General features: G+C 49.4%; 2 protein-coding genes across 4 annotated transcripts in view; both read left to right on the plus strand.

The window, feature by feature from the left end:
- Positions 1–3,875: 3,875 nt before the first annotated feature.
- Positions 3,876–48,240, plus strand: frmd8 (FERM domain containing 8). Of its 3 annotated transcripts, none has more exons than XM_070868180.1 (12): positions 3,892–4,012; positions 11,161–11,242; positions 16,075–16,242; positions 21,647–21,748; positions 23,552–23,610; positions 24,854–25,020; positions 27,110–27,328; positions 30,633–30,756; positions 32,874–33,023; positions 36,740–36,929; positions 46,257–46,434; positions 47,937–48,240. In XM_070868180.1, the coding sequence occupies exons 2-11, from the start codon at positions 11,161–11,163 to the stop codon at positions 46,373–46,375; spliced, it is 1,380 nt and encodes a 459-aa protein (XP_070724281.1). In that variant the 5' UTR covers positions 3,892–4,012; the 3' UTR covers positions 46,376–46,434; positions 47,937–48,240. The 3 variants fall into 3 exon arrangements, with proteins under 3 accessions (XP_070724283.1, XP_070724281.1, XP_070724282.1); XM_070868181.1 differs by lacking the exon at positions 3,892–4,012 and adding an exon at positions 4,214–4,286; XM_070868182.1 differs by lacking the exon at positions 16,075–16,242 and having other exon boundaries at positions 3,876–4,012.
- A 6,154-nt stretch (positions 48,241–54,394) lies between these two features.
- The window catches only part of ltbp3 (latent transforming growth factor beta binding protein 3), a 268,396-nt gene continuing 251,569 nt past the window's right edge, over positions 54,395–71,221 (plus strand). The window contains exon 1 of the mRNA XM_070868186.1: positions 54,395–54,538. Within this exon, the coding sequence (XP_070724287.1) occupies positions 54,523–54,538 (16 nt within the window). The 5' untranslated portion in view covers positions 54,395–54,522. The remainder of the gene's footprint in view (positions 54,539–71,221) is intronic.

The following is a 71,221-nucleotide window of genomic DNA, read 5'->3' on the forward strand; positions in this document are numbered from 1 at the left end:
GCTCTGCCCGTCCCATCTGGAGTCTGGCAACACGGGTGGGCAGCCCATGTGGGGCAGTGGGGTCCCAGCTGGGACTGTGCAGACTGTCAACCATACAGGAGGTTATAATGCAGCACTGGTCTAAAAACAAAGGGAGATGGCTTTGTACAATGGAGCCTGACAAGGGGAACAGTGATGGTTTACTGCCATACTGTTGCAGAAAGTTACAGACATTTATTCAATGTTTCTCTCTTTATGCAAAGCAATAATGAAATTCCAAAAATAATCCTCTGACATCAACAGCTTTTAGTCTTGCTGATCGGAGCCATCCATTTATCTTGGTCATAATCTGTGACGGTATATCTGTTTGAGTAGAAGAATTTCGACGAGCGGGGGAGTTTTCCCCAGTGTCCTGGATTTATATTTATCCCTCGACCAATCTCACTGAAAAATGATATTAAAACGGAAAATGCTGGAAATACCCAGCACCTGTGGAGAGAGAAACAGAGTCAATGTTTCCTACATTACAACAGTGACCACACTTCGAAAAAAGGGGCAGTACTGAGGGAGCACCGCACTGTCGGAGCGGCAGTGCTGAGGGAGCGCCGCACTGTCGGAGGGGCTGTACTGAGGGAGTGCTGCACTGTCAAAGGGGCAGTACTGAGGGAGCACCGCACTGTCGGAGGGGCAGTACTGAGGGAGCACCGCATTGTCGGAGCGGCAGTGCTGAGGGAGCGCCGCACTGTCAGAGGGGCTGTACTGAGGGAGTGCCGCACTGTCGGAGGGGCGGTATTGAGGGAGCGCCGCACTGTCGGAGGGGCCGTCTTTCAGATGAGACATTAAACCGAGGCCCCGTCTGGTCTGTCAGGTGGACGTAAAAGATTCCATGGCACTATTGGAAGAAGTACAGGGGAGTTATCCCCGATGTCCTGGGGCCAATATTTATCCCTCAATCCACATCACTAAAATAGATTATCTGGTTATTGTCACATTGCTGGGTGTGGGAGCTTGCTGTGCACAAATTGGCTGCCGAGTTTCCCACATTACAACAGTGACTACACTCCAAAAAGTACTTCATTGGCTGTAAAGCGCTTTGAGACGCCCTGAGATTGTGAAAGGCGCTATATAAATAAAAGTCTTTCTTTAACTGTATCAGTCTAATTGTCAACCTAGCACACCAGGGTACGGTCGCAACATGCTTATGTTACTGGATGGTGTTCCCATGCGCCTGCTGCCCTTGTCCTTCTGGGCGGTGGAGGTTACGGGTTTGGGAAGTGCTGCCGAAGAAGCCTTGGCGAGTTGCTGCAGTGCATCTTGTAGATGGTGCACACTGCAGCCACGGTGCGCCGGTGGTGGAGGGAGGGAGTGAGTGTTGAAGGTGGTGGATAACGTGCCGGTCAAGCGGGCTGCTTTGTCCTGGATGGCGTCGAGCTTCTTGAGTGTTGTTGGAGCTGCAACTCATCCAGGCAAAGTGGGGAGTGTTCCATCACACTCCTGACTTGTGCATTGTCGATGGTGGAAAGACTTTGGGGAGTCAGGAGGTGAGACACTCGCAGAATACCCAGCCTCTGACCTGTGTGCTGTGGGAACAGGATTCACACTACCCGAATACCTCGCTGTTCCTTCTGCACAGTATGTGAGACCAGCACACGCTGGATTAAAAATTAAAGCGTCTTTCTGCTGAGTTTTTTTTTTACAATTATTTATTCATACACGGGATGTGGGCGTCGCTGGCACGGCCCAACATTTATTGCCCATCCCTAATTGCCCGTGAGAAGGTGGTGTGAGCCGCCCTCGTGCAGTGATTGTGGTGAAGGTGCTCCCACAGTACTGACTTTGTCGTAATGGTTTGGTACAACTGAGGGTCTCGCTGGGCATTTTCAGAGGGCCGTTAAAAGCCAACCACATCGCTGTGGGTCTGGAGTCATATTTCGGTCAGACCGGGTAAGGGCAGCAGATTTCCTTCCTTTAAAGGATACCACTAAACCAGGTGAGTTTTTCCGACAATCTGGCGTTTTCATGGTTATCATTACAGACTCTAGCTTTTTAATTCCAGAGGCCCATTCGCCTGCTGCCCTTGTTCTTCGAGGTGGTGGAGGTTGTGGGTTTGGGAGGTGCTGCCCAAGATGAACTGAATTTAAATTCCTGATCACCATTATCGTCCAGGTTTATTCAATGAACTGAATTTAAGTTCCTACAGCTGCCGGGGTGGGATTTGAACCGAGGCCCCGTCTGCCCTCTCGGGTGGACGTAAAAGACCCCACGGCCGCTGTTTGAGAGACGACCAGCGAAGACGGTGGGGCTATCCCGAGCATAGTGGTTGTATTATAACATAAGAACATAAGAAATAGGAGCAGGGGTGGGCCATTCAGCCCCTCGAGCCTGCTCCGCCATTCAATAAGATCATGGCTGATCATCGACCTCACGTCTGGATTACTGGTCCAGTCACACCCAGTAAGAGATGAGGAGGAATTTCTTCACTCAGAGGGTGGTGAATCTTTGAAATTCTCTGCCCCACAGGGCTGTGGATGTTGAGTCTGTGAGTATATTCAAGGCTGAGATAGATTGGACTCTAGGGGAATCAAGGGGTATGGTGATCGGGCGGGAAAGTGGAATTGCGGTCAATGATCAGCCATGATCTTATTGAACGGTGGTGCAGGCTCGAAGGGCTGAATGGCCTGCTCCTGCACCTACTTTCTATGTTTCTATGTTATAACGTAAAAACATTAGAAAATAGGTGCAGTAGTAGGCCATTCGGCCCTTCGAGCCTGCACCACCATTCAATATGATCATGGCTGATCATGCAACTTCAGTACCCCTTTCCTGCTTTCTCTCCATACCCCTTGATCCCTTTAGCCGTAAGGGCCACATCTAACTCCCTTTTGAATATATCTAACGAACTGGCCCCAACAACTTTCTGTGGTAGGGAATTCCACAGGTCCACAATTCTCTGAGTGAAGAAGTTTCTCCTCATCTCGGTCCTAAATGGCTTACCCCTTATCCTTAGACTGTGACCCCTGGTTCTGGGCTTCCCCATTCTTCGGGAACATTCTTCCTGCATCTAACCTGTCCAATCCCGTCAGAATTTTATATATTTCTATGAGATTCCCCTCTCATTCTTCTAAATTCCAGTGAATACAGGCCTATGCTCCAATACGGCCGGCGTCTTCCCTGGTCGTCTCTCAAACAGTGGCCGTGGGGTCTTTTACGCCCACCCGAGAGAGCAGGCGGGGCCTCGGTTCAACGTCTCATCTCGACAGACGATTCATCGTGTGAAATCACTGGAGACGGAGGTGTTGTGAGAGAGGGGGGAAAGGGGATAATAGAATAGGTGGAACATTTTCTACATTACAACAGTGAATACTCTTTCAAAAAAAACATTTCTGTGGCTGTAAAGCGTTTTGGGGACAACCTGAGTGACTGGACAAAATGCAAGTCTTGCTCTTCTAATGAGAACTACAATTCCCGGCATGCCGCTGCCAGGCCCAGGCGACTGAATGCGCAGGTCTGGGAGGAGCCGCTTGCCAGAATGCGCGTGCGAAGTAATAGGAAAACAACACAACCCCAGACCATAACTCCCAGTGCGCACCGGGTGGAGGCGCAGGCGCACATGCGGTTGAGAGGGTGGGCGGGGTCAGACTGGCGTCGGCGCAGTGAGCGCAGGGCGGTTGAGAGGGTGGGGAGGGTTTACATGTAGCGCAAGCGCAGTGAGCAAAGGGCGGTTGGAGAGGAGGTGGGTTTACATGTGGCGCATGCGCAGTGAGCAAAGGGCGGTTGGAGAGGAGGCGGGGTTACATGTGGCGCATGCGCAGTGAGCAAAAGGACGGTTGAGAGGCAGCGGGGTTACATGTAGCGCAGGCGCAGTGAGCAAAGGACGGTTCAGGCGAGGAGGCAGGTTCGACGTGGCGCAGGCGCAGATGAGCGCGGCAGCCGGTGGGCGGGAGCGGCGCTGAGGCGGTTGTCCAGCGGGCCCGGGAGTGTCGCGGCCGCCGCCGGAGGGGAAGGAGCGGGGACTGGGGCCCGGGACCGCACCGTGAGTATCGGGGAAGGTGTGAGGCCGGCGGTGCTCGGGCTTTGGGGGAGGGGAAAACACCGGGCACTCCCCCCCCCCCCCCGCGCCACTGTCGGAGGGGCAGTACTGAGGGAGTGCCGCACTGTCGGAGGGACAGTACTGAGGGAGCGCCGCACTGTCGGAGGGGCAGTACTGAGGGAGCGCCGCACTGTCGGAGGGACAGTACTGAGGGAGCGCCGCACTGTCGAAGGGACAGTACTGAGGGAGCGCCGCACTGTCGGAGGGGCAGTACTGAGTGAGTGCCGCACTGTCGGAGGGACAGTACTGAGGGAGCGCCGCACTGTCGGAGGGGCGGTACTGAGGGAGCGCCGCACTGTCGGAGGGGCGGTACTGAGAGAGCGCCGCACTGTCGGAGGGGCGGTACTGAGGGAGCGCCGCACTGTCGGAGGGGCGGTACTGAGGGAGCGCCGCACTGTCGGTGGGGCAGTACTGAGGGAGCGCCGCACTGTCGGAGGGGCGGTACTGAGGGAGCGCCGCACTGTCGGAGGTGTCATCTTTCCATGAGACGTTAAACTGAGGCTCCTGCCTCTCAGGTGGATGTAAAAGATCCCGGGGCCACTATTGGAAGAAGAGCAGGGGGAGTTCTCCCCAGTGTCCTGGGACCAATATTTATCCCTTGACCAACATCAGTAAAACAGATTAACTGGTCATTATCACATTGCTGTGTGTGGGAGCTTGCTGTGCGCAAATTGGCTGCCGCGTTTCCCACATTACAACAGCGACTGCACTTCAAAAGTACTTCATTGGCTGTAAAGCGCTTTGGGATGTCCGGTGGTGGTGAAAGGCGCTATAGAAATGCAAGTCTTTCTTCAGGTTTTACCAGGATGTTACCCCGGACTCTAGGGGTTAAGTTACGAGGAGAGATTACACACAAACTCGGGTTGTGTTCCCTGGAATTTCGAAGGTTTAAGGGGCGGTCTGATCGAAGTTTTCAGGATATTAAGGGGAACAGATGGGGGAGATAGAGAGACACTGTTCCCACTGGTTGGGGAGTCTAGGACTAGAGGGGGCAAAGTCTAAAAATTAGAGCCAGACCTTTTCAGGAGTGAAATTAGGAAACATTTCTACACACACACACACACACACACACACAGGGTGGTAGACGTTTGGAACTCGCTTCCGCAAACGGCAATTGGTACAGGGTCAATTTTAAATCTGCGGTTTTTGTTGACCAAAGTTATTAAGGGATATGGGCCACAAGCGGGTAGATGGAGTCAGGTCGCAGATCAGCCGTGATCTTATCGCGTGGCGGAGCAAGCTCGAGGGGCTCAATGGCCTCCTGTTCCTATGGACCGACGTCAACTGGACTAGTGTGTCCAGTTCTGGGCACCGCACTTTGAGGAAGGATGTCACGTCCTTGGAGAGGGTGTGGAAGAGATTGACGAGAATGGTTCCAGGGATGAGGGACTTCAGTGATGTGGATAGACTGGAGAAGCTGGGGTTGTTCGCCTTGGAGCAGAGAAGGTTGAGAAGAGACTTGATCGAGGTGTTCAAAATCATGAGGGGTCTGGACAGAGTAGAGAGAGAGAGAAACTGTTCCCATTGGTGGAAGGGTGGAGAACCAGAGGGACACAGGTTTAAGGCGATTGGCAGAAGAACCAAAGGCGACACGAGAAAAAACGTTTTTACGCAGCGAGTGGTTGGGATCTGGAATGCGCTGCCTGAGAGGGCGGTGGAGGCAGACTCAATTATGGCTTTCAAAAGGGAATTGGATAAGTATCTGAAGGAAAATATTTGAAGGGCTACAGGGTAAGGGTGGGGGGGAGTGGGACGGGCTGGCTGAGGTGCTCTTGCAGAGAGCTGGCACGGGCTTGATGGGCCGAATGGCCTGTGCTGAAACCATTCTGATTCTTTTCAGGTCAGTGGACTCTTGCTACACTGCTCTCTCCACAGATGCTGACAGACCTGGTTCAGTATATTGCTTGTTAATTTTTTAAAGAAAAATGCAGAGTGACCAGAGCACCACCTGTTTTCATTTCAAACAAAAATGCTGCAAACTCTTTTCCTGTTTGTCTTTTAGATTTTAGCATCTTCAGTTTTAATATCAAACCTAATTCCTATGTTTTACATCTGTCCTCCTTTCGTGATTTTTTTTCCCCCTTAATCCTCCCACTGCCTTAGCTATTCTCGTGTTTGTTTATTGTACGCTCTGGTCATTTACTGAGTGAAATCGTTCAATCTTACTTCCTCTTGTGTGTTTTTATCTCTCTTCCCCTTTTTCTATGAAAAGTCCTTGTTTATCTCCGAAGACGGGCGTGAGTCAGCTGCTGTGTTTTTATTGTTCCAGCATTTTGCTTTTCATTTAATTATTTTGAGTGGTTCCTGAGTCAGTAAGTCTGACCACGAAAAATGAAGCGAGAGTGTGAGATTTTTCTCTAAATAGAAAAATAAAGACTTGCATAATGACCCAGATCATCTGTTTTTAGTGATGTTGCTTGAGGGATAAATATTGGGCGCAGGTCAGCGGGGAGAACTCCCCTGCTCTTCTTCGAAAGAGTGGCCATGGGATCTTTTGCGTCCACCTGAGAGAGAGCAAACGGGGCCTCGGTTTAACGTTTCATCCGAAAGACGGCACCTCCGACAGTGCGGCGCTCCCGTCAGCACTGCACTGGAGTGTCAGTTGAGATTTGTTCAAGTTCCAAGAGTGGGACTTGAACCCATAATCTTCTGACTCAGAGTGTACTGCCCACTGAGTCACGGCTGACACAGGCAGGGAATTCATTCCTGGGATGAGAGGGCTGACCTATGACGAGAGATTAAGCAGATTGGGCCTTTATTCTCGAGTTTAGAAGAATGAGAGGTGATCTCATTGAAGCATAAAAGATTCTGAGGGGGATTGACAGGGTAGATGTTAAAAATAGGTGCAGGAGTAGGCCATTCGGCCCTTCGAGCCTGCACCACCATTCAATATGATCATGGCTGATCATGCAACTTCAGTACCCCATTCCTGCTTCTTCGCCATACCCCTTGATCCCTTTAGCCATAAGGGCCACATCTAGCTCCCTTTTGAATATATCTAATGAACTGGCCTCAACAACTTTGTGTGGTAGAGAATTCCACATGCTCAGAACTCTGAGTGAAGAAGTTTCTCCTCATCTCGGTCCTAATTGGCTTGCCCCTTATCCTTAGACTGTGTGCCCTGGTTCTGGACTTCCCCAACATCAGGAACATTCTTCCTGCATCTAACCTGTCCAATCCCGTCAGAATTTGATATGTTTCTATGAGATCCCCTCTCATTCTTCTAAATTCCAGTGAATATAAGCTGAGTCGATCCCATCTTTCTTCATATGTCAGTCCTGTCATCCCGGGATTGTTGGATTGTTTCCCCGGGCTCGAGAGTCTATGGGGGGGGGGGGGGGGGGGTACAGTCTCGGGATAAGTAGTCAGCAATTTAGGATTGAGATGAGGATGAATTTCTTCACTCAGAGGGTGGTGAATCTTTGGAATTCTCTGACCCAGAGGGCTGTGGATGCTCAGTCATTGAGTATATTCAGGACACATCTTTGGAGTCGAGGGGAATCAAGGGATTGGGGGATCGGGCAGAAAAGTGGAGTTGAGGTCGAAGATCTGCCGTGATCTCAATTGAATGGCGGAGCAGGCTCGAGGGGCCGAATGGCCGCCTTCTGCTTGTGTGTGATTGCAGCTTTTGCTGGCTTTATTTTACCTTCGTGTGTTTAAACGAGGTTTTCAAATCAACCCCAATTCTTTTGCGATTGCACATGTAATGTGTATCAGCTGTTTATGGTTCTCTGCCAGTGCTCCAGGGTTGTGAGGATTCATGTGGTTTTGTTGTCGATGGCTTACTCACTCTGATTCACCCTTGCCTGGAAGAGTGCTGATCTGCCAGTCTGTCACGGATTTTCCGGCTTTTAACAAAGCGTTCCAAGTAAGTTCCGGAACGTGGAGTTAACTGTTAATGGCGCAAACTCCCCCCCTCCCCCCCATTTCACATGTTCAATTTTGATGCGTTTGTCAGTAAAAAGTTGAAGTAAAATCTTCAGCTGCCCTTGCTTTTCTGGAGCGACGCACGAGAGCTACATATCGGCAATCGAAAGCGCTTGAGCAACCGAAACTTTAGGTAGACGGAGTTAACAGTTGTGTGCGATCAGAGTGGTGCTGGCAACCTTTCCCTGTTTAGTCACTAAATGTGCTTGAGCTGCACCAGTATGGCTGGCGATGTGAGCATGATGACAAGTGTCATCATAGGCTGTCCCTCGGAATCGAGGATGACTTGCTTCCACTCTAAAAGTGAGTTCTCAGGTGGCTGAACAGTCCAATACGGGAACCACAGTCCCTGTCACAGGTGGGACAGACAGTGGTTGAGGGAAGGGGAGGGTGGGACAGGTTTGCCGCACGCTCCTTCCGCTGCCTGCGCTTGGTCTCTGCATGCTCTCGGCGTTGAGACTCGAGGTGCTCAGCGCCATCCCGGATGCACTTCCTCCACTTAGGGCGGACTGGTCTTTGGCCAGGGACTTCCAGGTGTCGGTGGGGATGTTGCACTTTATCAGGGAGGCTTTGAGGGTGTCCCTGTAACGTTTCCTCTGCCCACCTTTGGCTCGTTTGCCATGAAGGAGTTCCGAGTAGAACGCTTGCTTTGGGAGTCTCGTATCTGGCATGTGGACAATGTGGCCCGACCAGCAGAGCTGGTCGAGTGTGGTCAGTGCTTCAATGCTGGGGATTTTAGCCTGAATGAGGACGCTGATGTTGGTGCGTCTGTCCTCCCAGGGAATTTGTAGGATCTTGCGGAGACATCGTTGGTGGTATTTCTCCAGCGACTTGAGGTGTCTACAAGAAAAACTTGCATTTATATAGCGCCTTTCGCGACCACCGGACGTCTCAAAGCACTTTTGGAGTGTAGTCACTGTTGGACAGACTGGATGCGGGGAGGATGTTTCCCTTGGGCTGGGGAGTCTAGAACAAGGCGTCACAGTCTCGGGATACGGGCTAGGAAATTTAGGACCGAGATGAGGAGAAATGTTTTCATTCAGAGGGTGGTGAACCTGTGGAACTCTCTACCACAGAAGGCTGTGGAGGCCAAGTCACTGAATATATTTAAGAGGGAGATACAGATTTCTAGACACAAAAGGCATCAAGGGGTATGGGGGAAAAAGCGGGACTATATTGTTGAGATAGAGGATCAGCCATGATCATATTGAATGGCGGTGCAGACTAGAAGGGCCGAATGGCCACTACTGCTCCTATTTTCTATGTTTCTATAAGAACATAAACAGGAACAGGAGTAGGCCATACGGGCCCTGAGCCTGCTTCGCCCTTTAATAAGATTGTGGCTAATATGATCATGGATTCAGCTCCACTTCCCCGCCCACTCCCCATAACCCTTTACTCCCTTATCGCTCAAAAATCTGTATCTCCGCCTTAAATTTATTCAGTGACCCAGCCTCCACAGCTCTCTGTGGCAGAGAATTCCACAGATTTACAAGCCTCTGAGTGAAGAAATTCCTCCTCATCTCAGTTTTAAATGGGCAGTCCCTTATTCTGCCTGCCTGGAGACTACAACGCATATAAGCCACTTTGGCATCGTTCTTTCAGTGTTGCACTTCCCCGGAGCCTAAAGATTAAACGTATTTTATTTGAAAGAAAGTCTTGCATTTCCACAGCGTCATTCACCACCTCAGGACGTCCCAGAGCGCTTTACAGCCAATGAAGTGCACTTTGAAGTGTAGTCACTGTTGTAATGTGGGAAACGCGGCAGCCAATTTGCGCACAGCAAGCTCCCACACACAGCAATGTGATGATGACCAGATCATCTGTTTTGAATCTACTCTCTGGTTATCTCTCTTCAAAGGCCGGAGTCCTGATATGTGAGGTTTTGCGTTCTGGTTTCCCTCGTGTTTGTTCCCTCCCTACCCTGTCATCTGCGACTCTGGGTAGCGCATCCGTCTTTGAGTCAGAACGTTGTGGGTTCAAGTCCTACTCCAGGCACATGAGCACAAAAATCTCGGCTGACACTCCAGTGCAGTACTGAGGGAGTGTCGGAGGGGCGGTACTGAGGGAGTGTCGGAGGGGCGGTACTGAGGGAGTGTCGGAGGGGCGGTACTGAGGGAGTGTCGGAGGGGCGGTACTGAGGGAGTGTCGGAGGGGCGGTACTGAGGGAGTGTCGGAGGGGCGGTACTGAGGGAGCGCTGCACCTTCGGAGGGGCCGTCTTTTGGATGAGATGTTAAACCGAGGACCCATCTGCCCCCTCAGGTGGACGCACCGTGTCCTACGGTACTATTTCGAAGGAGTTCTCCCCGATATCCTGGGGCCAATATTTATCCCTCAATCAACATAACAAAAGCAGATGATCTGGGTCATTATCACATTGTTGTGTGTGGGAGCTTGCTGTATGCAAATTGGCGTTTCCCACATTACAACAGTGACTGTACTCCAAAAAAGTATTTCATTAGCTTTGAAGCGCTTTGAGACATCTAGTGGTCGTGAAGGGTGCTATATAAATGCAAGTCTTTCTGTGACATGGTGGTGAGCTTGAACATTGCGCTTAAGACGTACGGTTTCATACTGGGGTCTGCTGGAGATCTTGGGAAGGCGACTCTGCAAGATCATCAGGTTTCCCCTTGTTTATTGTAGACATGCTGGCAGGTGACGTGGCTCAAGACAGGCTATAGGTAGAGGGTACCACGGCCAGCTGGCTTGCACTCCTGAAAAGAGTGGCTTTTGTTAGGAAGTAACAAGACCAGAGAATTAACACTGATTGTGATACAGTGGTAAATGGAGGCCAGGCATCTCCTTGCAGGAAGATGGGGGAGCAATATATTTTTTTGGAATGCAAGAAAAGGGATAAGCTTTGTACCCCAGTTCCTTTATAGACAGGTACGGTTCAGGCACGTGAAACAGTAAGAATGATGGAAACCATCGAATGAAGGGAACTAGCTCCTGGACTCTGTAATAAATTGCATCGCTTTTGTGAGAGAACCAAGTTTAAAATGTTCCCTGTCTGCAAGGAATCCAAAGCAGTTCGCTTCCGGCAGTAACTGGAGCTAATTGGATTGCTAGAGCGGTAGGAGCTAATTGGATTGCTAGAGCGGTATTGAAACCCCTACTTTTGATGCAAGCATGTTTCTGAAAGTGGCTTCCTCTCTGTTTTCAGATGGATCCCAGCGAGACGAGAAACGTGTTGGAATCGTCTGGAGGCTCTCAGCGGGGGAGTGTGTCCTCGTCCGTGGCTCGGCGTGAGTTTCTGCCGCGCTTCTCCCAAAACCAGTTTCTGTTGGACATGTGTGTGCTGGAGCGCGGGGAGGGGCCTGTTGTTGAAAGTATCATCATAGGCAGTCCCTTGAAGCGAGGATGACTTGCTTCCACGCCGAAAAGGGCTGAGTACACAGGCGTTTCAATGAAGGACCTAATATTCCAGATCCCGAACTACATCCTGAAGGGTGGAAGATGCCTGTGCATGGATTTTTTTAACATGGGGTGGCCGTTGCACACCAGCCACCACAAGGGCTTGACAGAGCTAGGTCTTGGTCCGGTGACACGGATAACCAAGTAGACTGGAGACCAGCTCTGCTGCACTGACCCAGTGCGCGCACATATCGCAGTGTGGGCTGGGCCCGTGCTGCCCCTGGGCCCCTCGCCTCTTCTAGGCCCCGATCACATCCCTCTACGGACTCTCGCTGCTCCTTCGCCCCTGACCTCGCCGTTCCTGCTGTACCTGCCCGCACTGCAGTCAGCCGTCGCCCTCCTGCAGCAGCACGCGCTGCTCCCTGCAGTGCATACTGCCGTACGTTGCTCCCTCTAATGGCCCTGGCCTGCTGCTGGTATTGCAGGCCGGGACCGTGCCAATTTCCGGGCCAGTGTCCAGTGTGAAAATAATGTGGGTTCTAGCTCCCCTGTTGTCTCAGTCGGTGAAGGTAGCCTGTGTCTGACCTCCGGGGGTCAGCACGTGCACCCTTCAGTCTGCTCTGAGCTAGCAGCCTTCATCCAACATACAAACAATGACGGACAGGTAAAGACCCTCTGGTCCATCCAGCCTGACCCCAAAATTGCAATACCTTGTCTATCACCAATATATACACTCTCCACCCCACTAGAAACCATGTGAGCTCCTGGGAGAGGCAAAAGAACCAGATTTAAACAAAACCTAAAAGCAAAATACTGCGGATGCTGGAATCTGAAATAAAAACACAGAATGCTGGAAATCTCAGCGGGTCTGGCAGCATCTGTAGAGAGAGAAACAGAGTTAACATTTCGGGTCGATGAAGGGTCATCGACCCGAAACATTAACTCTGCTTTCTCTCCACACATGCTGCCTGACCCGAGATTTCCAGCATTCTAAGTTTTTATTATAAACAAGACCCAGGCCAATTTGGGGGGAAAAAAATCTGGGACATTCCTCTCCGACCCATCAAAACTAGTCCAGGAGATCCCTCTGGCCCTGAATTCCCTGCAGTACCTACCTTCTGTAAGAGGCGATCGCCTCCGCAGCCAGAAACAAATCCAGCTTTCGCTTGAAGGAATTCAGCGAGTCTGCATCCACCACATGAAACGCCAACTTGTTCCAGAGGTCTACTGTTCTCTGGAAAAGAACTACCTCCTGACATCTAACCTAGATGTAACCTTATACAACTTAAATTTGTGCCCCATGGCCCTGCCTAACTTATTTAATTGAAATAAACTCAACTGGAACACTGTCTATTCCCTTCATTATCTTATAAACCTCAGTCATATTCCCCCATAGTCTACACTGCTCTAAGAACATAAGAAATAGAAGCAGGAGTAGGCCATAGGGCCCCTCGAGCCTGCTCCGCCATTTAATAAGATCATGGCTGATCTGATCATGGACTCAGTGTCGAGGAAATTTCTAAGTTAAATTAACTCAGGCGGAGGCTTTCAGAGTCGTGCTTCGAGAGAATTTTATTTTAAAAAGCGAGATATCTCGGAGAGCCTGCTTGGACCGTACCAAGGCAGAAAACTCTCCTGTACAAGCAAATTGTCCCTACCTTTATACAGAAATAGAATACAGAAATAGAAAAGGAATCTTATTCATTAGTTCCGTGAGTACAAAGGTCGTCTCGGGAGGCACACACTCTATCTGTCCTGGCATAGTTTCTCCCTGTTCACAGTCTGATAAGCAGAATATCAGGAGACTCCCTTTTAATACCGGATAGTCATTTAATTACATTTCTAAGTTTCAAGGCTAAAAAGTGTGGGTGTTGTTCTAGTCCTATTATTTCTTCAAATATAGCAAAAACAGAATTTAAGCCTTCCCTTTACCATAAGCCATAGATTCATAGATTCTTTCTTCCACACTCAGCTCCACTTCCCTGCCTGCCCCCCATAACCCCTTATCCCCTTTTTGTTTATGAAACTCTCTGTTTCTGTCTTAAATTTATTCAATGTCCCAGCTTCCACAGCTCTCTGAGGCAGTGAATTCCACAGATTAACAACCCTCTGAGAGAAGAAATTTCTCCTCATCTGTTTTAAATGGGCGGCCCCTTATTCTAAGATCATACCCCCTAGTTTTAGTCTTCCCCCATCAGTGGAACATCCTCTCTGAATCCACCTTGTCAAGCCCCCTCATAATCTTATACGTTTCGATAAGATCACCTCTCATTCTTCTGAATTCCAATGAGTAGAGGCCCAACCTACTCAACCTTTCCTCATAAGTCAACCCCCTCATCCCCAAAATCAACCTAGTGAACCTTCTCTGAACTGCTTCCAAAGCAAATATATCCTTTTGTAAATATGGAAACCAAAACTGCACGCAGTATTCCAGGTGTGGCCTCACCAATACCTTATATAGCTGTAGCAAGACTTCCCTGCTTTTATACTCCATCCCCTTTGCAATAACTCGGTCCCTTCATTCAAGACATTAATATAGATTGTAAACAGTTGAGGACCCAGCACCGATCCCTGCAGCACCCCACTAGTCACTGTTTGCCAACCGGAAAATGACCCATTATCCCGACTCTGTTTTCCTCTATCCATGCTAATATATTGCCTCCGACCCAGTGAGCTTTTATCTTGTGCTGTAACCTTTGATGTGGCGCCTTATCGAATGCCTTCTGGAATCCAAATCCACCACATCCACTGGTTCCCCCTCGTTACATCCTCAAAGAACTCCAGCAAATTTGTTAAACCCGATTTTCCTTTCATAAAATCATGCTGACTGCTTGATTGAATCATGCTTTACCAAATGTCCCGCTACTGCTTCCTTAATAATGGACTCAATGGTACAACACACTCAGACTCCAGTGTGCTCCACTACTAGTTCACTCTAAACACAAGTACAATTTAAGACATTGATGCCAGTGAAGACCTAGCAATAAACCCATGACATTACAATTTTAAATACAAAGGCTTAGCATTTCCCAGGCATCCCTAAGATAGCGAGTTCCAACTCCTTTAGACTTGGAATTAGTCTAGTGACCCTCTTCTGCACATTTCTAGACTCTCAATATCACCCACCATGTGAGGAGACCAAAACTGGGCACGGTTTTCCAAGTGCGGCCTGACTAAGGTCTTGTACAAGGACAAAACAGAACGCCTTCATCTGACATACGGACAGGTAAAGATCCTCTGATCCATCCAGCCTGTCCCCCACAATTGCAATACTTTGTCTATCACAAATATATACACTCTCCACCCCACCCGAAACCATGTTTCTGGGAGAGGCAAAAACACACAACAAACCCAGGCCAATTTTGGGACAGGGGCAATCTGGGAAATTCCTCTCCAACCCATCTAGGCGGGTCGCAATAATCCGGGAGATCACTGGCCCTGAATTGCTTGCAGTACCTACCTTCTGCAAGAGAGGATCTCTGTCCCAGCCAGAATTCAGTCGGGACGACTGTTGCCTTGTGTGTTCGTGAGCGAGGTAGAAGGATATTAACCAGTGTTTCCACACTCTCCCTCGCTTGCTATCCAGTGACTGCTGCTGAAAAGTGTGTGTGGGGCCCGGGGGGGTGGAGGGGGATGGTGGGGGCAGGATCGAGGTTTGGCTGTGTTGCCCTTCCAAGTTGAATATCACTGCCTGATAGAGTGGTGGATGCAGGTTCAATGGTAGCTTTCAAAAGGGAATTAGATAAATACTTGATGGAGAAAAAAATTACAAGGATACGGGGAAAGAGCGGAGGAGCGGGACTAACTGGATTGCTCTTCGAAAGAGCCGGCGCAGACTCGATGGGCCGAATGGCCTCCTCCTGTGCGGTGTCATTCTTTGAACAGCCTGGTCACTTAAGCCGAGGTACCATCATCATTGTCGGCAGTTCCTCGAAATCGAGGACGACTTGCTTGCACTCTAAAAGTGAGCTCTCAGGTGACTGAACAGTCCAATACGAGAGCCACAGTCTCTGTCAGGTGGGACAGACAGTGGTTGAAGGAAAGGGTGGATGGGACGTTCCTTCTGCTGCCTGCGCTTGCTTTCTACATGCTCTCGGCGATGAGACTCGAGGTACTCAACGCCCTCCCGGATGCTCCTCCTCCATTTAGGGCCGTCTTGGGCCAGGGACTCCCAGGTGCTGGTGGGGATGTTGCACTTCATCAGGGAGGCTTTGAGGGTGTCCTTGAAACGTTTCCTCTGCCCACCTGGGGCTCGCCGTATAGGAGTTCCAAGTAGAGCGCTTGCTTTGGGAGTCTCGTGTCGGGCGTGCGGACGATGTGGCCCTGCCCAGTGGAGCTGGTCGAGTGTGGTCAGTGCTTCGATGTTGGCCTGGTCGAGGACGCTAACGTTGGTGCGTCTGTCCTCCCAGGGGATTTGCAGGATCTTGCGGAGACATTGTTGGTGGTATTTCTCCAGCGATTTAAATACAGCAGGTAGGATGCAATAGATGGGACAGTGGGGAGGAAGGGATCATTCCATTAGCATCATTTTATGAGCAGCAAGTGAACTCAGAAAATTGCAAACGAGCGTTCCCCCTTCTGCACGGGTCTGAGCACATTTAAGATTGAGTCCAAATTCCCGCAGCATTTTTAAGTGTGTGGCCGTTTGTTTCTGAACAAAATGATTCTGTCCTTTTGGTTAATTTATTCCCCCCCCCCCCCTCCCACCCTCTGCTTTTCCCAGACTCTGAGGTACTGGTTTACCTAGTGAACGATTCGGTCATCCAGCTCTCCTTGGAGAATCTGACGTCCCTCACGGCAGGAGAGCTTGGCAGATCGGTCCGGGAAACGCTGCAGTTGCCTGATCAGGCTCAAGAGGTTTTCTCATTCTGGCTCGTGTCGCCATTCTTAGGTGAGTCTGTGCGGTCTTCACCGGCCCTGTAGATCGAAGGAAAGAAAGACTTGCATTCATATAGCGCCTTTCATGGCCACCAGACGTCTCAAAGCGCTTTACAGCCAATGAAGTACTTTTGGAGCATAGTCATTGTTGTAACCAGTGGGGTGCCGCAGGGATCAGTGCTGGGACCCCAACTATTTGCAATCTATATTAACGACTTGGAAGAAGGGACTGAGTGTAACGTAGCCAAGTTTGCCGATGATACAAAGATGGGAGGAAAAGCAATGCATGAGGAGGACGCACACAATCTGCAAAAGGACAGGTTGAGTAGGTTGGGCCTCTGCTCATTGGAATTCAGAAGAATGAGAGATGATATCGAAACGTATAAGATTATGAGGGGGCTTGACAAGGTGGATGCAGAGAGGATGTTTCCACTGATTTGGGAGACGAGAACTAGAGGGCATGATCTTAGAATAAGGGGCCGCCCATTTAAAACTGAGATGAGGAGAAATTTCTTTGAGGGTTGTGGATCTGTGGAATTCGTTGCCTCAGAGCTGTGGAAGCTGGGACATTGAATAAATTTAAGACAGAAATAGACAGTTTCTTGAATGATAAGGGAGTAAGGGGTTATGGGGAGTGGACCTGAGTCCATGATCAGATCAGCTATGATCGTATTAAATGGCGGAGCAGGCTTGAGGGGCCGTATAGCCTTCTGCTCCTATTTCTTACGTTCTTATGTAATGTGGGAAATGCGGCGGCCAATTTGTGCACAGCAAGCTCTCACAAACAGCAATGTGATAATGAGCAGATCATTTTTTTTTTGTTATGTTGATTGAGGGATAAATATTGGCCCCAGGACACCGGGGAGAACTCCCCTGCTCTTCTTCGAAATAGTGCCATGGGATCTTTTATGCCCACTTGAGAGAGCAGAAGGGGCTTCAGTTTAACGTCTCATCTTAAAGGTGGCCTCTCCGACAGTGCGGCACTCCCTCAGTACTGCCCCTCCGACAGTGCGGTGCTCCCTCGGTACTGTGCTGGAGTGTCAGCCTAGATTTATGTGCTCAAGTCCCTGGAATGTGACTTGAACCCACAACCTTCTGACTCGGAGGTGGAAGTGCTACCCACTGAGTCACGGCTCACACTGATTGGGTGGTGAGGTGTCTCCATTTGTGGAGTAATAAACACATTCACCATAAAAGGTGCTGGAGGTGATTTTAACAAGATACATGGGGTAAACGCTTGCAGTGTGAAGTACTGGGGATTGTGTGTTGCAGTCAGTTAGACTTTTGCCAGCTGGCTTCAAGTTGAATCCAGTGTGATGGGAGGGAGGTCTCCTCTGTCAGCTGGCTGGACGGGATAGAATTAATTTTGGGCTGTCTTTGACCCCGAGATGAGCTTCCAACCACATAACCCCTCCATCACCAAGACTGCCTACCTCCGTGACATTGCTCAACTCCTCCCCTACCCCTGCCCCAGCTCATCTGCTGATACCATCATCCATGCCGTTGTTACCCCTAGATTTGACTCTTCCAACACGCTCCTGGCCGGCCTTCCATCTCCCGCCCTCCGCAAGCTAGAGGTGATCCAAAACCCGACTGCCCCCCTGTCCTAACTCTCACCGGGTCCCGCTCACCCATCACCCCCTGTGCTCTCTGACCTACATTGTCTCCCGGTCCGGTAACGCCTCGCTTTTAAAAATTCTCCGTCCTTGTTTTCAAACTCCTCCATGGCCTCGCCTGCTCTCTATCTCCTTGTGCATCTGCGGTTGCCGTGACATTGCCTCTGCTTTGAATTCCACGCCACAAAAACAATGCAGATGAAGCACATTTCGAGCACCAGTGCCTCCTTGCAGGTCGTGAAGCTGCAGTATAAACGGGATCATGGGCAAATCTTGCTGTCCCTGTAATAGATCCCTTTTGCTAAACAGTTTCTGCCATAAGGTGGTGGACGTGGGCACGCGTTTATCCTGGGCAGGGAATCCTGTACTTTATGCCTCTGCACTGAGTATCTCTTGCTGTGCAGCCATATTCTCCCAGAGGATTCCCAGAAATATGTCCTAACTGAGTCATTCATCCTGAAGCCCTTATCCGTGCCCTTGTTACCTCCAGACTTGACTATTCCAATGCACTCCTGGCCGGCCTCCCACATTCCATCCTATGTAACTAGCGGCGATCCAAAACTCGGCTGCCCTGTGTCCTAACTCGCACCGAGTCCCATTCACCCATCACCCCCTGTGCTCGCTGCCCCCGTGTCCTAACTCGCACCCAGTCCCGCTCACCCATCACCCCCTGTGCTCGCTGCCCCGTGTCCTAACTCGCACCGAGTCCCGCTCACCCATCACCCCCTGTGCTCGCTGCCCCATGTCCTAACTCGCACCGAGTCCCGCTCACGCATCACCCCCTGTGCTCGCTGATCTACATTGGCTCATCCTTGTTTACAAATCCCTCCATGGCCTCGCTCCTCCCTATTTCTATAATCTCCTCCAGCCCCACAACCCCTCGAGATGTCTGCGCTCCTCTAATTCTGCCCTCTTGAGCATCCCTGATTATAATCACTCCACCATTGGTGGCTGTGTCTTCTGTTGCCGAGGCCCCAAGCTCTGGAACTCCCTGCCGAAACCTCTCCGCCTCTCTTTCCTCCTTCAAGATGCTCCTTAAAACCTACTTCTTTGACCAAGCTTTTGGTCACCTGCTCTAATTTCTCCTAATGCGGCTTGGGGTCAAATTTTTAATCTCTTAATACTCCTGTGAAGCGCCTTAACTTAAGAACTTAAGAAATAGGAGCAGGAATCGACCATTTGGCCCCTTGGGCCTGCTCCGCCATTCAATAAGATCATGGCTGATCCGATCATGGAGTCAGCTCTACTTCCCTGCCTGCTCCCCATAACCCTTCACTTCCCTCATTGCTGAAAAATCTTGTCTATCTCCGCCTTAAATATATTCAATGACCCAGCCTCCACAGCTCTCTGGGGCAGAAAATTCCACAGATTTACAGCCCTCAGAGAAAAAAATTCCTCCTCATCTCAGTTTTAAATGGGCGGCCCCTTATTCTGAGACTATGTTCCCTAGTTTTAGTTTCCCCTATGAGTGGAAACATCCTCTCTGCATCCACCTTGTCGAGCCCCCTCATTATCTTACATGTTTTGATAAGATCACCTCTCATTCTTCTGAACTCCAATGCGTAGAGGCCCAACCTACTCGACCTTTCTTCATAAGTCAACCCCCTCATCCCCGGAATCAACATTGTGAACGTTCTCTGAACTGCCTCCAAAGCAAGTGCATTCTTCCTTATATACGGAGACCAAAACTGTACGCAGTACTCCAGGTGTGGCCTCACCAATACCTTGTATAGTTGTCGCAGGACTTCTCTGCTTTTATACTCCATCCTCCGTGCAATAAAGGCGCTACATAGATACAAGTTGTTATTGCAATATTAAACCGAGCTTTTTCCCGCTGGATATTGAAGAGCAGGGAATTCCGATGCCTCGGCCAACGTTCCCTCACTCAACACCGCCAAAGAAGTGCATCAGCCAGTCATTCATTGCAGTTCCGCTTGCAGGTTATTGCTGGCACAGAATTGCTGCCTGGCATTTGCCTGTGAAACAGTCGCTGCAGTTCAGGAAAAAAAATTAAAATTCATTGTTTGAATCACTGAGTCATATGAAATGTGATATATAAATGGAAGTATTATTCTAGGTAGTGTTGGGGGGAGGTGCGGGGAGGTGGAGAGAGATACAAGTGACTGGAGGGCTCCTCTCAAGCCTGCTCTGTATAAATTTGCCGCATACTGAATTTCTTGCTTGTGAGCAAATCTCACATTAAAATAACGCACCCTTAGGGTCTCGCTGTCCAAAATGACTACACCCACTATCACTTAAATACCATGGATTTAGCTACGCACAATGCCCGCATTGTGTGTGTGTCTTTAGAAATCTGCCCGAGACAGGCGCCAAAAAGACATTGCCGTGGTCCCGTGGCTGTAACAGAAGATCTCATTTTTCCCCATGATTGTGAAGATTACATTCTTGCCGTCAGTCGGGTTGAAGCCTCCTGTTGACCACTTAAGGTGCAGCTCTGGTTAGTTGGCTGGAGCGAAGTTGAATTAACAGAAGAACATGAACATAAGAATTAGGAGCAGGAATCGGCCCCTCGAGCTTGCCCCGCCATTCAATAAGATCATGGCTGATCTTCGACCTCAACTCCACTTTCCCATCCTGTCCCCATATCCCTTGATTCCCTTAACATACAAAAATCTATCGATCTCTGTCTTGAATATACTCAAAGACTGAGCCTCCACAGCCCTCTGGAGCAGAGAATTCCAAAGATTCACCACCCTCCTCATCTCAGTCCTAAACCCCTTATCTTGAGACTGTGACCCCTGGTTCTAGACTTCCCAGCCAGAGGAGGCTGGGGAATTTTGTATGTTTCAATGAGATCAAAACTCATTCTTCTAAACTCTAGAGAATATCGGCCTAGTCCATTCAATCTCTCCTCATAGGACAATGCCCAGCATCCCAGGAATCAGTCTGGTGAACCTTCGGTGCATTCCCTCTATGGCAAGTATATCCTTCCTTAGGTATTCCGCCCATTGATGAGAGAACCGTGGCCTCACTGTCTCGAGTGTCCACGGGCAATCAATCCTGGACAGCTCCCTGAATAATTGAGATGCCTGTTCCTCCTCGACCTATTAGTACCGATACAGACAGGCTTGTCTGAAAGGGCACTTGGGACTGTGTTTTAGAAGAACAGTAAAGGAGGTTATAAGATTGCGGCATTACTGGTACTAGAAGATGCTAACTTTAGGCATGTAGTACATATGCCGCCCAGGACAAAGCAGCCCACTTGATTGGCACCCCATTCACCACCTTCAACATTCACTCCCTCCACCACCGGCGCACCGTGGCTGCAGTGTGTACCATCTACAAGATGCACTGCAGCAACTCGCCAAGGCTTCTTCGGCAGCACCTCCCAAACCCATGAGCTGTCACCGTCTAGAAGGACAAGGGCAGCGGGCGCATGGGAACACCACCACCTCCACGTTCCCCTCCAAGTCACGCACACTCTCCTGACTGGAAATACATCGGCCATTCCTTCATCGTCGCTGGGTCAAAATCACAGTCAATGCCTGACTTAACAGTGTCGTGTTCGGAGGGGGTGGGGAGAGGGAGGTGGTGCGGAGAGAGAGAGAGAGGAAGAGAAAATAGATTTTTGAATAAGTTCATCTAGAAGGCAAAACCGAACCTTTTGTGATTGATTCTGGGAGAACAGGGCGATCTTGAATCCGGGGAGGAGTAGTTTTGAGGCTGAGGGGAGCGATAGGACGAACCGAGGGCGGAATGTTAAACGTGCTCTGCTCATGATCCTCCACGTAACGTTCCCCCCCCCCCCACTCCTACCTGACGTGTTTTGCTCATTCGCAGAGCTGCAGCTGAAACCCAAGCACCACCCGTACAAGGTCAGCCGGCAATGGCCGGACCTCCTTTACCGCTTCACCAAGTGTCCCACTGACGACCTCGTTCACGGTGAGTGTTACGCCGCTCCGCAACTTTGCTGGGAATTTTTAGGAAACGGGAAACGACCGCCGTGGCCAGCGCACATCAACCCCCCCCCCCCCCCTACCTGTTCACCGTATTCTCCAATTACCCCCCTCCTTCCCTTCCTCGCTCGCCAAAAGTGCATTTAAGTATCTCTTGCTCACATTTCTATAGCGCTTGCTTCCCTAATCCTGGAGGGTAGCTCAGCCGAACTCTAATGAGTTCTTGACCAGAGTCCAAACATCTCCACATCCAACAGGACTCACTGCACAGTGATTCGTTTTGTTCACCCCCCTCCCCCATCCTCCTTAGCCTGAGGGTACTGCGAGCAATTGCAGCACAGATAAGAACATAAGAAATAGGAGCAGGAGTAGGCCATACGGCCCCTCGAGCCTGCTCCGCCATTTAATACGATCATGGCCGATCCGATCATGGACTCGGGTCCACTTCCCCGCCCGCTCCCCATAACCCTTTATCCCCTTATCGGTTAAGAAACTGTCTATTTCTGTCTCAAATTTATTCAATGTCCCAGCCTCCACAGCTCTCTGAGACAGCGAATTCCACAGATTTACAACCCTCTGAGAGAAGAAATTTCCCCTCATCTCAGTTTTAAATGGGCAGCCCCTTATTCTAAGATCATGCCCCCGAGTTCTAGTCTCCCCCATCAGTGGAAACATCCTCTCTGCATCCACCTTGTCAAGTCCCCTTATACGTTTCAATAAGATCACCTCTCATTCTTCTGAATTCCAATGCATAGAGGCCCAACCTCCTCAACCTTTCCTCATAAGTCAACCCCCTCATCTCCGGAATCAACCCAGTGAACCTTCTCTGAATTGCCTCCAAAGCAAGTATATCCTTTCGTAAATATGGAAACCAAATCTGCATGCAGTATTCCAGGTGTGGCCTCACAAATACCTGTATAACTAGCAAGATGAGGATTGAAGTCTGTCTTGCTCAGTATCACAATGGGTGGTAAAATTACCCACTGACCCATGAGAACATAAGAAATCGGAGCAGGAGTTGGCCATTTGGCCCCTCGAGCCTGCTCCGCCGTTCGATAAGATCATGGCTGATCTGATCATACTGCGTGCAGTTTTGGTTTCCATGTTTACGAAAGGATATACTTGCTTTGGAGGCAGTTCAGAGAAGGTTCACTCGGTTGATTCCGGAGATGAGGGGGCTGACTTATGAGGAAAGGTTGAGGAGGTTGGGTCTCTACTCATTAGAATTCAGAAGATTGAGAGGTGATCTTGTCGAAACGTATAAGATTATGAAGTGGGTGCAGAGAAAATGTTTCCACTGATGGGGGAGACTAGAACTAGAGGGCATGATCTTAGAATAAGGGGCCGCCCATTTAAAACTGAGATGAGGATAAATTTCTTCTCTGAGGGTTGTAAATCTCTGGAATTCGCTGCCTCAGAGAGCTGTGGAAGCCGGGACATTGAATAAATTTAACACAGAGATAGACAGTTTCTTAACCGATGAGGGGATAAAGGGGCTGAGTCCATGATCAGATCGGCCATGATCTAATAAAATGGCGGAGCAGGCTCGAGGGGCCGTATGGCCTACTCCTGCTCCTATTTCTTATGTTCTTATCATGGGCTCGGCTCCACCTCCCTGCCCGCTCCCCATAACCCTTGACTCCCCTCTCATTCAAAAATCTGTCTATCCGCCTTAAATACATTCATTGTTCTTGTGTCTCGCCTAGTCCACCTGGCTGAGGTGCAGATCCCACGGCCGTGTCCGTCGCTTGTTCAGTTTCTGTCCTAACGGTATCCCTCTCTCCGACAGATGAACCGTCGCTGCAGTTTCGGAAGAATGTGTTCTTCCCCAAAGGCAAGGAGTTACAGGTGGGTTTCCGGCACAGCTTCTTCTGTGCCCTAGACTGCGATTTCATAGTCTTGGTAATGCCACGAAAACTGCAGTGTCAGAAGCTCCAACTGCTTTGCGGAGGCCGATGAAATGGCAGCTCGTTGCATGTGCGGGGTGTCGTGTCTGTGTAAAATATATGACTCCAGAGGAATTAAGGGATGAGTTGAGGTCGAAGATCGGCCGTGGTCTTATTGAACGGCGGAGCAGGCTCGAGGGGCCGTATGACCTCCTCCTGCTCCTAATTCTTGTGTTCTTATGAGATCTTCCTTCTAAATTCAATTTAAACGCTCCAACCTATTTGGAACCTGTAGCGTGGTAGACTGAAACACGGCTCTGTGAGTGTACTGTCGGCTTAAGACCCACCTGCTCCTGTAAAATGAACACGGAGTAAATCCCCTGAGTTTGGACGCTATTTAAACTTTTAGTTCTTTACATTAGACACTAGAGACCAGCAATGTTAGAGACCAAGAATGAATCTATCCAAGGAGAGGAGGACATGAATATTTAGCTCCCACGACAGCAATGATTTTTTAAGTAGCGTAAAATTGCTTTAGTGAGTACAACCTGCCTCCCAGTAAGCATCAGTGCCCACCCCCGATTCTACTTACAGGTACAATTACTTATCCACAGAATCTTTCACAATGCCCTGTGTTTTAAAAGTATTCCCTTCTATTTCTTTACGGAGTCAGCTGTGGCTCAGTGGGTAGCGCTCTCGCTTCTGGGTCAGAAGGTCGTGGCTTCAGGTCTCACTCCAGGGACTTTGAGCACAAAAATCTAGGCTGACACTCCAATGCAGTGCTGAGGGCGCGCTGCATTTTGGAGGTGCCATCTTTCGATGACGGCACTGTCGGAGGGGCGTCGCTGAGGGAGCGCCGCGCTGTCGGAGGGGGCGGCGCTGAGGGAGCGCCGCGCTGTCGGAGGGGGCGGCGCTGAGGGAGCGCCGCGCTGCCGGAGGGGCACCTGGCCAATATTTATACATCAATCAACATAACGAACAAAAATAAACAGATGATCTGGGTCATTATCACATTGCTATGTGTGGGAGCTTGCTGTGTGCAAATTGGCTGCCACATTTCCTACATTATAACAGTGACTACACTCCAAAAGTACTTCATTGGCTGTAAAGCGCTTTGAGACATCCGGTGGTCGTGAAAGGGGCTATATAAATCCAGGTCTTTCCGCAAACAAGTTCCTGGGTAAACAGGTTTGTTGGGATTTCAGATCGAGGACGAGGGCATCCTCCGGCTGTTGTACGAAGAGGCCAAATTTAACATTCTGGAGGGCCGGTACCCCTACGACCTGGAGGACTGCTTCCAACTTGGCGCCCTTGCTTGTCGAATTGAGCTCGGCCCCTTCGATCAGGATCAGCACAACCAGGCTTTCCTCAGGTGAGAAGGGCAACGTCGCTGCTGAATCAGAAAGCATTCCATAATTTGGAAAGTGAGGTTCTGTTTGAATTGCTGATTTAAAGCCTCCATTTTAAAAACAAATGGGTCGATTGTTCCCGCGTGGGTCACTTCAGCCTTGAGCGCTGGCCAGGCTGGGTTCCGCTGCTGCTGTTACCTGCTGAACGATCTCGGTCCTCCCTCCGCTGTAATCGGCCCCGTCTGGAGGCTCCTCGCACGGAGCAGTTGATGTCCAACCGGGCCAGGCACATTGGAGCAGTGAACAGCCTGGTCCAATTGCAGCGCCGACTGGGAACGTCAAACTCTGCACAAACCGTTACAAATACATTACAACACCCACCCCCACCATTCCATAAGCACCAAATCCAATTGTAGCACCAACTGGGACCAGTAACTCCACACAAACCAGAACTGATCCTCACTATTTGGCTTCTTGCCTGTGAGTACATTACTGAGATTCAGTTCTGGTTTGTGTGGAGTTGCTGGTCCCAGTTGGTGCTACAATTGGATTTGGTGCTTATGGGATGGCGGGGGTGGGTGACTATTGCATTTGCTTCAAGGGTTCTTTGCTTAAGATTTTCGTCGCAGCACATTGCTATTAAGAACGTGTGATTGTTAAACCTTTATTAGCGAAAGGTTTAACAATCACACGACATGTTAGCGGTTCATCCACCAGGCTCACAACCACCTGCCTCATCCCCCGAACCCAATTGGCCGGGGTTTTATTGTGTCTTGTGAACATCATGTGACTGGCTAAGCCACTCCCAACTCAACAGCTCTACAAACCTGTGAGCATCCTCTCGGGCGCATTATAGGTGTGACTATTGATTAGGAGCAGGAATGTGGGCTGATTTCTGAGGATATTTGTCCCACCTCATCTGTTGCACTAGCTGGGATCAGCCCAGATCAGGGACTGTATCTCAGGGACTTGCTCTGTATAACTCAGGTCCGCACTTGAACGCGTTGTTTGTATATTTTTTTAATGTTTATTTTTTATTCGCGGGATGTGAGCGTCGCTGGCAAGGCCGGCAGTTATTTCCCATGTTTAATTGCCCTTGAGAAGGTGAAGTTGAGCTGCGGCCTTGAACCGCAGAGGGCAATTAAGAGTCAACCACATTGCTGAGAGTCTGGAGTCACATAAAGGCCAGACTGGGTAAGATTTCCTTCCTTGAAGGGCATTAGTGAACCAGATGGGTTTTTACGACAAACCCGTAGTTTCATGGTCACCAACACTGCCACTAGCAAATTTATTTAATTAACTGAATTTAAATTCCTCAGCTGCCGCGGTGGGATTTGAACTCTGTTCTCTGGATCGTTCGTCCAGTTCTCGGGATTACTGGTCAAGCGACATAACCACTCTGCTGCCGTACCCATGTACATTTGCATTGTGCCTTCATTATTAACTGTGCTCCCCGTGTAATGTGATGTGTTGACACGAGGTACAGCAGGGTGATTTCACCATCCCCATGTTCTGTTCGAGTGAAACTCTCTGCTGGTGGGTTGAGATCGGAAAATCGCTCCATTTTATACATTCAAAGTCATCATCATCATAGGCGGTCCCTCGAACGAGGATGACTTGCTTCCACATGAGTTCACAGATGTTTCAAGGAAGGTCCCGATATTCCAGTCCTGAGCTCCAGTTGAGTGGGTGGAAGATGCCCGTGCGTGGATTTTTTTTTAACGTGTGGTGGCCGTTGCACATCAACCGCCACACGGGCTTGACAGAGCTAGACCTTTATCCGGTGGCAAGGGTTGAAACAGGACGACTCTACTGCACGGACCTAGTGCGTGCACATATCACAGTACTTCAGCGTAGCTAAGTAAATTAAAGTGTGAATTGTCTCAACACCCACACTGGTCCCCAACACCCACCAGCAGATTCGTACAGCTGGCTTGGCTGAGGTGGTGGAAAAAATCTCCTCCGTGGTGACACACTTCCTCCAGCCTTCCTGCAAGCTTATTGGGAGCTACCTCCTCGTTTCACAATAAACAGCCACTTTCTTACCTTGCTGACTGAACCATTAGCCGACCTCCCCCCTTGGGTTAACCTGCTGAGTGAAATCTTTTTCAGGGAGAAACTTGACTTGTTCCTCCCCGCTCACCTGTGCAAGAAGCACGGCGGGTTCCTGGCAGCGTTCCGACCCCGGGGCGCCAAGCAGCACGGCTATGAAGAGGGGCTCCTGGCGTCCTTCAGGCAGCTGGTGGACGACGCGGCGTGCGAGGAGTCTGAGGCGCTGAAGCTGCACTACCGGGAGTATCTGCGGAAGTGTCACCTGCTGCGGTACTATGGGTAAGATATGGGGGCACCGGGGGGGGGGGGGGGGGGGGGTTCCTAGTGTCAGCTGTGGCTCAGTGGGCAGCACACTCGCCTCGGAGTCAGAGGTTGTGGGTTCAGGTCCCACTCCAGGGACCTGAGCACATAAATCCAGGCTGACACTCGCAGGGGCAGTGCTGAGGGAACGCCGCACTGTCGGAGGGGCGGTACTGAGGGAGCGCCGCACTGTCAGAGGGGCAGTGCTGAGGGAGCGGCGCACTGTCGGAGGGGCAGTACTGAGGGAGCGGCGCACTGTCGGAGGGGCAGTGCTGAGGGAGCGGCGCACTGTCGGAGGGGCAGTGCTGAGGGAGCGCCGCGCTGTCGGAGGGGCAGTGCTGAGGGAGCGCCGCGCTGTCGGAGGGGCAGTGCTGAGGGAGCGGCGCGCTGTCGGAGGGGCAGTGCTGAGGGAGCGCCGCGCTGTCGGAGGGGCAGTGCTGAGGGAGCGGCGCGCTGTCGGAGGGGCAGTGCTGAGGGAGCGGCGCGCTGTCGGAGGGGCAGTGCTGAGGGAGCGCTGCGCTGTCGGAGGGGCAGTGCTGAGGGAGCGCCGCGCTGTCGGAGGGGCAGTGCTGAGGGAGCGCCGCGCTGTCGGAGGGGCAGTGCTGAGGGAGCGGCGCGCTGTCGGAGGGGCAGTGCTGAGGGAGCGCCGCGCTGTCGGAGGCGCAGTGCTGAGGGAGCGCCGCGCTGTCGGAGGGGCAGTACTGAGGGAGCGCCGCGCTGTCGGAGGGGCAGTACTGAGGGAGCGCCGCACTGTCGGAGGGGCAGTACTGAGGGAGCGCCGCGCTGTCGGAGATGCAGTACTGAGGGAGCGCCGCGCTGTCGGAGGGGCAGTACTGAGGGAGCGCCGCGCTGTCGGGGGTGGGGGGGGGGGCTGCACTGCACTGTCAGAGGTGCCGTCGTTCGGATGAGACATTAAACCAAGGCTCCGCCCCGTCTGCTTTCTCAGGTGTACGTAAAAGATTCCATTTTGAAGAAGAGCAGGGGAGTTATCCCCGGCGTCCTGGGGCCAATATTTATCCCTCAATCAACCTAATAAAAAAGCATTATCTGGGTCATTATCATATTGCTGTCTGTGGGAGTTTGCTGTACGCAAATTGGCTGCCGCGTTTCCCACATTACAACAGTGACCACACTCCAAAAGTACTTCATTGTCTATAAAGTGCTTTGGGACGTCCGGTGGTCGTGAAAGGCGCTATATAAATCCAGGTCTTTAAAGCGAGAGTTAAGGAACTTAAAAGGGTTATATGAGAACACAGACAAACGAGGCTTGTGTTCCCTTGAATGGAGAAGATTAGCAGGCCAACCGCTGCTATCTCCTCTCGCACATGAAGACTGTCCATCTGTCAGGGCGATAACCCACTCCTGCTGGTGGTTGGTGACTGCAGCGTGAGTCAGCACCTTCAGTCGCAGGAGGCAGAAAGCATTTTATAATTTGAAAGATCGAGGTTGTAGTTGAATTGCTGATGGTGTCATCTCAGCTGCTTTATGCGGTGGAGTGAGTGTACAGAAATTACACTTCATAGTAATGCAGCATAAAATCAAATTCCAATGATGCGTCTGTGTGTAAATTAACGAGACACTGCAGGGAAGCGAACATAGAGCACATAAGAACACAAAAACCATAAGCTACACCTCAAAATTCTCATCCTTGTTTACAAATCCCTCCATGGCCCTCGCCCCATCCTATCTCTGTAACCCCCTCCAGCCCCATAACCCCCCCCGAGATGTCTGCGCTCCTCTAATTCTGCCCTCCTGAGCATCCCTGGTTATAATCGCTCCACCATTGGTGGCCGTGCCTTCTGTTGCCTGGGCCCCAAGCTCTGGAACTCCCTCCCTAAACCTCTCCGCCTCTCTACCTCTCTCTCCTCCTTCATGATGCTCCTCAAAACATATCTCTTTGACCAAGCTTTTGCCATAATTTCTACTTGTGCGGCTCGGTGTCAAATTTTTCTCTCATCACACTCCTGTGAAGCGCGTTGGGATGTTTCGCTACGTTAAAGGCGCTGTATAAATGCAAGTTGTTGTTGAAATGGTCGGAGGCCATACGGTCCCTCGAGCCTGATCCGCCATTCAATAAGATCATGGCTGATCTGCACGGAATATGGCACAGCTGTTCGGATATCAATCCCATTCCTGGAGGAAATGAGAACTTGGAGCAATCAGTTCCTTCCACAGTCCATGGGCACACTATTGTGGTCACACAAGAATGTACGGGAATGTTAATGGTTGGCAAAGGCCCATCAAGCTTGACCCTCTAGTACTCTGACTTACCTCACACGGCATCCAACTGTATGTCGAACCCTCTCAAGACTGCCCTGTCAAACCCTTTCATTGAAACATAGAAAGTAGGTGCAGGAGTAGGCCATTCGGCCCTTCGAGCCTGCACCACCATTCAATATGATCATGGCTGATCATGCAACTTCAGCACCCCATTCCTGCTTTATACCCCTTGATCCCTTTAGCCGTAAGGGCCACATCTAACTCCCTTTTGAATATATCTAACGTACTGGCCTCAACAGCTTTCTGTGGTAGAGAATTCCACAGGTTAACAACTCTCTGAGTGAAGAAGTTTCTCCTCATCTCGGTCCTAAATGGCTTACCACTTATCCTTAGACTGTGACCCCTGGACATCGGGAACATTCTTCCTGCATCTAACCTGTCCAGTCCCATCAGTATTTTATATGTTTCTGTGAGATCCCCTCTCATCCTTCTAAATTCCAGTGTATAAAGGCCCAGTTGATCCAGTCTCTCCTCGTATGTCAGTCCTGCCATCCCGGGAATCAGTCTAGTGAATCTTCGCTGCACTCCCTCAATAGCAAGAATGTCCTTCCTCAGATTAGGAGACCAAAACTGAACACAATATTCAAGGTGTGGCCTTGCCAAGGCCCTGTACAATTGCAGTAAGACCTCCCTGCTCCTATACTCAAATTCCATCGCTATGAAGGCCGACATACCATTTGCCGCCTTCACCGCCTGCTGTACCTGCATGCCAACTTTCAATGACTGATGCACCATGACACCCAGGTCTCGTTGCACCTCCCCTTTTCATAATTTTGAAGACCTCCCCTTCTAGAGAAAAGAGCCCCCAGCCTGTGACTTTTCCTGTTGGTTCTAAGCTCCCAGCTCTGTTATCATCCTTGTAAATCTAATGTTTGCACCTTCCCCAGTGCACCTCTTGGTCCTTTTTGTGATCTGGAACTTTGACCAGAACTGTGCGCAGTACTCCGAATGTAGCGAGTGGGTTTGCTCCACTGCTCTCACCCTCTGACTCCTGTGGTTTCAGCTCGGCGATGTTCGCAGGGGAGATCGACAAACCCGTGCAGAGCTTTCTGCACCGGAATGGACGGAAGCTGGTGACCATAGCGATCAGTCTGGATGGAGTGTCTGTCATGGACAGTAAGGAAAAGGTAATGTTGTTAATGTTTAAGCAGTTTCACTGGTCACACTGCTGCCGGTTGGGGGATTAAAAAGGATGCATGGGATTATGTTGGCACCTCAAAAATGGTCCATTTACTTCAGTGCCACATGATCAAATCCACCCCAGGCTCATATCACTTGTAATTAATTAGACAATCACAAGGATACAGCCAGTGTGGGAAATTCCAATCTTGCCTTGTTGTACTGCTGGTACTATTGAGGTTGGGATTAAGGCATGTTTCTGGGATGGTATAGAGGAAGTTTTACTCTGTATTTAACCCCGTGCTGTACCTGCCCTGGGAGCGTTTGATGGGACAGTGTAGAGGGAGCTTTACTCTGTATCTAACCCCGTGCTGTACCTGCCCTGGGAGTGTGTGATGAGACAGTGTAGAGGGAGCTTTACTCTGTATCTAACCCCGTGCTGAACCTGCTCTGGGAGTGTTTGACGGGACAGTGTAGAGGGAGCTTTATTCTGTATCTAATCCGTGCTGTACCTGCCCTGGGAGTGTTTGATGGGACAGTGTAGAGGGAGCTTTACTCTGTATCTAACCCCCTGTACCTGCCCTGGGAGTGTTTGATGGGACAGTGTAGAGGGAGCTTTACTCTGTATCTAACCCCCCTGTACCTGCCCTGGGAGTGTTTGATGGGGACGGTGTAGAGGGAGCTTTACTCTGTATCTAACCCATGCTGTACCTGATAAAAGAATTGCTTATAAGTGGTGTTTCCCCAACACTGGCATCCGTTATATCTTTTGAGGGTAGTATTTGCAATTCTTCTACCTGCCTTGAACGAAGATGCTGTTTTTGGTGAAATCCATTGCCAACTAAAGATGACTGAGAAACTGTGATGGGGCATATGGTGAAGTGCAGTGGCATGTTCAAGCAACAGTTCGCACCGTTTCTCCAGTACAACTTCTCTGGTAGCCTAGTGTAGTACTAAGCTGTGCAGACCAGGAAAGCCCTTGGTTTGATGAAATAAATACTTGGATTTATACAGCGCCTTTCACGACCACCAAATGTCTCAAAGTGTTTTACATAAGAAATAGGAGCAGGTGTAGCCCATTTGGCCCCTCGAGCCTGCTCCGCCATTTAATACGATCATGGCTGATCTGATCTTGGACTCCGCTCCACTTCCCTGCCTGCTCCCCTTAACCCTTCACTCCCTTATCGCTCAAAAATCTGTCTATCTCCACCTTAAATATATTCAGTGACCCAGCCTCCACAGCTCTCTGAGGCAGAGAATTCCACAGATTTACAACCCTCTGAGAGAAGGAATTCCTCCTCATTTTGATTCTAAATGGACAACCCCTTATTCTGAAACTATGCCCCCTAGTTCTAGATTCCCCCACGAGGGGAAACATCCTCTCTGCATCTACCCTGTCCAGCCCCCTCAGTGTCTTGTATGTTTCAATAAGATCACCTCTCATTCTTCTAAACTCCAAGGAGTATAGGCGCAACCCACTTAACCTTTCTTCATAAGACAACCCCTTCATCTCAGGAATCAACCAAGTGAACCTTCTCTGACCTGCCTCCAGTGCAAGTATGTCCCTCATAAGGAGACCAAAACTGTACGCAGTACTCTAGGTGTGGCCTCACCAATACCCTGTACATTTGTAGCAGGACTTCCCTGCTTTTATACTCTATCCCCCTTGCAATAAAGGCCAACATTCCATTTGCCTTCCTGATCACTTGCTGTACCTGCATACTAACTTTTAGTGTTTCATGCACAAGGATTCCAAGGTACCGCTGTACTGCAGTATTTTGAAATTTCTCTCTCTTTCTCTCTCTTTCTTTATTATTTTTTTAGTCGTCCTTTGCTGGTTTTTAAAAATGTTCCAATCCTCTGGCCTCCCACTAATCTTGGCTACTTTGTATGCCATGGTTTTCAATTTGATACCATCCTTTACTTCCTTAGTTAGCCACGGACAGTTCTTCCTTCTCTCAAAGTCTTTCCTTCTCACTGGAACATATTTTTGTTGAGAAAGTTGGTTCCCCCCCCCCCCCCCCCCAAAAAAGCTCCTCAAATCTCACTGGAGCTTTGAGGGCAATGCAAGTGTCAGCATTGATTGAGAGAGTAATAGATACCAAACCTTCATTTCCACTTTCAGTGCGTGCTCTTGGCTCTCTGCTTTCATGAGCTCTCGTGGGAATACACGTCCTCCGAGGACGAGGTCGCCGACGACATATTGTGGCTGGAGTTTGATGGAGAGGAGGGAGGAGCTGTCGTGAACAAGCTTTTGAAGGTCTATTCCAAACAGGTACCAAGGAGATGGCAGCATCCTCAACGGCATCTTGCATTTATATAGCGCCTTTAACGTTGTGAAACATCCCAAGGCGCTGCACAGGAGCAGCATGCGATTTAAAAAATAATTGACACCGAACCGCAGAAGTAGAAATTATCGCAGGCTTGGTCAAAGAGGTAGGTTTTAAGGAGCGTCTTAATGGAGGAAAGAGAAGCGGAGAGGTTTAGGCAGGGAGTTAGAGTTTGGGGCCTAGGCAACAGAAGGCACGGCCACCAATGGTTGAGCGATTATAATCGGGGATGCTCGAGGTCGGAATTAGAGGAGCGCAGTAATCTCGGAGGGAGGGAGATTGTGGGGCTAGGAGCCGTGAATATAAGATGGTCACTAATAAATCCAATCAGGAATTCAGGAGAAACTTCTTTACCCAGAGAGCGGTGAGAATGTAGAACTCGCCACCACAGGGAGGTGTTGAGGCGAATGGCAGAGATGCATTAAGGGGAAGCTGGATAAACACATGCGGGAGAGAGAGGAATAGAAGGATCATAACCACGGATAAGTTGGGCTGAATGGCCTGATTCTGTGCTGTAAATTCTACATAATTGGGAATAATGCCCGAGGCACTCGGTCCAGATTACCTACAGTGGCCTCGAGGGAAGAAACTGAGATGTTGATAGAGAGACAGTGAATTGAAATAAATATATCCCCTGTAACCGTTGGATTTTGAAGCCAATGATAGTAGAAATAATTTATCGTTCATATATTTAAGTGTTGCTTTCTAATTCACGCTCCTCATAAGAGCATAAGAACTAGGAGCAGGAGTCGGTCATTTGGCCCCTCGAGCCTGCTCCACCATTTAATAAGATCGTGGTTGATCTGATCATGGACTCAGCTCCACTTCCCTGCCCGCTCCCCATAACCCCTTATTCCCTTATCTCTCAAAAATCTGTCTATCTCCGCCTTAAATATATTCAAAGACCCAGCCTCCACAGCTCTCTGGAGCATTGAATTCCACAGATTTACAACCCTCTTGGGAGAAGAAATTCCTCCTCAGCTCAGTTTTAAATGGGCGGCCCCTTATTCTGAGACTCTGTCCCCTAGTTTTAGTTTCCCCTACGAGTGGAAATATCCTCTCTGCAGCCACCTTGTCGAGGCCCCCTCATTATCATATGTTTCGATAAGATCACCTCTCATTCTTCTGAACTCTAATGAGTATCGGCTCAGCCTATCTTCATAAGTCAAACCCCTCGTCTCTGGAATCAACCGAGTGAACCTTCTCTGAACTGCCTCCAATGCAAGTATATCCCTCCTTTAAAAGCGGAGACCAAAACTGCACGCAGTACTCCAGGTGTGGCCTCACTAATACCTTGTACAGTTGTAGCAGGACTTCTCTGCTTTTATACTCTATCCCCCTTGCAATAAAGGCCAACATTGCATTTGCTTTCCTGATTACTTGCTGTACCTGCATACTAACTTTTTGTGTTTGACCTAGCCTATTGAACTATGGCGGGGTGGGAAGATTTAAAATGGCCTGCTCCCTGGTTGGTTCCGCAACGTTACTGTTCAAGGAAACTATCCCAGATACACTCTATGAACTCTTCCTCGCCCACCAGCCTTTAAATTTGTCTGGCTTTTGGATCTGGCAATCCTGTCTCCACCCGAGACATGAACCTGTCTTTGCTCTATCTCTATCTCTATCTCTCGCTCTCGCTCTCGCTCTCGCTCTCACTCTTGACTGATTTAACTTACTGCGTGTTTGCAGCGTTTTCTGTTTCTAGTTCAGATTTCCAGTCTTTTGTACTTTTTTTTTTCTCTTTAAAAAGAGCGAAGACTTGTTAAAAATGTAATTGTTGGGTGGGAACAAATAATGGAAATGTCGTTAAATACAGACCAGCTAAATGGAGGATTAAGCCTGTAATTACTTTAAATTATGTGGACCAACAACTTTGGTAATCTGGGTGTTAGCTTTCAGATTTTTTTTCCCGCTGTTTATATACAGCGCAGACGAGACAGAAAGAAACTGTGTGCCATTGCCTAAATCTGCCAGAATAGCCAAGTACGGTAGCTTGGTGTTGTATTGTACTGTGCCGAGCCGACCAGGAAAATCCCATGGTCAATCTCCAGTCTGTGTGCTGGGCTCATCCAGACCAGCAGCACAATTTGCCACATTGTCCCTGGGCAGAGGGCGGAGAAGTCAGCCTTGGATTGCGACCTAGTCATCCTTGCTGGACTGAGATTTTGTGGTGATCGGGATCGGCTACGATTCCACCCACAGTTGAATAGCCTGCCACCACTCGCTGTTCAGGCTCGCCCATGTACTCAACAACTTGTGTTTATATAGCGCCTTTAACGCAGTGAAACGTCCAAAGGCGCTTCACAGGAGTATTATGAGATAAAAGTTTGACACCAAGCCGCATAAGGAGAAATTAGCGCAGGTGACCAAAAGCTGGGTCAAAGAGGTCGGTTTTAAGGAGCGTCTTGAAGGACGAAAGCGAGGCGGAGAAGTTTAGGCAGGGAGTTCGAGCTGGGGGTGCAGGCAACAGAAGGCATGGCCACCAGTGCTGGTGCGATTATAATCAGGGATGCTCAAGGGCAGAATTAGAGGAGCGCAGACATCTCGGGGGAGTTGTGGGGCTGGAGGAGGTTTCAGAGATAGGGAAGGGTGCGGCCATGGAGGGATTTGAAAACAAGGATGAGAATTTTGAAATCGAGGCGTTGCTTAACTGGGAGCCAATGTAGGTCAGCGAGCACAGGGGGTGATGGGTGAGCGGGACTTGGTGCGAGTTAGGACACAGGAATGGGACGGGATGTCGGACAAGCAGTCTGACAATTTAGAGACTGTGCGGGGTGGAGGGAGGGGGTGGGGGGGTCCCCGTGGTAGTGAGGTAGGGCGAGCAGCCAGTGACCTCGCGGCTCCTTTGGATCAGCGAGGTGAGTGATGCCTTGAAACTCATCATCGTCATCACAGGCAGGCCCTCGAATCGAGGATGACTTGCTTCCACGTCAAAAAGTTCACGTATTTCACTGAAGGACCTAATATTCCAGGTCCGAACTTGCATGTTGAAGGTAAGAAGATGCCTGTGCGTGGATTTTTTAACGTGTGGTGGCCGTTGCACATCAGCCACCACAGGGGCTTGATAGAGCTAGGCCTTGGCCCAGTAGCAAGGATTAACCAGGACGACTGGAGACCAGCTCTGCTGCACGCACATATCGCAGTGTGGGCTGGCCCTCGCCTCTTCTGGGCCCTGAACTCGTGCCTCTCCTGGGCCCCGATCACATCCTTCTACAATCTCTCGCCGCTCCTGCTGTGCCTGCCCACGCTCCAATCACCGACCTGGATCTTGGTGACGTCACCGTTCATTGCCGTTGCTCTCCTGCCCCAGCACGCGCTGCTCCCAGGAATGGTAGGCCGCCACGCTGCTCCTTCCGCTCCCCGGCCTGTTCCGATGGTGCTCGCAGGCCAGGGGTCGCTCAGACTGCGGGCCTGCGAGCATCATCGGAGCAGGCCGGGGAGCAGAAGGAGCAGCGTGGCGGCCTAGCCCAGCAGTCTGACATAGGATGTACAGCACAGAAAGAGGCCATTCGGCCCAATCTGTCCCTCTCCGCCTGCTGGGCCAGGCCCCCCCGCTGCTCCTTCCGCTGCCCGGCCTGCTCCGATGGTGCTCGCAGGCCGCCGATTACCCAATTGCCTTGAAACTAATACGTGTGTGTGTGTGCATGTGTCTGTATTACAGGCGGAACTGATGAGCGGGATGATCGAGTACTGCATCGACTTCCACAGCGCCGTCGAGACACCGCTGGCGCAGGACGCCGGCGCAGCCAAGCCGCCGCGGCCGACGGAGAGACGCGGCAAGCTGAAGCGGCAGAACAGCGTGGTGTGCAATCGCATCCAGCAGCTCGCCACCATTGATTACGTGGAGGAGGGTAGGCGGCCTGCCTGACTACCTTTTTGGGGCATCGTAGAACCATAGCCATTTACAGCGCGGACGGCAGCCCACCGTGTCCGCGCCTGCTGACAAAGAGCTTATCCCAGCCTAATCCCACTTTCCAGCTCTCGGTCCGCAGCCCTGCAGGTTACGGCACTTCAAGTGCAAATCCAAGTACTTTTTAAATGCATTGTGTTTCTGCCTCTACCACCCTTTTAGGCAGTGAGTTCCAGATCCCCACCGCCCTCTGGGTGAAGAAATTTCCCCTCCAATCCCCTCTAAACCTCTCCCCCAATTACTTTAAATCTCTGTCCCCTGGTTATTGACCCCTCTGCTAAGAGAAACACAAGAACATAAGAAATAGGAGCAGGAGTAGGCCATACGGCCCCTCGAGCCTGCTCCACCATTTAATACGATCATGGCTGATCTGATCATGGACTCGGGTCCACTTCCCCGCCCACTCCCCATAACCCCTTCCCTTATTGGTTAAGAAACTGTCTATCTCTGTCTTAAATGTATTCAATGTCCCAGCTTCCACAGCTCTCTGAGGCAGTGAATTCCACAGACTTACAACCTCCAGAGAGAAGAAATTTCTCCTCATCTCAGTTTTAAATGGGCGGCCCCTTATTCTAAGACTATGCCCTCTAGTTCTAGTCTCCCCCATCAGTGGAAACATCCTCTCTGCATCCACCTTGTCAAGCCTCCTCACAATCTTATACGTTTCGATAAGTTCACCTCACAACCGTCTGAATTCCAATGAGTAGAGGCCCAACCTCCTCAACCTTTCCTCAAACAGGTCCTTCTTATCCACTCTCTCCAGGCTCCTCATAATTTTATACACCTCAATTAGCTGCGGTGGGCACCGAATAGTTATCGGAGAGTTAACAAGACTAGGGTCCCTCACTAATTGTTCACAGGAGCATGACCCTGAGCAGGGGTCAGTCTTGCAGAGTACTGATAAAACAGAGCCATTTGATTTTTTTAAAAAAATATATATTTTTTTTAATTCATTCATGGAATGTGGGTGTCGCTGGCTCGGTAGCATTTGTTTGGAGTTTAGAAGAATGAGAGGTGATCTTATTGAAACTTATAAGATTCTGAGGGGGCTTGACAGGGTAGATTCAGAGAGGATGTTTCCCCTCGTGGGGGAATCTAGAACTAGGGGGGGCATAGTCTCCGAATAAGGGGTCGCCCATTTAAGACGGAGATGAGGAGGAATTTCTTCTGTGGAATTCTGTACCCCAGAGAGCTGTGGAGGCTGGGTCATTGAATATATTTAAGGTGGAGATAGACAGATTTTTGAGCGATAAGTGAGCCGAGGGTTATGGGGAACAGGCAGAGAAGTGGAGTTGAGGCCAAGATCAGATCAGCCATGATCTTATTGAATGGCGGCGCAGGCTCGAGGGGCCGAATGGCCGACTCCTGCTCCTATTTCTTATGTTGTGTTCTTGCCCATCCTTAATTTCCCTTATCTCAGTTTTAAATGGGTGGCCCCTTATTCTAAGAATATGCCCCCTAGTTCTAGTCTCCGCTATCAGTGGAAACATCCTCTCTGCATCCATCTTGTCAAGCCCCCTCATAATCTTATACGTTTCGATAAGTTCACCTCTCAACCTTCTGTATTCCAATGAGTAGAGGCCCAACCAACGCGACCTTTCCTCACTCTATCCAGGCCCTTCATGAACCGCCTTGAACCACTGCAGTCCGTGTGGTGAAGGTGCTCCCACAGCGCTGTTAGGGAGGGAGTTCCAGGATTTTGTCCCAGCGACGATGAAGGAACGGCCGATATATTTCCAAGTGTGTGGGTGACTTGCAGGGGAGCTTGCAGGTGATGGTGTCCCCTTGCGCCTGCTGCCCTTCTAGGCGGTGGAAGTTGTAGCTTTGGGAGGTGCTGCCGAAGAAGCCCTGGCGGGTTGGCTCTCGAGGGGAATGCCACGAAAATGCCGGGGATGGTCCTGCACGTGTTGGGGAGGGGTGCTTGCGGGTATCCCATGCGAATGTTGAAAACGCACGTTTTGCAGTGCAGGGAGCTGTTCCTGTCATACCACCTCCTGACAGCAGAGGGTACTGCCGCGCTGTCAAACAGATTCTCCAATCCCGACAGTGCATCAAAGTACCGCACGGAGGGATTTCAAAGAATGGCTACAGCGCAGACGTAGGCCATTCGGCCCGTCGAGCCCATGCCGGCTCTCTGCAAGAGCACTTCAGCTAGTCCCACTCCCCGCCCTTTCCCCATAGCCCTGTCAAATGTTTTCCTTCCAGTTCTTATCCAATTCCCACAGACTCGTTAATCTGCGAGCAGTCAGAGGTAATTTAACCCCCAAATATGTTTTGTTGAACTATACAAGGAGCAATAGAACCTGACATGTCAGTAAAATGTAATCATTAATTGACCTCTGGGCAAGATAAGTAATGAATTAGGGTTAACAAAGTGACACATAGTATGTGCAAGGACTGTCAGAAGGTACAGACCACTGTTTATGGCTGGCTTCCAATTCAGTTTTAGATTTCTTTATCGTAGTCCACATTAAAGTCCCCGGGGGAGAAATTCGGTCGCGCCTCATTTGGGCCGTTAATCCAGGCACTTTTGGCGCCTTGGAAACAATTTGCACCTCCCGCCCAGAAATTCGGTCGAAGAACTGACGGGCAATAAATCAGTGGTTGCACACCGGAGCTGCTGGCGGTGAGGTGGGGGGGGGGTGGGGGCCAACAAAAATGCCGCCGCTGAATTTAACCGAGTCATTACGCATGCGTGGAACTTCGATTCGAATCCCGGGAAAAGCCGAGTCCCAAAGTAATGCACCCATTAAAATTTTCAAAATCACTTTTTCCTCAAGCTGTGCCGTTGTGTCTTGTCTGCCGCTGCAAACTCGGAGGCTCACGCACCGTGCTGTGTGTAAACGTTGCACTGACTGTGACCTCCCAGGGAAGCACTTCCTCATCCCTTTAAGTAGCCACCAGTTAACGACTCTGCAAGCCTGCACCGACTGTTTTACCAGATGTTGTTCTTGGCGGGCGCTCAACGAGGCGCACGCACCGAATTTTCTAGAGACGCAAGCACCAAAATCTAGGCTGACACTCCCAGCTCCGCTGCACTGTCTGCGGTGCCGTTAAACTGCGGCTCCGTCTGCTCTCTCGGGTGGGCTCAAAACATCCCCTGGCACTATTTCAAAGAGCAGGGGAGTTCTCCCCGGTGTCCTGGGGCCAATATTTATTTATAATATACATTAATGATTTAGACGAAGGAATTGAATTTAATATCCCCCCCTCTAGGTTTGCAGATGACACTAAGCTGGATGGCGGTGTGAGCTGTGAGGAGGATGTTGAGGCTGCAGGGTGACTTGGACAGGTTAGGTGCGTGGGCAAACGCATGGCAGATGCAGTATAATGTAGCTAAATGTGAGGTTATCCATTTTGATGGTAAAAACACGAAGGCAGATTATTATCTGGTGACAGATTAGTAAAAGGGGAGCTGTGACGAGACCTGGGTGTCATGGTACATCAGTCATTGAAAGTTGGCATACACGTACAGCAGGCAGTGAAGAAGGCAAATGGCATGCTGGCCTTCATAGTGAGAGGATTTGAGTACAGGAGCAGGGATGGCTTACTGCAGTTGTACAGGGCCTTGGTGAGGCCTCACCTTGAATATTGTGTACAGTTTTGGTCTCCTAACCTGAGGAAGGACATTCTTGCTATTGAGGGAGTGCAGCGAAGGCTCACCAGACTGATTCCCGGGATGGCAGGACTGACAGATGAAGAAAGACTGGATCGGCTAGGCTTATATTCACTGGAATTTAGAAGAATGAGAGGGGATCTCATAGAAACTTATAAAATTCTGACGGGATTTGACAGGTTAGATGCAGGAAGAATGTTCCCGATGTTGGGGAAGTCCAGAACCAGGAGTCACAGTCTTAAGGATAAGGGGTAAGCCATTTAGAAACATAGAAACATAGAAAATAGGTGCAGAAGTAGGCCATTTGGCCCTTCGAGCCTGCACCACCATTCAATAAGATCATGGCTGATCATTCACCTCAGTACCCCTTTCCTGGTTTCTCTCCATACCCCTTGATCCCTTTAGCCGTAAGGGCCATATCTAACTCCCTCCTGAATATATACAATGAACTGGCATCAACAACTCTCTGCGGTAGGGAATTCCACAGGTTAACAACTCTGAATGAAGAAGTTTTCCCTCATCTCAGTCCTAAATGGCTTTACCCCTTATCCTTCGACTATGTCCGCTGGTTCTGGACTTTCCCAACATCGGGAACATTCTTCCTGCATCTAACTTGTCGAGTCCCGTCAGAATTTTATATGTTTCTATGAGATCCCATTTCATCCTTCTAAATTCCAGTGAATACAGGCCCAGTCGATCCAGTCTCTCCTCATATGTCAGTCTAGCCATCCCGGGAATCAGTCTGGTGAACCTTCGCTGCACTCCCTCAATAGCAAGAACGTCCTTCCTCAGATTAGGAGACCAAAACTGAACACACTATTCAAGGTGAGGCCTCACCAAGGCCCTGTACAACTGCAGTAAGACCTCCCTGCTCCTATACTCAAATCCCCTAGCTATGAAGGCCAACATACCATTTGTCGCCTGCTGTACCTGCATGCCAACTTTCAATGACTGATGCACCATGACACCCAGGTCTCGTTGCACCTCCCCTTTTCCTAATCTGCCGCCATTCAGATAATATTCTGCCTTCACGTTTTTGCCCCCAAAGTGGATAACCTCACATTTATCCACATTATACTGCATCTGCCATGTATTTGCCCACTCACCTAACCTGTCCAAGTCACCCTGCAACCTTTTAGCATCCTCACAGCTCACACTGCCACCCAGCTTAGTGTCATCTGCAAACTTGGAGATATTACACTCAATTCCCTCATCCAAATCATTAATGTATATTGTAAATAGCTGGAGTCCCAGCACTGAGCCCTGCGGCACCCCACTAGTCACTGCCTGCCATTCTCAAAAGGACCCGTTTATCCCGACTCTCTGCTTCCTGTCTGCCAACCAGTTCTCTATCCATGTCAGTACATTACCCCCAATACCATGTGCTTTAATTTTGCACACCAATCTCTTGTGTGGGACCTTGTCAATTAAAACTTGTCCTTGATTTATAGCACTGCATATCCAACAACGTGTGTTTATATAGCACCTTTTAATGTAGCTTGGTGTTTCACAGGTATGTGGACAGGTGCTCAAAAGCTTGGTTAAAGAGGTAGATTTTAAGGAGGCTTTTGAAAGTCCAAATATACCACATCCACTGGTTCTCCCTTGTCCCACTCTCCCAGTTACATCCTCAAAAAAAATTCTTGAAGATTTGTCAAGCATGATTTCCCTAGTGGGAGTTGTGTACAGACCACCAAACAGTAGTAGTGAGATTGGGGAGGGCATCAAACAAGAAATAAGGGATGTGTGCAATAAAGGTACAGCAGTTATCATGGGCGACTTTAATCTACATATTGATTGGGCTAAACAAACTGGTAGCAGTGCGGTGCAGGAGGTTTTCCTGGGGTGTATTAGGGATGGTTTCTCGACCAATATTTCGAGGAACCAACTAGAGAGCTGGCCATCCCAGACTGGGTGATGTGTAATGAGAAGGGACTAATTAGCAATCTTGTGCGAGGCTCCTTGGGGAAGAGTGACCATAATATGGTAGAATTCTTTATTAAGATAGAGAGTGACACAGTTAATTCGGAAACTAGGATCCTGAACTTAAGGAAAGGTAACTTCGATGGTATGAGACGTGAATTGGCTAAAATAGACTGGCAAAGGCTACTTAAAGGGTTGACGGTGGATAACCAATGGCAAACATTTAAAGATCACATGGATGAAGTTCAGCAATTGTACATCCCTTTCTGGAGTAAAAATAAAACGGGGAAGGTGGCTCAACTGTGGCTAACAAGGGAAATTAAGGATAGTGTTAAAACCAAGGAAGAGGCATATAAATTGACCAGAAAAAGCAGCAAACCTGAGGACTGGGAGAAATTTAGAATTCAGCAGAGGAGGACAAACAGTTTAAGAGGGGGAAAAGAGAGTATGAGAAGAAGCTTGCATGGAACATAAAAACTGACTGCAATAGCTTCTATAAATATGTGAAGAGAAAAAGATTAGTGAAGACAAATGTAGGTCCCTTGCAGTCGGATTCAGGTGAATTTATAATGGGGAACAAAGAAATGGCAGACCAATTGAACAAATACTTTGGTTCTGTCTTCACGAAGGAAGACACAAATAACCTTCCGAATGTATTAGGGGACAGTGGGTCTAGTGAGAAGGAGGAACTGAAGGATATCCTTATAGGCAGGAAATGGTGTTAGGGAAATTGATGGGATTGAAGGCTGATAAATCCCCGAGGCCTGATAGGCTGCATCCCAGAGTACTTAAGGAAGTGGTCCTAGAAATAGTGGATGCATTGGTGGTCATTTTCCAACAGTCTGTCGACTCTGGATCAGTTCCTATGGACTGGAGGGTAGCTAATGTAACACCACTGTTTAAAAAAGGAGGGAAGAGAGAAAACGGGTAATTATAGACCGGTTAGCCTGACATCAGTAGTGGGCAAAATGTTGGAATCAATCATTAAAGATGAAATAGCAGTGCATTTGGAAAGCAGTGACAGGATCGGTCCAAGTCAGCGTGGATTTATGAAAGACGAATCTCCTGGAATTTTTTGAGGATGTAACTAGCAGAGTGGACAAGGGAGAACCAGTGGATGTGGTGTATTTGGACTTTCAAAAGGCTTTTGCCAAGGTCCCGCACAAGAGATTGGTGTGCAAAATCAAAGCGCGTGGTATTGGGGGTAATGTACTGGCGTGGATAGAGAACTGGTTGGCAGACAGGAAGCGGAGAGTCGGGATAAACGGGTCCATTTCAGAATGGTGGGCAGTGACTAGTGGGGTGCCGCAGGACTCAGTGTTGGGACCCCAGCTCTTTACAATATACATCAATGATTTAGATGAAGGAATTGAGTGTAATATCTCCAAGTTTGCAGATGACACTAAGCTGGGTGGCGGTGTGAGCTGTGAGGAGGATGCTAAGAGGCTGCAGAGTGACTTGGACAGGTTAGGTGAGTGGGCAAATGCATGGCAGATGCAGTATATGTGGATAAATGTGAGGTTATCCATTTTGGGGGCAAAAACAGGAAGACTAAATATTATCTGAATGGCGATAGATTAGGAAAAGGGGAGGTGCAACGAGACCTGGGTGTCATGGTTCATCAGTCATTTACGGTTGGCATGCAGGTACAGCAGGCGGTGAAGAAGGCAAACGGTATGTTGGCCTTCATAGCGAGGGGATTTGAGGCTAGGAGCAGGGAGGTCTTACTTCAGTTGTACAGGGTCTTGGTGAGGCCTTACCTGGAATATTGTGTTCAGTTTTGGTCTCCTAATCTGAGGAAGGACATTCTTGCTATTGAGGGAGTGCAGCGAAGGTTCACCAGACTGATTCCAGGGGTGGCTGGTCTGTCATATGAGGAGAGACTGGATCAACTGGGCCTTTATTCACTGGAGTTTAGAAGGATGAGAGGGGATCTCATAGAAACGTGCAAGATTCTGACGGGACTGAACAGGTTCGATCCGGGAAGAATGTTCCCGATGTTGGGGAAGTCCAGCATCAGGGGACATAGTCTTAGGATAAGGGTTAGGCCATTTAGGACTGAGATGAGGAGAAACTTCTTCACTCCGAGAGTTGTTAACCTGTGGAATTCCCTGTCATAGAGAGTTGTTGCTGCCAGTTCATTGCGTATTTTCAAGAGGGAGTTAGATATGGCTCTTACGGCTAAGGGGATCAAGGGGTATGGAGAGAAAGCAGGAAAGGGGAACTGAGGGATTGATCAGCCATGATCTTATTGAATGGCGGTGCAGGCTCGAAGGGCCGAATGGCCTGCTCCTGCACGTATTTTCTATGTTTCTATGTATAAATCCATGCTGACTTAGGCCAATCCCGTCACTGTTTTCCAAATGCGCTGCTATTTCAACTTTAATAATTGATTCCAACATTTTCCCCACTACTGATGTCAGGCTAACTGGTCTAGAATTACCCATTTCCTCTCTCCCTCCTTTCTTAAAAAGTGGTGTTACATTAGCTATCCTCCAGTCCATAGGAACTGATCCCGAGTCGCTAGACTGTTGGAAAATGATCACCAATGCATCCACTATTTCTAGGGCTACTTCCTTCAGTACTCTGGGATGCAGACTATCAGGCCTCGGGGATTTATTGGCCTTCAATCCCATCAATTTCCCTAACACCATTTCCCGCCTAATAAGGATTTCCTTCAGTTCCTCCTTCTCACTGGACCCTCGGTCCCCTAGTATATCCAGAAGGTTATTTGTGTCTTCCTTCGTGAAGACAGAACCAAAGTACTTGTTTAACTGGTCCGCCATTTTTTTGTTCCCCATTATAAATTCACCTGAATCTGACTGCAAGGGACCTATGTTTGTTTTCACTAATCTTTTTCTCTTCACATATCTATAGAAGCTTTTGTAGTCAGTTTTTATGTTCCCTGCAAGCTTCCTCTCATACTCTATTTTCCCCCTCCTAATTAAACCTTTTGTCCTCCTCTGCTGTATTACAAATTTCTCCCAGTCCTCAGCTTTGCTGCTTTTTCTGGCCAATTTATATGCCTCTTTCTTGGCTTTAACACTATCCTTAATTTCCCTTGTTAGCCACGGTTGAGCCACCTTCCCCGTTTTATTTTTACTCCAGACAGGGATGTACAATTGTTGAAGTTCATCCATGTGATCTTTAAATGTTTGCCATTGCCTATCCACGGTCAACCCTTTAAATATCACTCGCCAGCCTATTCTAGCCAATTCACGTCTCATATCATCGAAGTTACCTTTCCTTAAGTTCAGGACCCAAGTCTCTGAATTAACTGTGTCACTCTCCATCTTAATAAAGAATTCTACCATATTATGGTCATTTAGGACCGAAATGTGGAGAAGCATCTTCACTCAGAGAATTGTGAACCTGTGGAATTCTCTACCACAGAAAATTGTTGAGGCCAGTTTATTAGATATATTCAAAAGGGAGTTAGATGTGGCCCTTATGGCTAAAAGGATCAAGGGGTATGGAGAGAAAGCAGGAATGGGGTACTGAAGATGCATGATCATCCACGATCATATTGAATGGTGGTGCAGGCTCTTGGGGCCGAATGGCCTACTCCTGCACCTATTTTCTATGTTTCTATCTCTCAACCAACATCACTGAAACACGTTATCTGGCCGTTTACTGTGCACAAATTGGCTGCTGCGTTTCGGGCCGTCCTGAGATTGTTGAAAGGCGCTACATAAACTCAAGTCTTTCTCTCGCTCTTTCCGCCTCCAGGTAAAGAAATCAAGCGGGTGAAGCCCAAGAGAGCGGCGTCCTTCTTCACCCGGCAGCTGTCCCAGGGTCCAGCCTCGTACAGCGCCGTGGAGGTCACAGAGACACTGGAGCAGGGCTGAGACAATCCACCGAGACGTAAACATTTCCGGAAAACAGAGATTCCCAAAGAGGACCGAAGGTGGGGGTTGGGGAGAGGAGATGGTTGGGGGCGGGGGGGCGGGTGGGGGCAAGGAATTTGCCAACAGCCAAATACAGTTGATGGATTGAAGAGAATTTGCAGAGACTGAATTATTACACGGCACAACTGCTGTTCTGTCTATAATCCAACATTTCTAGGAGGGTCCATAACACACGATGCCAACATATTCAGGGATCCCAATTACCCAGCGTTGGACCTGGAGTCTTACCGGAATCGTGGAGGGGAAAAAAAATACATGTATATCTATATCTTTTTGTTTATTTAAAAAAAAAATGAACTTGATTGTAGAAATGTAGCAATTATGTGGTGCAGTGGCGGGGTAAATCGTATCCTTCCACCTTGGTCCTTTTCATTTCCAGGAGAAATCTACCCAATCCGACTGGGTTGAAGGTCGCCTGGCAGGTGCTGGCTGGGAGCGTCGCGGGCAGACACGAGTTTGGGGTCACCTCGGCTCAGTTGTGCCCACGTCTGCACCCAACCCAGGCACTGATGCGATCGTCTGGTCTGACCGTGCGACTGGCAGATTGCGCACTGGTCTTCTCGGGCTGAAGCGAGTCATTGGGGGCAGAGTTCGAGGTGAGCTTCACCTCTGCGTCTAACCTGCGCTGTAGCTGGAAAGACGGAGCAAGTCTGTCGGCCTCTGTAACGAGAAAAAATGTGTTTTTTTTTTAAAACACATTTTCGGGTGGGACATCATCAGAGCCTGATATAATCTGCCTTTTCCTCTGGCCGCTGACAGACCTGCTTTCAGTTTCCAGCATCTTTAAGTTCGCACTTCCACCTTCTGTGGTCTTTTTAATCTCTGCCTAGAGGTGGGCGAGAGTGGGGAGGAAGCTAGTCCCGAAACGCACCCTTAATATTGCCATTCGCTTCTGACGCGCGTCAAAAGATAGCTTATAGTTGGAGATTAAAATGCTTCATTACATTCCTGATTGGTTTCCGCTCCCTCTGTCGCAGCGGCAGCAAGTGACGTCAATGGGTGCGCTCGTTGGCCTCGGTCCTATTCGCATCGACCTGCAGGGTTTGATCTGAGCCAGAGAGAGGTCTCTGCCCCCCCCCCCCTCACTCCGGCGCTCGAGGTTAGAATCTAATTTGTGGTTCCGGCACGGAGTTTGGGATCCCTCGAATCGAAGACGCTGATCTTTTCCAGCACCCCCACCACCACAAAATAAAAAATAAAAATCACCGGCCTTGAAATGAAACGGTAGGTTCTGCGAACACTTAACGGCTTTGTCTAAAATTCCTACCTCTGCTTGTCAATCAGAGGCACTAAAGGTAGTGTCGCAGGGCGCCTTTCCAAGGCTTAAGAGTTTAGTCGGCGCTGGGGAGGGTTAAGCTCTTCCTTTCAGTCGGAACAAAATATATTGCATCCGTAACACAGTGCCTTTGTCGCTTTTAAACTCGACTGCACAAGGAGTTGCGCTGATCTGGTGCACTTTGAGTGAATATCTATTATCTTCTCTCTTCCTCCCTGCAAAAAGAATCTTAACTGGAAGGTCAGGACTGCACTGAAATGAATCCAAAAGAAGCTGCTGGGTGTATGTGCGTCTGTCTCTATTGCTAATTGCACTACAGAAGGTAACTGATTCCAGAATGATAGTGAGTTTAGGAGATTTACACTTTCTATTTTCAGTGGTTTAATCGGCTTTGTATGAATAAACACTTCATTTTGATTGACTGCTCCTACTAATTGTTAATGCACAATATTTCTTAGATTTGTGATATTCATGCGATGTCTTTCTACTAATGTGAATTAAAAAAAAAACATTTTTCCTTTATTTAAAACCAGTTCTTTCAGATCAGATTTATTTCCCCCGCTCTCCCCCCAAGGTCGTGTCTTAATTAGCGAGGCTTTTCGTAGAATCTTACAGCGCAGGAGGCCATTCGGCCAATCGTGCTTGTCCCAGCTCTTTGAAAGAGCTGTCCAATTTAGTCTCTCAGTGCAGCTTCCCCCCCCTCCCCCCCATATCATCATAGGCAGTCCCTCGAATCGAGGATGACTTGCTTCCACGTCAAGAAGTTTGCAGGTGTTTCATTGAAGGACCTAAAATTCCAGGTCCCGAAGGGTGGAAGATGCCTGTGCATGGGGTTTTTTTTAACGTGTGGTGACCGTTGCACACCAGCCACCACACGGGCTTGACAGAGCTAGGTCTTGGTCCAGTGGCAAGGGTTAACCAAGGCTCTGCTGCACGGACCTAGTGCGAACACATATCGCACAGTGTGGGCTGGGCCCGTGCTGCCCCTGGACCCTCGCCTCTCCTGGGCCCCGATCACGTCCCTCGACAGTCTCTCGCCGCTCCTTTGCCCTGACCTCGCCGCTCTTGCAGTACCTGCCCAAGCTCCAATCACCGACCTCGACCTTGATGACTTCCCTTTTCACTGCCGTTGCTCTCCTGCTCCAGCAGCGCTGCTCCCTGGAAGTGGTGTGCCGCCACGCTGCTCGCAGCGTGCTCGCAGGCTGGGGGCCGCTCAGCCTGCTGGACTAGGCCGCCACACTGCTCCTTCTGCAGGTCTATCAGCAGGTAGGGAAGAAGGACGGGGAGGAGAAAGGGAGGAGGGAGGGAGGAGAAAGAGAGGGCAGAGGGGGATGAGAGGGCAGAAGGGGATGACTGACTGAATCTCTTCTCGCACACGGAGCAGGTGAACGGTCTTTCTCCAGTGTGACTGTTGGTGTATCAGTCGATCCATTTTGCTTTTAAAGCTCTTCAGATAGTCTGAACAGTTAAAAGCTCTCATCAGTGTGAACAAGTTGGTGTGAAGTGTGGTTGGTTCACAGGGTGAATCCCTTCCCACACTGAGCAGGTGAACGGTGTCTCCCCAGTGTGAACACGCTGGTGTCTCAGCAGGTCGGATGAGTAAGTGAATTTCTACCCACACTCAGAGCAGGTGAACGGCCTCACCCAGTGTGACTGCGTCGATGAATTTCCAGCTCTGATGGGGAACTGAATCCCCTTCCCACAGTCCGCACATTCCCACGGTTTCTCCATGGTTGGGCGACAAGTTGAAGCCTCGCCCACGCACACAACACATGCACGGTTTCTCCCCGCTGTGAATGGTGCGATGTTTTTTTTCCAGGCTGTGTAACTGGTTCAAGCTCTTTCCACAGTCAGTGCACTGAACACTCTCACTCGGGGGTGGGGGGTGTGTGCGTGTCTCGGTGCTTTTCAAGTTCGGTGCTCACCCCACCCCCAAGTCCAGTTGCATTTTGAATGTTGTTATTGAATCTGATTCCACCACCCTTTCAGGTAGTGCGTTTCAGCTCCCTGGTTGAAAAGAATTCTCAATTCCTCTTTAGTTCCTTCGTCAATTATTTTCAATCAGTGGCCTCTGGTCACCGACCCACTTGCCAGAGGGAACCGTTTCTCCTGACTTGCTCTCGCAAAACCCCTCAATTGCGAACACCTCTATTAGGTCTCCCCTTAACTGTCTCTGCTCCAAGGAGAACAATCCCAGCTTCTCCAGTCTATCCACATAACTCAAGTCCCTCATCCATGGTCTCTCTCTCTCTCTCTCTCTCTCTCTCTCTCTCTCTCTCTCTCTCTCTCTCTCTCTTAGGCGGTCTCTCGGATCGAGGATAGAAACATAGAAAATAGGTGCAGGAGTAGGCCATTCGGCTCTTCGAGCCTGCACCACCATTCAATATGATCATGGCTGATCATTCACCTCAGTACCCCTTTCCTGCTTTCTCTCCATACCCCTTGATCCCTTTAGCTGTAAGGGCCACATCTTAACTCCCTTTTGAATATATCTAACGAACTGGCCTCAACAACTTTCTGTGGCAGAGAATTCCACAGGTTCACAATTTCTCCTCATCTCAGTCCTAGATGGCTTACCTCATCCTTAGATGGTGACCGCTGGTTCTGGACTTGCCCAACATTGGGAACATTCTTCCTGCATCTAACCTGTCCAATCCCGTCAGAATTTTATATGTTTCTATGAGATCCCCTCTCATTCTTCTAAATTCCAGTGAATATAAGCCTAGTCGATCCAGTCTTTCTTCATATGTCAGTCCTGCCATCCCGGGAATCAGTCTGGTGAACCTTCGCTGCACTCCCTCAATAGCAAGAATGTCCTTCCTCTGATTAGGAGACCAAAACTGCACACACTATTCCAGGTGTGGTCTCACCTAGGCTCTGTACAACTGCAGTAAGACCTCCCTGCTCCTATACTCAAACCCTCTCGCTATGAAGGCCAATGTGCCATTTGCTTTCTTTGCTGCCTGCTGTACCTGCATGCCTACTTTCAATGACTGATGTACCATGACACCCAGGTCTTATTGCACCTCCCCTTTTACTAATCTGTCACCATTCAGATAATCTGCCTTCCTGTTTTTGCCACCAAAGTGGATAACTTCACATTTATCCACTTGCTTCCATGTCAAAAGGGGATGAGTTCACAGGTGTTTCAATGAAGGACCTAATATTCCAGGTCCAGAACAACATCCTGAAGGTTGGAAGATGCCTGTGCGTGGATTTTTTTAATAATGCACACCAGCCACCACACGGGCTTGACAGAACTAGGTCTTGGTCCAATGGCAAGAGTTAACCAAGACGACTGGAGACCAGCTCTGCTGCACGGACCTAGTGCGCACACATATCGCAGTGTGGGCTGGGCCCGTGCTGCCCCTGGGCCCTCGCCTCTTCTGGGCCCTGAACTCGTTCCTCTACTGGGGCCCCGATCATGTCGCTCTGCAATCTCTTGCTGCTCCTTCGCCCCGACGACCTGCATCCCTGGCATCATCCTGGTTAAACCTGCTTTGCATCCCCTCCTAGGCTTTGACGTCCTTCCTAAAGTGTGGTTGTCCAGAATTGTACTCAATACTGCAGCTGAGGTCTAACCAGTGATTTGTGATGGTTTAGCATGACCTCTTTGTTTTTGTATTCACTGCCCCTATTTCCAAAGCCAAGTATTCCATACTCTCTCTTAACCGCCTTATCAACTTGCACTCTCTCTTTCAACGATTTGTGACTATGCACCCCTAGATCCTCTGCACTTTGCACCCTCTTCAAAATAGTACTATTCAGATTATAACTACCTTTTCATGTTTCTCTTGTCGCTCAAAAATCTGTCCATCTCCATCTTAAATATATTCAATGAGCCAGCCTCCACAGCTCTCTGAAGCAGAGAATTCCACAGATTTACAACCCTCAGAGAAGAAATTCCTCCTCCTCCTCAGTTTTAAATGGGCGGCCCCTTATTCTAAGTCTATGTCCCTGAGTGTTAGTTTCCCCTGTGAGTGGAAACATCCTCTCTGCATCCACCTTGTTGAGCCCCTCATTATCTTGTATGTTTCGATAAGATCGCCTCTCATTCTTCTGAACTCCAATGAGTTAGAGGCCATAACCTACTCAACCTATCCTCATAAGTCAACCCCCCCTCATCTCTGGAATCAACCAAGAGAACCTTCTCTGAACAGCTTCCAATACGGAGACCAAAACGGTACGCAGTGCTGGAGGTGTGGCCTCACAGAGGAAGTGTTTGTGTGTGGAAGAAAAGGTTGGGGAACAGAGACATGCCATTTGCCCCTTCAAAGCTAACCCGTCTGCTGTTTGAACTTGCCCAGCTTAGCATCCAGTTGCACTTTTGAAAGCCCCATATTACGCCACTCCAATACATGTGTAACCTCCTTGCTCCGCTTTGTAGCATTCTTGGCTCCTGAAGATTGTAGGTTCGAACCCCACTCCGGGGCTTGAGCGCACAACCTGAGCTTTTTCAAAATTCGATCATGCGATGTAGGCGTCGCTGGCAAGACCAGCGTTTATTGCCCTCGAGAAGGTGGTGCTGACCCGCCGTCTTGTATCGCTGCACTCCATGCTTCCTTGTCCCGTTTGTTACGACCGCTTGCTCTAGGGCAGTTCAGAGTCAACCACATTGCTGTCGGTCTGGAGTCACACATAGGCCAGACCAGGTAAGGGTAGCAGGTTTCCTTCCCTGAAGGACATTAGCGAACCACATGGGTTTTTATGGCAATCTGCTTATTACATGGTTCATCATCATCATCATAGGCAGTCCCTCGAAGTGAGGATGACTTGCTTCCACGCCAAAAAAGGATGAGTTCACAGGTGTTTCAATGAGATACCTAATATTCCAGGTCCCGAACTACATCCTGAAGGGTGGAAGATGCCTGTGCGTGGATTTTTTTGACGTGTGGTGGCTGTTGCACACCAGCCACCACACGGGCTTGGCCGAGCTAGGTCTTGGTCCAGTGACAAGGATTAACCAAGACGACTGGAGACCCGCTCTGCTGCACAGACCTAGTGTGCACACATATTGCACAGTGTGCGCTGACCCTGGGCCCCGAACTCGTTCCTCTCCCGGGCCCCGATCACGTCCCTCTACAATCTCTCGCCGCTCCTTTGCCCCGACCTCGCCGCTCCTGCTGTACCTGCCCACGCTCCAATCGCCGACCTGGACCTTGATGACGTCACTCCTCGCTGCGTCGCCCTCCTGCACCAGCTCGCGCTGTACTTTGCCGTGGTACTCCTTTTATGGCCCCGACCTGCCGCTGATGTTCTCACAGGTCGGGGCCGCCACGCTGCTCCGGGGGGCAGTTCTGGTACTCGTCCATTTAATTAACTGGATTTAAATTCCCCAGCTGCTGTGGTGGGATTTGAACTGGTGTCTCCGAATCATTAGTCCAGGCTTCTGGCTTACTAGTCCAGTAACATAACCACTATTACAAAAGCAAAATACAAACAGAAAATGCTGGAAATACAACACCTGCCCTTTTACCTCCTCCCCTTCCTACTGCCCAGGGCCCCACATACTCCATCCAGGTGAGACAGCAATTTACTTGTACTTCTTTCCATTTAGTATACTATTCGCTGCTCGCAAGCATAGATTGGGTGACCGCTTTGCGGAGCACCTCCGTTCAGTCCGCAAGTGTGACCCTGAGCTTCCGGTCGCCTGTCACTTTAATTCTCCACTCCATTCCCACTCTGACCTCGGTCTCCTACACTGTTGCAACGAAGCTCAAGGAGCAGCACACCACCTTTCGTTTAGGCACTTTACAGCCTTCTGGACTCAACATCGAGTTCAACAATTTCAGAGCGTAATCTTTCCCGAAACGTTAGCTCTGCTTCCTCTCCACAGATGCTGCCTGACCTGCTGAGATTTCCAGCATTTTCTGTTTTTACTCCCTCGGCACCGCCCCTCCGACAGTGCGGCGCTCCCTCGGCACCGCCCCTCCGACAGTGCGCCGCTCCCTCGGCACCGCCCCTCCGACAGTGCGCCACTCCCTCGGCACCGCCCCTCCGACAGTGCGGCGCTCCCTCGGCACCGCCCCTCCGACAGTGCGCCGCTCCCTCGGCACCGCCCCTCCGACAGTGCGCCGCTCCCTCGGCACTGGCTCTGGAGTGTCAGCCTAGATTTGTGTGCTCAAGTCCCTGGGGTGGGATTTAAACCCACAACCTTCTGACTCAGGTGAGTGTGCTACCCACTGAGCCACAGCTGACACTGTAAGCGAGGTGGAGGTTTAGGGAGGGAATTCCATTTCTGTAATGTTATACTTTCGCCCTCACATTTGCCGAGTGGTCCAAAGTAAACCAGCAGCAGTTCAGAGCTGAAGAGGAAGAGATCGTAAGAATGAAAAGCAATGAAACGAGGAAACTGCAAAACTACTGAGAACTTATTGAAACAACCAATGTTGAATGTTTTTTTTTAAAAAAAACAACAAAAAGTGTCCTATTTTTTTTTCTTGAACTAAAATTCCTGATGTAAAAAAATAAGCTTTAAATCAAAGTAAAAAGATGACCTATTTCACAAACTGTCGTTAAATCTACCCATTGAATTGGCTTTGTGTTTAATATTAAGTTTGACTGGATATCCACCGCCCCCAGAATTTTGCGAGCTTGTGTTTCTTAAAAAGAAAAGCAAACCGCTGATTTAAATTTCCAACGCTTTATTTCAGGTGAGTTTTACACTTGAACTGCTAACGGGTGCAGCCTTTGTTACGAGTTGCTTAATGTTTAACCTCACGATGAGACAAGCCTGTGATTAAGAGCCCCATTGGATTCTTTGGTTGACGTGCAGAACAGAGATTGCTCAGCAAGGAGTGTCTGTCCCTCAATGGAAAAGTTGAAAGGTATTTCCTGAGTGATTTAAGCCTAGATCAAATGATAAAAAAAATTTCTGATTGGCTGCTGGCTAAACCAATCATGGTAAGCCCCTCCCTCTATTTTGGCTCCAAATTCAATCCTCTTGAACGCATAAAACCATTTCTGAGGGCCTTGTCGGTAATTTTTTTAAATATTTATAAATTTAGAAACTACTTTAATCTCTCTCCTTTTGTATGGTAGTAGCAAAGCGAAGCAAATGTCCCGTATCTAAGTTAGATATCCAGGCCAAAGCTTCCACGTAACAGCGTGAATATCTTGTAGGCTGTCTATGAATTTCCTCCGAGGGCAGTGCTCGATGATGTGCTCCAGGGTCTGATTAGGGGTTCCACAGTCACGTAATGGGGATGCTTTAATCTTCCATCTCATCATCATCATGATGGGCGCTCCCTCGAACGAGGATGACTCACTTCCACAAGAGTTCACAGATGTTTCAATGAAGGACCCGATGTTCCAGTCCTGAACTCCAATTGAGTGGAAGATGCCTGTGCGTGGATTTTTTTAATGTGTGGTGACCATTGCACATCAGCCACCATGGTAAACGAGCCAAAGGTGGGCAGAGGAAGCGTTACAAGGACACCCTCGAGGCCTCCCTGGTAAAGTGCGACATCACCGACACTTGGGAGACCCCTGGCTGAAGACCGCCCGAGGTGGAGAAAGTGCATCTGGGAGGGCGTTGAGGTCTTGGAGTCTCAACGCAAAGAGCATGAAGAGGTCAAGCGCAGACAGTGGAAGGAGCCCGCGGCAAACCAGCCCCACCCACCGCTTCCCTCGACGAATGTCTGTCCCACGTGTGACAGAGTCTGTGGCTCTCGTATTGGACTGTTCAGCCACCAGAGAACTCACTTTGGCAGTGGAAGCAAGTCTTCCTCGATTTGGAGGGACTGCCTATGATGATGATGATGATGATGATGGTGTGTCACCACACGGGCTTGACAGAGCTCGGCCTTTATCCAGTGGCAAGGGTTAACCAGGACGACTGGAGACCAGCTCTGCTGCACGGATCTAATGCGCGCACATATCGCACAGTGTGGGCTGGCCCGTGCTGCCCCTGGGTTCTAGGCCCCGTATTCGCCGAAACCTTCGCCCACGATGTTCCAGGGCCCGGCGCTCCAGGTCTATCCATAGCCTTCCACCTATGGAGAAGCTGGCAGCATCGACCGTGACCGGTTCTGAGGCGGTTGACGGTTGCCCACTGTTTGCGAGGAAGGTTTGATCCTACAGGTTGTACTGTGGGGTCCTCTGTAAGGAATCCATTCCGTATGTTGCAGTTCTTCCAAGCATTTCGGCGTCGGTCATCGAGGTTCAGGGGAGATCGCTGAAGGGCTTCGGCGCCGGTCCAAAATGGCCTCCTAGATTTGAGATGGGGCTGGTGGTAGGTTGTTCAAGTCGGCATGACTTTCCTGGTGTAGCGGTTTAATGAACGTTTAGTGCAATAATTTTTGTTTATGGAAATGTGTGTGCATTAAACATGCATTTTCAGGCCGAATCGTCAAGGTAGGATCCAGCTGGCAATGGGGAAAGCGATGTGTTGGCGGCATAAAAGGGGAGGAGGCTGATGAGCAGGAACCCGTGGAGGGGGTCACTTGTAGGATTGAGAGGGGACAATGGCAGTGTTGCCCCCATTCTCCTGCCTCGCGCTTGCAGTCAACCCCATGCTCCCAGACGATGAGATTCAACACCGCTTCCAGTGCGCCAGCGCAGCCTTCAGTCGCCTGAGAGAGAGCGTTTGCAGACCAGGCCCTCAAAACTGCCACCAAGCTCATGGTCTATAGAGCTGTAGTAATACCCGCCCTCCTGTATGGCTCAGAGACGTGGACCATGTATAGTAGACACCAAGTCGCTGGAGAAAAACCACGAATGATGCCTCCACAGGATCCTTCAAATCCCCTGGGAGGACAGACGCACCAACATTAGCGGCCTCGACCAGGCCAAGATTGAAGCACTGACCACACTTGATCAGCTCCGCTAGGCAGGCCACGTCATTCGCATGCCAGGCACGAGACTCCCAAGGCAAGCGCTCTACTCGGAACTCCTTCATGGCAAACGGGCCAAAGGTGGGCAGAGGAAACGTTACAAGGGACCACCCGCAAAGCCTCCCTGAAAAAGTGCAACATCCCCACCGACACCTGGGAGTCCCTGGCCAAAGACCGCCTTAAATGGAGGACGTGCATCCGGGAGGGCACTGAGCACCTCGAGTCTCATCGCCGAGAGCGTGCAGAAAACAAGCAGGCAGCGGAAGGAGCGTGCGGCAAACCAGTCCCACCCTCCCCTTTCCCTCAACAACTGTCTGTCCCACCTGCGACAGGAACTGTGGTTCTCATATTGGACTGTTCAGCCACCTAAGGACTCATTTTAAGAGTGGAGGCAAGTCTTCCTCCATTCCGAGGGACTGCCTATGATGATGAGACCACCAGTGCCCTTGGACCCCAGGACTTCTTTCCCCAGCCCCCACCCCATGATCTCGGGAGCCCACTACCCAGTGTCCACAAATTCCTGGCCCAAGACCGCTCAAAGTGGAGGAGAAGCATATTGGAAGGCGCTGAACACCTCTTCGCCGGGAGCATGTGGAAGGAGTGCACGACAACCCAAGCCACCCCATCCACCCGTCCCTTCAACCGCTGTCTGCCCCACCTGTGACAGAGACTGTAGGTCCCGCAATGGACTCATCAGTCACCTGACAACTCACATTAGTGTAGAAGCAGATACATTGGCCAGAAAAAGCAGCAAACCTGAGGACTGGGAGAAATTTAGAATTCAGCAGAGGAGGACAAAGGGTTTAATTAGGAGGAGGAAAATAGAGTATGAGAGTAAGCTTGAAGGGAACATTAAAAACTGACTGCAAAAGCTTCGATAGATATGTGAAGAGAAAAAGATTAGTGAAGACTAATGTAGGTCCCTTGCAGTCAGGATCAGGTGAATTCATAATGGGGAACAAGGAAATGGCAGACAAATTGAACCAATACTTTGGTTCTGTCTTCACTAAGGAAGACACGAATAACCTCCCGAAAATACTAGGGAACTGAGGGAAATCATTATCGGTCAGGAAATGGGGTTAGGGAAATTGAACGGACTGAAGGCCGATAAATCCGCAGGGCCAGATAGTCTGCATCCCAGAGTACTTAAGGAAGTGATCCTAGAAATAGTAGATGCATTGGTGGTCATTTTCCAACATTCTATAGACTCTGGATCAGTTCCTATGGATTGGAGGGTAGCTAAAGTAACCCCACTTTTTAAAAAAGGAGGGAGAGAGAAAACTGAATTATAGATCGGTTAGCCTGACATCAGTAGTGGGGAAAATGCTGGAATCAATTATTAAAGATATAATAGCGCATCTGGAAAGCAGTGACAGGATCGGTCCAAGTCAGCATGGATTTATGAAAGGGAAATCATGCTTGACAAATCTTCTAGAATTTTTTGAGGATATAACTAGTAGAGTGGATAAGGGAGAACCAATGGATGTGGTGTATTTGGACTTTCAAAAGGCTTTTGACACGGTCCCACACAAGAGATTGGTGTGCAAAATTAAGGCACATGGTATTAGGGGTAATGTATTGACATGGATAGAGAATTGGTTGGCAGATAGGAAGCAAAGAATAGGAATAAACAGGTCCTTTTCAGAATGGCAGGCAGTGACTAGTGGGGTGCCGCAGGGTTCAGTGCTGGGACCCCAGCTATTTACAATATACATTAATGATTTAGACAAAGGAATTGAGTGTAATATCTCCAAGTTTGCAGATGACACTAAGCTGGGTGGCAGTGCAAGCTGCGAGGAAGATGCTAAGAGGCTGCACGGTGACTTGGACAGGTTAGGTGAATGGGCAAACGCATAGCAGATGCAGTATAATGTGGATAAATGTGAGGTTATCCACTTTGGTGGCAAAAACAAAAAGGCAGATTATTATCTAAATGGTGACAGATTAGTAAAAGGGGAGGTGAAACGAGAACTGGGTGTCATGGTACATCAGTCATTGAAGGTAGGCATGCAGGTACAGCAGGCAGTAAAGAAAGCAAATGGCATGCTGGCCTTCATAGCGAGAGGATTTGAGTATAGGAGCAGGGAGGTCTTACTGCAGTTGTACAGGGCCTTGGTGAGACCTCACCTTGAGTATTGTGTGCAGTTTTGGTCTCCTAATCTGAGGAAAGACGTGCTTGCTATTGAGGGAGTGCAACGAAGGTTCGTCAGACTGATTCCCGGGATGGCAGGACTGACATATGAGGAACGACTGGATCGGCTAGGCTTATACTCTCAGGAATTTAGAAGAATGAGTAGGGATCTCATAGAAACTTATAAAATTCTGATGAGACTGGACAGGTTGGATGCAGGTAGAATGTTGCTGATGTTGAGGAAGTCCAGAACCAGGGGTCACAGTCTAAAGATAAGGTGTAAGCCATATAGGACCGAGATGAGGAGAAACTTCTTCACTCAGAGAGTTATGAACCTGTGGAATTCTCTGCCACAGAAAGTTGTTGAGGCCAGTTCATTGGACATATTCAAAAGGGAGTTAGATGTGGCCCTTGCGGCTAAAGGGATCAGAGGGTATGGAGAGAAAGCAGGGGTGGGGTACTGAGGTTGCATGATCAGCCATGATCATATTGAATGGTGGTGCTGGCTCGAAGGGCCGAATGGCCTGTTCCTGCACCTATTTCCTATGTTTCTAAGCAAGTCATCCTCGATTCCGAGGGAATGCCTAAGAAGACAACCCCTCATTCTTCTAAATTCTAGGGAATATAGGCCAAGTCTCCTCAATCCTCATAGGACAATCCTCCCATCCCAGGAATCAGTTTGTTGAACCTTCATTGCACTCCCTCTATGGAAAGTATATCCTTCCTTTTGATAAGGAGACCACAATACTCCAGGTGAGGTCTCAACAGGGCCCTACACAATTGCAGTAAGACGTCTTTACTCTTGTACTCAAATCCTCTTGTAATAAAGGCCAACATACCATTTGCCGCCTTAACTGCTTGCTGTACCTGCATGTTAACTTTCAGTGATTCGTGTACAAGGGCACCCAGGTCCTTCTGAACACCAATATTTGCCAACCACACCATCAGCTAAACAAGGTATCTACTTACTGCGCTAGGAAAGGGATAGTGCAGCATTAATCCCTATGGCCCAGGCATAGCCAGGTTCAGTCCCTGATCTGTGCTGAGCTGCAGATGCTACAATTAACTTCGGTGCTCCTCGGCTAGAAGGAGGAAAAAAAAATCAGCTGGTGTTTTTTTTTGCTCTTGATCGCTATCCTAAAAGGTGATCTTATTGAAACGTGTAAGATTCTGAGGGGGCTTGATAGGGTAGATGCAGAGAGGATGTTTCCCCTCGTGGGAGAATCTAGAACTAGGGGGCACAGTTTCAGAATAAGGGGTTGCCCATTTAAAACTGAGATGAGGAATTTATTCTCTGAGGGTTGTGAATCTTTGGAATTCTCTGCCCCAGAGAGCTGTGGAGGCTGGGTCGCTGAATATATTTAAGGTGGAGATAGACAGATTTTTGAGCGATAAGGGAGTCAAGAATTATGGGGAGCGGGCAGGGAATCGGAGCTGAGCCCATGATCAGATCAGCTATGATCTTATTGAATGGCAGAGCAGGCTCGAGGAGCCGAATGGCTGACTCCTGCTCCTATTTCTTATGTTCTTATGTAACATCCTATTGCAAAGTGCGTGTATCGGGCTGTGCTGTGGTGTGCCCCAGAGTTGATGAGCTCACTGCCTATATTGGCACAGGAGGAATGTCTACTTGAGTGAAGTAGTAAGGGCGGGGGCTTCCAGTGTTTGTAGAACTGTATCCCAGCTAGAGTCAACCTCCTTTCAGGAGACAGCTGAGAAAACTCTACAAAACTCTAGTTTCGGTCACAGCTGGAGTACTGTGCAGAGTTCTGGTCACCACATGACGGGGCTTACACTGGAAAGGGTACAGAGGAGATTTACGAGGATGTTGCCTGGACTGGAGAATTTTAGCTGAGGAAAGATTGGATAAGCTGGGGTTGTTTTCTTTGGAACAGAGGAGGCTGAGGGGAGACCTGATTGAGGTGGGTAAAATTCTGAGGGGGCCGAGATAGAGTGGACCTATTTCGAATTGATTTTAAAGTAAGTGGTAGAAGGATTAGAGGGGGAGTTGAGGAGAACTTTTTTCACCCAGAGGGTGGTGGGGGTCTGGAACTCACTGCCTGAAAGGGTGGTAGAGGCAGAAACCCTCATCGCATTTGAAAAGTACTTGGATGTGCACTTGTAACCTACAGGGCTACGGACCGAGAGCAGGAAAGTGGGATTAGGCTGGGTAGCTCTTTGTCGACCGGTGCAGACGCGATGGGCCGAAATGGCCTCCTTCCGTGCCGTGAATTTTGATGAAAACATGACGCCCATCCCCAACAAGGAAAAGCCTTTTTAAAAAGAGACTAGTTTTCTTTATAAAGTGCTTCGATTGAGCTTCAGTGATCCTGAACTGATTCATCCAGCCGTCTTGCCTGAAGTAAGTCCAGCCCCCTCCCTCCCCCCCCCCCTCGTTTCATTGTTAATTTGGGAGCCCGGTTGTTGGGACTTGTTCCAGGCAATATCCTCAGCCGTGGAATATGTGAGCAATGCCTGGGAACCCACGACATTCCTTCCATCTCTCAGTGTTGTACTTGAACGAAACCAAAACAGAGGCGCTGCCTAAAATAATAGAACAGGTACACTGAGTCCAGCCGAGCACACATCCGCACTGACAATGCAGGCAACAAATGGGAAAGGGAGCCTGTTTGTGTTGGCTTGCGACGTCTATAGACTGCAGAGTAAATACCAGGCTCGGCTCGTCTGTCTCTCCTAACGGCGGAGAGATGTGACGGGTGCACCGATAACAAAGCATTTACAATGAAAGGGGGGGGGAGCTTGGTGACGAGGTTGAGATATTGTCTGGTGTGAGCAGCCAGCAGCGGCCCTGGTAAATGTTTGAGCTTATTTGGAGTTTGTCGGCCTCAACAGAGCAACGCCAATTTGCCTGCCGGCTTTTATTTTCACTTTCTGCAGGAGGAGTGGCGAAAACAGCAGCCCCATGCACGCACCCCCCCCCCCCCCCCTCCACCTCTCCCCCAACCCCCCCCCCCCCCCCCCCCCCCGGACAGGTTGTTGGTATGTGGCCGTTTCCCTTCTCCCCCCTCCCCCCCCCCCGGCCTGTTACTGTTTTGTGGCCTGGTCAGTTACTCACTTATTACACAGCAACACACGTCCTCAACCAGGCCAACATCCCCAGCATTGAAGCACTGACCACACTCGCTCAGCTCCGCTGGGCGGGCCACATTGTCCGCATGCCCCAGACATGAGGCTCCCAAAGCAAGCGCTCTACTCGGAACTACTTCATGGCAAAGGAGCCAAAGGTGGGCAGAGGAAACGTTACAAGGACACCCTCAAAGCCTCCCTGATAAAGTGCAACATCCCCCACCGACACCTGGGAGTCCCTGGCCAAAGACCAGTCCGCCCTAAGTGGAGGAAGTGCATCCGGGAGGGCGCTGAGCACCTCGAGTCTCGTCGCCGAGAGCACGCAGAAACCAAGCGCAGGCAGCGGAAGGAGCGTGCGGCAAACCCTCCCCTTCCCTCAACAAATATCGGTCCCACCTGTGACGGGGACTGTGGCTCTCGTATTGGACTGTTCAGCTGCCTAAGGACTCGTATTAAGAGTGGAAGCAAGTCTTCCTCAATTCCGAGGGACTGCCTATGATGATGATGACACAGCTCCAACTATTTTTGTAAAACCATAAATCAAGTGTCCCTTATTAACGGGGGGCACAAAAACCGACAAATAAACAAATTAACTTTTTAACCATAAACTTAAATCAAATTAAAATTTGGTTGCTGGGTGCTGATGAGGCACTCCAGCCCCTCCGGCGCCCACCTCTCGCGGAAGGCCGCGAGCGTACCGGTGGACACTGCGTGCTCCATCTCCAGGGACACCCTGGCTCGCATGTAACCGCGGAAGAGAGGCAGGCAGTCGGGCTGAATGACCCATCGACCGCCCGCTGCCTGGACCGGTTAATGGCCACCTTGGCCATGCCCAGGAGCAGTCCAACGAGGAGGCCTTCCGACCTGCCCGCTCCCCTCCGCACCGGGTGCCCAAAGACTGAAGTGCGGGCAGAATTTGAGGAGCAGCCCCTTTAAATAATGGAATAGGGGCAAGAGAGAGCTTGGTTTCATTCTCCCTCACCCATCTCCCGTGCTGTTTTCTACTGATTGGAAAGAAACCAAGTACTTGCATTTCCATAGCGCCTTTCACGATCTCCAGACGGCCCAACGCACTTTTTGAAGTGTAGTCACTGTTGTGATGCAGAGAAGCGCAGCAGCCAATTTGTGCACAGCATAGAAAATAGGTGCAGGAGCAGGCCATTCAGCCCTTCTAGCCTGCACCGCCATTCAATGAGTTCATGGCTGAACATGAAACTTCAGTACCCCATTCCTGCTTTCTCGCCATACCCCTTGATCCCTCTAGTAGTAAGGACTTCATCTAACTCCCTTTTGAATATATTTAGTGAATTGGCCTCAACTACTTTCTGTGGTAGAGAATTCCACAGGTTCACCACTCTCTGGGTGAAGAAGTTTCTCCTCATCTCGGTCCTAAATGGCTTACCCCTTATCCTCAGACTGTGACCCCTGGTTCTGGACTTCCCCAACATTGGGAACATTCTTCCTGCATCTAACCTGTCTAAACCCGTCAGAATTTTAAACGTTTCCATGAGGTCCCCTCTTATTCTTCTGAACTCCAGTGAATACAAGCCCAGTTGATCCAGTCTTTCTTGATAGGTCAGTCCCGCCATCCCGGGAATCAGTCTGGTGAATCTTTGCTGCACTCCCTCAATAGCAAGAATGTCCTTCCTCAAGTTAGGAGACCAAAACTGTACACAATACTCCAGGTGTGGCCTCACCAAGGCCCTGTACAACTGTAGCAATACCTCCCTGCCCCTGTACTCAAATCCCCTCGCTATGAAGGCCAACATGCCACTTGCTTTCTTAACTCACCTAACCTATCCAAGTCACTCTGCAGCCTAATAGCATCCCACTCGCAGCTCACACTGCCACCCAACTTAGTGTCATCCGCAAATTTGGAGATACTGCATTTAATCCCCTCGTCTAAATCATTAATGTACAATGTAAACAGCTGGGGCCCCAGCACAGAACCTTGCGGCACCCCACTAGTCACTGCCTGCCATTCTGAAAAGTACCCGTTTACTCCTACTCTTTGCTTCCTGTCTGACAACCAGTTCTCAATCCACGTCAGCACACTACCCCCAATCCCATGTGCTTTAACTTTGCACATTAATCTCTTGTGTGGGACCTTGTCGAAAGCCTTCTGAAAGTCCAAATATACCACATCAACTGGTTCTCCTTTGTCCACTTTACTGGAAACATCCTCAAAAAATTCCAGAAGATTTGTCAAGCATGATTTCCCTTTCACAAATCCATGCTGACTTGGACCTATCATGTCACCATTTTCCAGATGCACTGCTATGACATCCTTAATAATTGATTCCATCATTTTACCCACTACTGAGGTCAGGCTGACCGGTCTATAATTCCCTGTTTTCTCTCTCCCTCCTTTTTAAAAAAGTGGGGTTACATTGGCTACCCTCCACTCCATAGGAACTGATCCAGAGTCAATGGAATGTTGGAAAATGACTGTCAATGCATCCGCTATTGCCAAGGCCACCTCCTTAAGCACTCTGGGATGCAGTCCATCAGGCCCTGGGGATTTATCGGCCTTCAATCCCATCAATTTCCCCAACACAATTTCCCGACTAATAAAGATTTCCCTCAGTTCCCCCTCCTTACTAGACCCTCTGACCCCTTTTATATCTGGAAGGTTGTTTGTATCCTCCTTAGTGAATACCGAACCAAAGTACTTGTTCAATTGGTCTGCCATTTCTTTGTTCCCCGTTATGACTTCCCCTGATTCTGACTGCAGGGGACCTACGTTTGTCTTTACTAACCTTTTTCTCTTTACATACCTATAGAAACTTTTGCAATCCGCCTTAATGTTCCCTGCAAGCTTCTTCTCGTACTCCATTTTCCCTGCCCTAATCAAACCCTTTGTCCTCCTCTGCTGAGTTCTAAATTTCTCCCAGTCCCCAGGGTCGCTGCTATTTCTGGCCAATTTGTATGCCACTTCCTTGGCTTTAATACTATCCCTGATTTCCCTAGATAGCGCCCACAGACAGTAATGTAGTCCAATGAGTATGGTTGCAGCAATACCTTGAGCACGGGAATGAAGATTTATGTAGAATTTACAGCACAGAAACAGGCCATTCGGCCCAACTGCTTCGTGCCGGTGTTTATGCTCCACACCAGCCTCCTCCCACCCCTCTTCATCTCAGCCCATCAACATATCCTTCTATTCCTTTCTCCCTCGTGTGTTTATCCAGCTTCCCCTTAAATGCATCTCTGCTATTTGCCTCAACCACTCCTGTGTGGTAGCAAGTTCCAAATTCTCACCACTCTCTCGGTAAAGAAGTTACCTTTTTCCTCCCCTCCTCAACGGTGATCGGGCCTCCTCCTCTTCAGTGATGACTGGGCCTCGCCTTCCCTACTAGTAACCTGGCCTCTTCTCCTCCAGCTGGTCGTGAGCACCATGACTGTGACCACTCTGCACTCCAGTGGACCACTGACCCTCCCAATGCTTGCCCCCAACCAAGCCTCAGACCACCTAACATCAAGGGCACGACCCAGTGCCGAGCTTGCGGCCAACATCTCACCGTAGGCAACCAGGCTCATACAGCAGTGCCTGGTCTGCAGTCGTCTTGGACCCCCTTGCCACTGGGCCAAGACCTTGCTCAGCTAAGCCCGTGTGGTGGCCGGTGTACAACGGCCACCCCACGTTAAAAGAACTCACGCACAGGCATCTTCCACTCCTTTAACATGAAGTTCGGGACCTGGAACGTCATGACCCTCATGGACAACTCCAACAGCGACAGGCCCGAACGCCGCACCGTCATAGTTGCCCGGGAACTTAGACGCTTCGATGTCGACATCGCTGCCCTAAGTGAGACCCGGTGTGCAGGGCAAGGCCAGCTCAAGGAAAAATGAATGAAAAATGAAAAAAGAAGTTTCTCCTGAATTCCCTGTTGGATTTATTCGGAACTAACTTATATTGATGGCCTGTAGTTTTGGATACTCCCACAAATGGAAACGACTTCTCTACATCTACCTTATTAGAGACATAGAAACACAGAAAATAGGAGCAGGAGTAGGCCATTCGGCCTTTCGAGCCTGCACCGCCATTCAATATGATCATGGCTGATCATGCAACTTCAATACCCGCCTCTTGCCTTCTCTCCATACCCCCTAATTCCTTTAGCAATAAGGGCCACATCTAACTCCCTTTTGAATATATCCAACGAACTGGACTCAACAACTTTCTGTGGTAGAGAATTCCACAGGTTCACAATTCTCTGGGTGAAAAAGTTTCTCCTCATCTCGGTCCTAAATGGCTTACCCCTTATCATTAGACTGTGACCTCTGGTTCTGGACTCCCCCAGCATCGGGAACATTCTACCTGCATCTAACCTGTCCAATCCAGTCAGAATTTTCTATGTTTCTATGAGATCCCCTCTCATTCTTCTAAATTCCAGTGAATATAAGCCTAGTCGATCCAGTCTTTCTTCATATGTCAGTCCTGCCAACCCGGGAATCAGTCTGGTGAACCTTCGCTGCACTCCCTCAATAGCAAGAATGTCCTTCCTCAGATTAGGAGACCAAAACTGCACACAATACTCAATGTGTGGTCTCACCAAGGCCCTGTACATGCAGAAATCAAGCGCAGACAGCGGAAAGAGCGTGAGGCAAACCAGTCCCACCCACTCTTTCCCACATTGACTATCTGTCCCACCTGTGACATAGAAACATAGAAAATAGGTGCAGGAGCAGGCCATTCGGCCCTTCGAGCCTGCACCACCATTTAATAAGATCATGGCTGATCATTCACCTCAGTACCCCATTCCTGCTTTCTCTCATTACCCCTTGATCCTTTTAGCCGTAAGGGCCATATCTAACTGCCTCTTGAATATATCCAATGAACTGGCATCAACAACTCTGCGGCAGGGAATTCCACAGGTTAACAACTCTCTGAATGAAGTATTTTCTCCTCATCTCAGTCCTAAATGGCTTATCCCTTATCCTTAGACTGTTTCCCCTGGTTCTGGACTTCCCCAACATCAGGAACATTCTTCCTGCATCTAACCTGTCCAGTCCCGTCAAAATGTTATATGTTTCTATGAGATCCCCTCTCATCCTTCTAAACTCCAGTGAATACAGGCCCAGTCGATCCTCATATGTCAGTCCTGCCATCCCGGGAATCAGTCTGGTGAACTCCCTCGATAGCAAGAACGCCCTTCCTCAGATTAGGAGACCAAAACAGAGTCTGTGGCTCTCGTATTGGACTGTTCAGCCACCAAAGAACTCACTTCAGGAGTGGAAGCAAGTCTTCCTCGATGCTGAGGGACTGCCGATGATGATGATGATGATGATGATGATGTACAACTGCAGCAAGACCTCCCTGCTCCTATACTCAAATTCTTTTGAACCCTTTCACTTTCTGAATGACCTTTATTAGGTCACCCCTCGGACATCTCTTTTCTTGAGGAAAGAACCCCAGCCTGTTCAGCTTTTCTTGATAAGTACACCCTCTCGGTTCTGCTATCATCCTTCTGAATCTTTTTTTACCTTCCCCAGTACCGCTGTGTCCATTTCATGATATGCAGGCCAGAGCTACGCACAGACAAATAACAGGAATTGAATTTAATCTTTATTGGACTGTGAGGCCTATTTTGTGCTTGATGGCATTAGCGTTCTTGCACTGATGTAATGTCTCGCACGAGGAACAGTCCTGACTGATAAACTGGAAGGTGGATAATACGATGATGCACATTACACTCTATATGCTATTTGGAGCCAACTTTGTTCAACTGAAACACTCCTTTCCTATTTGTCTTCTTTCCAAGTCTCTGATTTACTATAGGATTCACCAGTCAGTGTATTTTTCATTAATTAAATCTAAATTAGTGCAACCAATTGCTGAGGCTTCCCTGTTGCTCTAATCTAGAGTTTTGTTGTGTCTCAGACTGTCCTGAGGGGGAGGTTCTGGTCTTCATTAAGAGTCGTAAGAGGAATGTGCAAAATAGTGTCTGTAATCTTTTATCTATTCAGCTTAACTGTTCGAGTGCAAGAGAGCCTTCCAGAATGCTTTGTGAAGGGGATGCTCTCTACCAGAAGGGAGCATTTGGCACCGAGACAACATTGTCAGCTCTGAGTCAGAAAGAAAGAACTTGCCTTTCACATCATAGGCAGTCCCTCGGAGTCGAGGAAGACTTGCTTCCACTCTAAAAGTGAATTCTCAGGTGACTGAGGAATCCAGTGCGGGACCGACAGTCTCTGTCACAGGTGAGGCAGACAGTGGTTGAAGGAAAGGGTGGGTGGGGAGTCTGGGTTGACGCACGCTCCTTCCGCTGTCTACGCTTGGTTTCTGCACGCTCTCGGCGACGGAACATGAGGTGCTCAGCGCCCTCCCGGATGCTCTTCCTCCACTTTGGGCGGTCGTGGGCCAGGGATTCCCAGGTGTCAGTGGGGATGTTTCACTTTGTCAAGGAGGCTTTGAGGGTGCTCTTGAAGCGTTTCCTCTGCCCACCTGGGGCTCGCTTGCCGTGTGTCGAAGCTCCGAGTAGAGCGCTTGCTTTGGAAGTCTCGTGTCGGGCATGCGGACAATGTGGCCTGCCCAGCGGAGCTGGTCGAGTGTGGTCAGTGCTGCAATGCTGGGGATGTTGACCTGAGCGAGAACACTTGACGTTGGTGCGTCTGTCCTGCCTATGGATTTGCAGGATCTTTCTATTGTGCCTTTCATAGCCTCTGGACATCACAAAGCGCTTTTACAGCCAATGAGAAGAGTGCTACCAACTGAGCCACGGCTGACTATGGGAACTGGACCTCGGTGAGGAGTTTACACCTCCAGGAGAAAGTTAATCGCACAAAAACACAAAATTGAGGGGCAGGTTAAGACCAGTTGTTCCCTCAAAGCCTGCACCAAACTCAGAATGATCGGGACAACGTGACCAAACCATGTGATCTGCGCAAGATCCTGCATATCCCCTGGGAGAACGGAGGCACCAACGTCAGTGTTCTCGATCAGGCCAACATCCCCAGCATCGAAGCACTGACCACACTTGACCAACTCCGTTGGGCGGGTCACATTGTTCGCATGCCCAACACAAGACTCCCAAATCAAGCGCTCTACTCGGAACTCCTACACGTCAAGCGAGCCCCAGGTGGGCAGAGGAAACGTTTCAAGGACACCCTCAACGCCTCCCTGATAAAGTGCAACATCCCCACCGACACCTGGGAGTCCCTGGCCAAAGGCTGCCCCAAGTAGAGGAAGAGCATCCGGGAGGGCGCTGAGCACCTCGATTCTTGTCGCTGAGAGCATGCAGAAAACAAGCGCAGGCAGCAGAAGGAGTGTGCGGCAAACTAGACTCCCATCCACCCTTTCCTCCAAACACTGTCTGTCCCACCTGTGACAGAGACTGTAATTCCAGTATTGGACTGTACAGTCACCTGAGAACTCACTTTGAGTGGAAGCAAGTCTTCCTTGATTTTGAGGGACTGGCTATGATGATGATGGTGACCAAATACTTCTTCTCCCCCCGCCCCCCCCACCTCCCTCGGCCAGTGCAGCCATGTAGGAACATAAGAAATTCTGAAATTGCTGGAATTCTTTGAGGATGTAACGAACAGGGTGGATAAAGGGGAACCAGTGGATTTAGTGTATTTGGACTTCCAGAAGGCATTTGACAAGGTGCCACATAAAAGGTTACTGCACAAGATAAAAGTACACGGGGTTGGGGGTAATATATTAGCATGGATAGAGGATTGGCTAACTAACAGAGAACAGAGAGTCGGGATAAATGGTTCATTCTCTGGGGTGCTACAGGGATCAGTGCTGGGACCCCAACTATTTACAATCTATATTAATGACTTGGAAGAAGGGACTGAGTGTACTGTAGCCAAGTTTGCTGATGATATAAAGATGGGAGGAAAAGCAATGTGTGAGGAGGGCACAAAAAATCTGCAAAAGGACATAGACAGGCTAAGTGAGTGGGCAAAAATTTGGCAGATGGAGTATAATGTTGGAAAGTGTGAGATCATGCACTTTGGCAGAAAAAAATCAAAGAGCAAGTTATTATTTAAATGGAGAAAGATTGCAAAGTGCTTCAGTACAGCGGGACCTGGGGGTACTTGTGCATGAAACACAAAAGGATAGTATGCAGGTACAGCAAGTGATCAGGAAGACCAATGGTATCTTGGCTTTTATTGCAAAGGGGATGGAATATAAAAGCAGGGATGTCTTGCTACAGTTATACAGGGTATTGGTGAGGCCACACCTGGAATACTGCGTGCAGTTTTTGTTTCCATATTTACGAAAGGATATACTTGCTTTGGAGGTAGTTCAGAGAAGGTTCACAAGGTTGATTCCGGAGATGAGGGGGTTGACTTATGAGGAAAGGTTGAGTAGGTTGGGCCTCTACTCATTGGAATTCAGAAGAATGAGAGGTGATCTTATTGAAACGTATAAGATTATGAGGGGGCTTGACAAGGTGGATGCAGAGAAGATGTTTCCACTGATGGAGGAGACTAGAACTAGGGGGCATAATCTTAGAATAAGGGGCCGCCCATTTAAAAGTGAGATGAGGAGGAATTTCGTCTCTGAGGGTTGTAAATCTATGGAATTCGCTGCCTCAGAGAGCTGTGGAAGCTGGGACATTGAATAAATTTAAGACACAAATAGACAGTTTCTTAAACGATAAGGGGTTATGGAGAGCGGGCAGGGAAGTAGAACTGAGTCCATGATTGGATCAGCCATGATCTTATTGAATGGCGGAGCAGGCTCGAGGGGCCATATGGCCTACTCCTGCTCCTATTTCTAAAAATAAATATGAGCAGCAGAAGGCCTTACGGCCCCTTGAGCCTGCTCCGCCATTCAATAAGATCATGGCTGATCATCGATCCCCTGGGGGAGACAAATTCAAGAGAAAGAACCTAGGGCCAATAAGTGGGGAGGGGGGGGGGGGAGAAATAATGTGGAATATTCCTCTCTGACTCCCCTCAGGCGCTCAAAACCCAGTCCCCGATGAACACATCTGACGCAACTTACAGAACTGGAGTCAATTGCAACTGGACTGTTTTAGCTCTTTGCTCAGTCATTAAGCTGGAACTCTGAACACAAGGATCGTCAGTCAAAGACAGCTTTGGCAGTGTTCTCAACTGTCCTCCTCGACTGAGCAGCGTAGACCTGAACAGTAGTCAACTTCTCTGACTCAAGGCCGCAGCTGTGCGCAAACATCCTACTTCGTACACCGAGGTCGAGCTCCGTTTGGCATTGTGGGGATCCTGCAGACAGACTGCAGTGAAATTCCTGAGGCTGGAATCTGGAAGCTAGCTTGAGCCCAAGAATTAACCACTGGGCTGCAGCAAACCTTTGGGACTGGAAGATCAGAAGAAAAAGATGTACGATGAAAGGCCCACCCTGACTCGTCCATCGAGGGAGATCCAATAGTCTTATAAAGGATCCAGAAGAGCCGAGGGCCCAGGGGCAGCACGGGCCAGCCCACACGGCAATAGGTCCGTGCAGCAGAGCAGGTCTCCAG

The sequence above is a fragment of the Pristiophorus japonicus genome, chromosome 27, assembly GCF_044704955.1.
Source record: "Pristiophorus japonicus isolate sPriJap1 chromosome 27, sPriJap1.hap1, whole genome shotgun sequence".
Lineage (NCBI taxonomy): Eukaryota > Metazoa > Chordata > Chondrichthyes > Pristiophoridae > Pristiophorus > Pristiophorus japonicus.

Excerpts from the sequence above, each read along its gene's own strand:
- frmd8 (XM_070868180.1), top strand. The coding sequence starts at position 11,161 with ATGGATCCCAGCGAGACGAGAAACGTGTTGGAATCGTCTGGAGGCTCT. Across the intron at positions 23,611-24,853 it reads CCAAAGGCAAGGAGTTACAG|ATCGAGGACGAGGGCATCCT; the intron begins GTGGGTTTCCGG and ends TTGGGATTTCAG. Across the intron at positions 33,024-36,739 it reads TGAAGGTCTATTCCAAACAG|GCGGAACTGATGAGCGGGAT; the intron begins GTACCAAGGAGA and ends TCTGTATTACAG.